The 70,873-nt window shown below is 38.6% G+C and overlaps 5 protein-coding genes and 2 pseudogenes across 8 annotated transcripts; 4 read left to right on the top strand and 3 right to left on the bottom strand.

Moving 5' to 3' along the window:
* Positions 1-797: 797 nt before the first annotated feature.
* On the top strand, positions 798-4,616 carry LOC116260645 (22.0 kDa class IV heat shock protein-like; annotated as a pseudogene).
* A 2,748-nt stretch (positions 4,617-7,364) lies between these two features.
* LOC116260644 (22.0 kDa class IV heat shock protein-like) lies at positions 7,365-14,111 on the top strand (annotated as a pseudogene).
* An 11,005-nt stretch (positions 14,112-25,116) lies between these two features.
* On the bottom strand, positions 25,117-26,291 carry LOC116261039 (22.0 kDa class IV heat shock protein-like). The gene is made up of 2 exons (XM_031639629.2): positions 25,764-26,291; positions 25,117-25,552 (listed from the first exon to the last, which is right to left on the bottom strand). Exons 1-2 carry the CDS (start codon positions 26,020-26,022, stop codon positions 25,233-25,235), a joined length of 579 nt encoding a protein of 192 aa, XP_031495489.1. The 5' UTR covers positions 26,023-26,291; the 3' UTR covers positions 25,117-25,232.
* Positions 26,292-35,970: 9,679 nt separating this feature from the next.
* On the bottom strand, positions 35,971-39,435 carry LOC116260138 (protein NUCLEAR FUSION DEFECTIVE 6, mitochondrial-like). The gene is made up of 3 exons (XM_031638240.2): positions 39,142-39,435; positions 38,739-38,857; positions 35,971-36,228 (listed from the first exon to the last, which is right to left on the bottom strand). The coding sequence occupies exons 1-3, from the start codon at positions 39,294-39,296 to the stop codon at positions 36,209-36,211; spliced, it is 294 nt and encodes a 97-aa protein (XP_031494100.1). The 5' UTR covers positions 39,297-39,435; the 3' UTR covers positions 35,971-36,208.
* A 3,743-nt stretch (positions 39,436-43,178) lies between these two features.
* On the top strand, positions 43,179-46,213 carry LOC116259887 (60S ribosomal protein L26-1-like). The gene is made up of 5 exons (XM_031637869.2): positions 43,179-43,320; positions 43,830-43,865; positions 43,964-44,076; positions 44,879-45,020; positions 45,822-46,213. The coding sequence occupies exons 2-5, from the start codon at positions 43,850-43,852 to the stop codon at positions 45,992-45,994; spliced, it is 444 nt and encodes a 147-aa protein (XP_031493729.1). The 5' UTR covers positions 43,179-43,320; positions 43,830-43,849; the 3' UTR covers positions 45,995-46,213.
* A 2,151-nt stretch (positions 46,214-48,364) lies between these two features.
* Positions 48,365-63,726, top strand: LOC116260167 (DDB1- and CUL4-associated factor homolog 1). The gene is made up of 14 exons (XM_031638292.2): positions 48,365-48,759; positions 51,239-51,320; positions 55,495-55,611; positions 56,133-56,311; positions 56,400-57,300; positions 57,380-57,477; positions 57,563-57,986; positions 58,100-58,690; positions 58,822-59,001; positions 59,102-59,656; positions 60,370-60,480; positions 60,906-61,024; positions 61,102-62,653; positions 62,748-63,726. Exons 1-14 carry the CDS (start codon positions 48,572-48,574, stop codon positions 63,441-63,443), a joined length of 5,793 nt encoding a protein of 1,930 aa, XP_031494152.1. The 5' UTR covers positions 48,365-48,571; the 3' UTR covers positions 63,444-63,726.
* Positions 63,727-65,397: 1,671 nt separating this feature from the next.
* LOC116260401 (protein KINESIN LIGHT CHAIN-RELATED 1) lies at positions 65,398-70,503 on the bottom strand. Of its 4 annotated transcripts, none has more exons than XM_031638721.2 (3): positions 70,128-70,503; positions 66,716-68,852; positions 65,398-65,869 (listed from the first exon to the last, which is right to left on the bottom strand). In XM_031638721.2, exons 1-3 carry the CDS (start codon positions 70,243-70,245, stop codon positions 65,638-65,640), a joined length of 2,487 nt encoding a protein of 828 aa, XP_031494581.1. In that variant the 5' UTR covers positions 70,246-70,503; the 3' UTR covers positions 65,398-65,637. The 4 variants fall into 4 exon arrangements, with proteins under 4 accessions (XP_031494581.1, XP_031494583.1, XP_031494584.1 ...); XM_031638723.2 differs by having other exon boundaries at positions 66,716-68,849; XM_031638724.2 differs by having other exon boundaries at positions 69,943-70,502.
* Between the last annotated feature and the right edge of the window lie 370 nt (positions 70,504-70,873).

Genomic DNA, 70,873 nt, shown 5'->3' with positions numbered 1-70,873 from the left:
CAAACATCACCTACGACTGCTCCTGGAATTGTAGAATTTCTGGTCAATAATAAAAGAAATTAAGTGGGTTTTTAAACTAGCAAAATGTTTGAATTTATTAGTGGCGATGAGACGAAACAAATATGCAAATCGCATATAAGTTAAAAAAGAGAGCAGTAAATCAATGCCATATGCTGGAGGCGATTGGGATCTTTAATTTAATTGTACAACTGATTGAAATTCTATAGTATAAAATTCCAGACATTCTAAACCGCCAAATTGTTTGATTTTATAAATCCTTTGAAGAACTTTTGCAAGTTTTGTTGACATACCAAAATAATACAATACGATTTGATGTTCATTTCTCGATAATTTTCTAAATTTTAGAAAATGTATGCGACTAAACGGCCATGACCTTGTCAACAATACCCAAAAAATTGATTTCCAGATTGCTCTGAATCAGATCTGGACTCTCTAGAGTGTGGCCGTTACTCAGAGCACGTAATGGGGATAGAGTCCTTTCCAGTACCGACACTGGAAATCTCTAGATCGATCTCCTTCCTTCCACATTCTTCCTGACTGGTTTCTGGTTTCTGTTGGTCGCCATTAGAGAGACCAACGGAATCAGGGATTCTCCTGGACTGGTCTAGACAGATGAACCCCCACCATTTCCATCTCCCCCAATAAATACCTCGACCGAGCTTCCGGGGAAGCATCAGTTTCGTGTTTCGGCGCGTATTGGACAAGTTAAACTATGAGGTCTCGTTTTTGCTATGTCTCTTAAGTGCTTCTGATTTCTAAGGTCTCGTTAAGGGCAGATGAAGAGGGCATCTTTCTTGGTGTTGTTAATCGCGTCATTGGTGGTGGGGGTGGCATTCCTGCCGCAGACGGCGAGCACCCTGCTTCCCTACAGTAGGCTGTGGGACATGATGATTCCTCAAGAAGCCGTGGATCCCTTCAAGATCCTCGAGCATTCCCCTATTGCAATTCCCAAGTCTCTGGATACGACCTTGACCCTTGCCAGCACCGATTGGAAGGAGACCTCTCATGCCCATCTCATCACCCTCGATGTCCTTGGTACATATCTTCTTCTTCTTCTTTTCACCATTTATTTTTTCGTTGGTCCTTGTTCTTTTGTTGTTTTGCAATTGGTGTCCCTCATTTGAACTCCAAAAAATGGAAGAGTAGGAGATTGGTGCTCTTGATAACTTTTGAGAAAATAGAAAGAAGACAATGAACATAGATTTACGTGGTTCAGATTTGTCAATCCTACATCCACGATATGAGCATCACGCAGCCTTGCTCTATTTTCTCATCATTTTTCTTTAGAGATTACATTGAGTATACATAGCGCTGGAGGAAGACTTTGGAGGAAGGCCAAGAAGGAAGGTGTTTCCGCCTCGATGGCTATACAAATGGCTATAAGAGAAAAATATAGCAACAAAAGCAAATACTAAAAAGATAAGAAATTATTGACAAATTTGTATGTGTGATGCTGAAACGTCGACTTCTCATCACCCCCTCAAGTGGGGCGTACAAGTCATGGCAGCCCCACTTGTTAATGGCTTCATTCAACTCTTTTCTTGATATTGCTTTGGTTAATCCATCTGCAAGTTGTTTTCAACTTGATGTGAAGGGAGTATTGATTTCGCCGTTCTGAACTTTTTCTTGTATGAAGTGACAGTCAATTTCTATATGTTTTGTCCTTTCATGGAACATGGCATTTGCTGCAATATGAATAGCAGCTAGATTGTCACAATGCATTGGTGTTGGAGAACTCAATTCTAAGCCCATTGAGTATGAATCCAAGTAATTTCACTAGTTGTGGTGGCAATCGCCCTGTATTCTGCTTCTGCACTGGACCTAGAAGTGGCTCATTGTTTCATACTTTGCCAAGATACTAGGTTATCGCCTACATAAATACAATAACCAGTAGTGGATTTTTGATCCATGCTTCCTCCCCAATCTGCATCAGAATATGCTCTAATGTTCACATGGCCATTTCGTTTATATAACAATCCTTGACCAGGAGACTATTTCAAATATTTGAGAATCCGTTCAACTTTACTCCTATAGAATCCATACTGTTCAAGAGCTATGCTCAGTTTAAAGTGTTGTGCTCGAGGAGATTGTTTAAGTCCATATATCGTTTTCGCAGCCTGCAGACTGATGTAGACTTTTCTTGAGTCCATCCAATATGTAGTTTCATATATACTTATTCTTGTAAGTCTCCCTGTAGAAAGACATTTTTTACATCTAATTGAAATAGTGACCAATCATAATTGCAAGCAATCGAGAGAAATATTCAAACTGTATTCATCTTGGCTACCGGGCCAAATGTTTCCTCATAATCCAATCTTTGTGTTTGAGTATACCCTTTTGCGACCAGCCTGGCCTTGTATCTTTTCACTGTTCTATCACTGTTGTATTTGATTTTAAAAACTCATCTGCAGAGAACTGCATGTTTTCCTTCAGGCAATTGAGTAATCTCCCATGTTTGATTTTTGTTTAAGGCATCAAGCTCTTCATGCATAGCTTTGATCCAAAGAGGATTATCTTTGGCCTCCTCATAAGATCTTTGTTCTAATTCTCTTTTTATGGTAGCCAAAAAGGCGTAGTGTTTTTCGGAAAAAAATTTAAACATCACATTGATTTTTCGATAGAATGCATAATTGTCTTATATGTCACATATCTTTCAAGTGCCTTGGAGGTTGAATGGTTCCTTGTGATCTTCTAGGCTCGGTGACTTCAGCAGTTGCCGTGTTGGTGTCTTTTTGGCCATTCAAATTTTTAATAATCTTTGCAATAGTAGAAAGAGTAACATCACCTTCGTCGGATTAAACCAATCGTTTGCCTCTATTTCTGAACGACGGCTGAACCTCCATTTTTTCTTCAGGTTTTTTGCTGACCGAGGCATTGAATGCAACTTTTTCAATGTTATCACTACTAGTTTTAGTATTAATAGTGTCACTAGTGTTCATAATCTTCCTTCTTTTTGCTTCTCGTAAGAGGGTGTTACACACCATATCCAAAGACAACAGATTATATGTCATTAATATTTGGCTTCTTGCTTGATCTTAATCTTCACCTAAACCAGCCAATAGTTTGAAGGTTCTTTCTTGACCTCACTGCCTCTTATTGCGAGCAAGGTCAGTTGAAAGCGGGCAATGAGTGTCCATCTCATTCCACTTCCCTTTAAACGTAGCAATATGGTCGCCCAAGGTCATATGACCTTTCTTCAACTCATAAATCTCATGGGAGAGTTGATACATGTGCGCCGTACTATATTTTTCACTATATAACTCTTTGGCAGCATTCCATATTGCTTCGGCAGTTTTGAAATAATAAAAACTCTCAGCAATTTTAGCATCCATAGAATTCAATAACCAAGACATGTCTATATGATTACCGAACTCCCACTCATCATAGTTCGGGTCGTCAATGGTAGGTTTAGATTTTGTTCCATTAACAAACCCAAGTTTACATTTCCCTCTTAAGAACAAAGTAGCAGCTTTGGACCATGACATATAATTTAAGCCATTCAATGAAATATTTGTAATTTTGAGAATGGTGGTACCTGTCTCCACGACAATATGTTGTTGTGTTGCAGATCCACTAGTAGAGTTCAGTCTTTGAGAATCACTTGTTCTTTCGTTGGCGTTCATTGAACTTCAGAAACTTGCGGCACTTCTAAATTTTGTATCTCTTCACAGGATTGTCCAAAAAATCTAAAAAACGCTTCCAGTAAAAAACGTGACCCAGAGAAAGTCACGCCTAGAATGCCTTGTCTAGCGATCCTTCCGCAGGTTTATCTTCTACGACAGCAACTGCGGTACTTGTAAAATGTCGGCTCCTCCCTCGGCACCTTATCACGCCGGGGTCTCCCGAGATCATTGCTATGATACCATGATAACTTTACAGAGATTAGAAAGAAGACAATGAACACATATTTACGTGGTTTAGATTTCTCAATCCTACATCAATGATAAGAGCATCACGCAACCTTGCTCTATTTTCTCATCATTTTTCTTTACAGATTACATTGAGTATATGTAGCGCTGGAGGAAGACCAAGAAGGAAGGTGTTTCCCCTCAACGGCTAGGAGACAAAAATATAGCAACAAAAGCAAATACTAACAAGGTAAGAAATTATTGACAAATTTGTTTCCGTGATGCTGAAACGTGGATTCGAGTTGTTGAAACGTGGACTTCTCATCAGCTCTATCTCTCTCGTTCTCTTGGTTTTTTGAATTGGCAAGAATGATTTCTCCAATAGTAGTGCTAAAGGAGAGATATGTTCGGGAATGGAATGGAAGGGGTGAAGAAGGAGGACATAAAGATCGAGGTAGAGGAGGGAAGGGTACTGAGGATCAGCGGGGAGAGGAAAGGGGAGGAGGAGAAGGAGGCAGAAGGCGACAAGTGGCACTGGGGGGAGAGGCCCATCTGCAAGTTCTGGCGGCAGTTCGGGCTGCCCTACAATAAGAACTTGGATGCCGTCAAGGTGCACCTGGATAATGGTGTTTGAAGGTAACCATCCCCAACCTGGCGGAAGGGAAGGGTAGACAGCCTAAGGTCATCGACATAGTGGAAAATCGGTCTGCCGGCGACATCAGCACCTCCAAGAACGAGCTGAAATGAAACCGTTAGCAGAAGTTGCTCTGCTGCGGCCTCCTAAGAGTCCCATCTACCGTTTTGTTCGTCCTTAGTTCGGTCGTAGTGTATATGATGCAGAATGTTTCGTGTAATGGAACTACTTTGGTGCATAAGAGTAAATAAAAAAGGTTCTTGCTTTTGCTGGATAACTATTCATCATGTATCTGATCTTCTTTTGGGAAACGTAAGACAGCCTAGAAACTTGTTTTCGTATATAAAATCAAATTTTATATGGTCTTAAAATTGATTGTCTAAAAAATGCTCAGCTAATAATGACAGCGTCATTTACTAATTTGCTCGAATCAATCTCTTATTTTGTTTGAATGGGAAATGGGAAAAAAAAAGAAACGAAATGTTGAATATAAAGGCAAACTAATAAAGTATAGGAACGAACTGCTGCCAGAAGGTATTTGCCGAGGTAGAGTCGGGCCTCAGTGCTTACACAGCATCAACACGCCCATAGAGCAATAATATAGATTTTGGAGAGAATGTATGGTATTGATTGCGGGGTTAGGATGGCAATGAATTGGATTCAGATTGGATATTCCTTTTTATCATATTGAATTCATGTAATTGGATATTCAAATATTTGGGTTCGAATCTAGATTCGAATGGCAGATAAAAAAAAGTTTGTCATATATATCTGAATCCAACTTTCAAATTCATAACTGAAATCTACATTCAACTTTTAAATTCACAACTGAATTTGAATGGTATAATAATATGTTATGAACAGACTTCAAAAATGCAAAGGTATCTGATATAAGAAAATTTAATTGGTTGACTTCATGTCTATTATTCGATCAGATATTTATTTATAATTATTGAATCTGAATCCAATCAAATGTCTTTTTTTAATAGATCCATTGGATATTAATATTTTTCCCACATCTCACTTTTTCGAAGCAGTTCAATCAAATGTCGGATTCAAATCCAGTCCATTCACATCCTTATTTGCAGGGTCCTATATTCACAAACCAATTTTGGACCTAGCTGGGCCTGCTCGAACTTAAGTCTGGAATGACTCACCCAGAGGCGAACTAATCTAAGTCAATCTAAGAGAGCTCAAGCTCATTTCAGCTAATTAGCTCGAGCTAAGAGCTAAACGCCTGGGTTTAGCCAAGCTTTGTAACTTTGTTTAAAAAAGGAAAAAAAGAACAGAAATGCTTAGAGCGCAAACCTCCTTTAAAGAAATAAAAGAGAAAGAACCGACCACACCAACAACAGTACCTTACTTGAACAACAATACTTACTGGGATTCATAGAGTGTAAGACCATTTATTCTTACTTCTTGGAACAGTTTTATCCACTCCAACCTCGGCTTGTTCCCGGTCGAGTTTAGACAAGTTGAGATTGAGTTAACTCGATCCATTTTGCCGCATCCTTATGTTTACCTCTTACAAGTGTTTACTCAAGCCCAACCTCAGCTCGTTCTTCCGTCGAGTTTAGACAAGTTGGGATCGAGTAGCTCGATCCATTTTGCATCTCAGTTTACCTCTTCGCTTTTACAGTGTTCATTTGAGCCCAAACTCCTTTCATTCTCAAGTCAAGTTTAGACAAAGTTGAGAACGAGTAGCTCGATCCATTTTGTTGCAACTTATGTTTTATCTCTTATAAGTGTTTCGAGTTTAGCCAAGTTGAGACTGTGCAGCTCGATCCATTTTGCTGCATTGTTTTGTTTACCTCTTAGAAGAGGTTACTCGAGCCCGTTCTTGGCTCATTCTCAGAATCAAGTTTAGACAAGCCGAGATCGAGTAGCTCGATCTATTTTGCTTATTCTTTATGTTTACTTCTTAGAAGAGTACTCTCAAGCCCAATCTCGTCTTGCCTCGAATCGAGTTTACACGAGTTGAGATCGAGTAACTCTACACATTGTGCATCCGGCCAGAGTACCATTTTCTCCATATATGGGTTCCTTCCGACTTACCATTTTATTTTTTTCAGTACTTCAACTTTAGTTAGCAATGTTGGCTTCATCAATCATTATATGTCCATTAGTTAGACAGACAAGAAAAAAGAGACAATGATAGGACAATCTTTTTTTCTCATGAGAAATTTAAACTATTCAACCTGTTTATTGTTTTAGGAGCAAAAACTTACTTTTACCGCTTAGTTTGTTACATAAAAGTTCCCCAAAGGGGTCCGGGGTCCCGGTCACCTGAACTTTTAAATTAAAAATAAGAAATTTAACTACGTTTTTGGTAATCTTTTTTTTTTATTGTGGCCAGGGCACAAAGTTGTAGATGCAATTTTAAAGACTTTCCTTTTACCCTTAAAACAGTTTTAACAAGTCTTTTCAACGTAAAAAAAAAAAGTTTTTCTATAACTATGGGATCTTGAAAGGGACCCAAAATTTGATATCCAGATCACTTTGTACGAGGTCCCGACTGTATAGAGTCTGGCTGTTGCTCCGAGAACAGAGTCGTGGGGAGAAATGTGCGGACTCTTGCCCATCGATCCGCTTGAAGCTCTAGATCGATCTCCTTCCTTCTACGTTCTTCTTTAAAAAGGTGTCTGGTTTTTGTGTTAGAGAGGCTAAGGAAACAGAGATCAACTGGACGAGTCTAGAGAGATAAAACCCCACCATCTCCATCTCCATCTCCATCGGCATCTCCCTCCCTGAATTGAGCTTTCGGAGAGGCATCAGTGTCGTGCTCTCTCTGTCTTAAGCGCTTCTCATTGCTTCCCAGCAGAAGGCAGAGGGTGGGTCGTGACGTGGAGGAAGGGAAGAAGATGAGGACATCTGTCTTGTTGGTAATGGCATCGTTGTTTGTGGGGTGGCATTCTTGCCGGAGTCGGTGAGGGGCATGCTGCCCTATAGTAGGCTATGGGACATGATGGGTCCTCCGGAAGCGGTGGATCCCTTCAGGATCCTGGAGCAATCCCCCTTTACGCTTCCCAAGTCTCTGGATACGCCCGTGACCCTTGCCCCCGTCGATTGGAAGGAAACCTCTCTTGCCCATTTCATCAGCCTAGACATCTCTGGTACGTAGCTTCTTCTTCTTCTTCTTCTTATAGCCTTTTAAACTTTCATCGGTCATAGTTCTTCAGTTGTTTAGCAATTGATGTCCTTTATTCGAACTCCAAAGAATGGAAGAACAGGAGAGTGGTACTTTTGTAAGATCATTTGGTGGGCCGGCATATGTCTATGAGGAATTTTAGACATTATGGTTGTCTTAACGTGAATATCCGCTTAAGTGATTGTATTTTGGGATATTACGTCATTTTAGATGATATGGGGTAATTTTAAAATGTATAGATACCGGTATAGAATTACGGACTCTTTGATGGGTGGAACTGTAATTGTCCTTTATTATAAAATGGTAGTGGTTCCTGGGGTCGTGCAATGGTTACCTGAAACATTGGTTTCTAGGGTTTTCCTCTTCCTCATCTGAGAGAGACCTCAAGCGCGCCGCACGTACTCTGGAAGACTCTGCTGCGATCTTCCCGTGCACCAGATCAGATGGATTCAGGTACGCTTCCGCTTAAGTTTAAGGTTTTGTTTAATTCATTGATTTAGCATGAGCATGATCCTGTTTAGGATATATACGTTTGGTTTTGTATATGCGTTATTGGGTGAAATCCCAACATTTGGTATCAGAGCCTATGCTCGTTGTTGAATCGTTGATCTTTTGGCGTTCTTTTCATTTTGATGTTCCTTTTCTTCGACTGCAATTTTTGGTTTTCAAAAAAAAAAAAAAAACTGGACAGGGGGCGACGGCCTCCATCGCGTAGGCGATGGAAGCCGTCGGCTTCCGTCGCAACCGAAGCAACGGACAAAGGGAGGGGAAACGGCCGGCGAGGTCGCTGTCGCCAGAAGGGGCGGTGTGACCCACCGGCTGTTGAACCTCGGTTGTGGGCGACAGAAGCCGTCGGGCTTCTGTCGCAGCCACGAAACAAGAAGAAGACACAAAAGGGGAGGCGACGGCAGAGAGGGGCAACGGCCGGGGCCAGCAGTTCTGGCGGCACGGCGCCCACCCGCCTCCGTCCCTTCCGATTTCCCTTTTCGATTTCTGAAAGAACTGCAACAGGGGCAGTAGAAAGGCTTTCGCCCACCTCCGGCCATGCCATCGAGCTCTCTTTCACCGGACGGCGTCGTGACACCCACCGGCGCCCACCCAAGGCCCCCGGTGGCCCGCCGGAGGCAATTTCGCCGTTTGCCGTCAATTCGGTGACTGATCAGAGGCGAGCAGCGGTTTCGGGTGAGCAGCGGCGTCGGTCGAGCGGGAGGCGGGTCGGACCCGGGTCGGGTCAGTCCTGACCCGACTCGGATCCATAAAGTTAAATAAATAAAAAATCATTTTGCCGCGCGCCCGCTCGCCCGCGCGCTGTGTTCAGTTTTTGGAGACAGAACCCGACCCGTATCCATGCGGTTTAACTTTTGAGAGACGGTTCATCCTTGTCAAACCGGTTCTGAAAAGAGTCAAACCGGTTTGTTTGGTTTCAGACCGATTCAGTTGTTTTTAGATCGGTTCGGACCCTTTTGGAACCGGTTCATACCTTTGGAGACCGATTCGGACATTTGGTGGACCGGTTCATTCAGTTTTAGAACCGGTTCAGACCTTTTAAACCCGATTTGGACTATTTTGGGACCGGTTCATTCAGTTTTTTAACTGATTCAGGGCTTGCAGACCGGTTCATTCAGTTTTTAAACCTGTTTTTGCCATTTTTTTAACCGGTTCAGTGGGTTTTAGAACCGATACGGTGTATTTTTTGGTCGGTACCTCCAATTTTTAGACTGGTTCAGTCCTATGTAGAGGCATGTGGGTGTTCTAATTGTGGTTTAAGAACGATACGGGCCATTTTAAGGCCGATTCAGTAGTTCTTGACCCTCTTAAGCACGATTATGGTACCGGTTTATAAATTTTGGACTCTTTTGGGTCCATTTCATTGAATCATTTTGGTTTTGAATTTAATGTAGGGCATACTTGTATGAGAATTTGGTTTATGCATTATGTTTTGCATGTTGTTAATTTGTGTGTGTACTTTAAATGAATGTTTGGAATGTGAATTTGATCTTTGGTCATGTCTGTTGTTTCAAATGAGTAAGTTTGTATTTTATATCGCCAAAGTGACCTCTGTTGTACGAATTTGTTTGTTTTAAACATTAGATGATAGTATACTTGATCCATGCGGACAATGATCAGCCCAAATGAGGATTGTTGTTTGGTCAGGTTTAAGTATACAGGGCAATGAATATGTGATAATTTTTCAGGTTTCCATGTTAATAGCGAGTCAATCCAAAGATAGGCTCGTTGTTTGACAGGGTTAATTATCTATATTCATTATTGACCAAGAATATCACTTGCAGTTAGTATTTCAATCCAAAGATAGGATATTAATGTTGCACCGGTACCTTGTGATGGGATTTAGGCCATTATATTTAAATTCATTTATATTTGTTATTGCATCTTTGTATATGTATTGATTGTGAGCATGTTTGATATTTTTTGTTGTTCTTTGTACAGTGAGTTCTGCTTCCATGATATCTGCAAATTTGAGTACTGTTCCTGAGTTAAATAGTTCAAATTTTAAGGACTTGAAAGAAACTGTCATGATTGTTCTGGGTTGTATGGATCTTGACCTTGCATTTAGGGAGTTGTGCCCACCTCATCCAACAGATCAAAGTTCCCATGAGGATAAGCGGTACTTTGAACGGTGGGAACGCTCAAACCGCATGTGTCTAATGATCATGAAGAGATCAATCCCAGAAAATTTTCGGGGCACTGTTACTGAAAAGGCTAGTGCCAAGGCGTTCCTTGAAGAGATTGAAAAACGTTTTGCTAAAAATGAAAAGGCTGAAACAAGCACTCTTTTGAGCAAACTTGTGACGCTGAAGTATAAAGGTAAGGGGAACATACGAGAGCATATTATGGAAATGTCTCATCTTGCTTCAAAATTACAGGCACTAGGTCTGAGGTTACCTGAAGACTTTATAGTGCATATGGTCTTTCTTTCTCTTCCACCACAGTTTGGACAGTTTAAAGTTAGTTATAACTGTCAGAAGGAGAAATGGACTCTTAATGAGATCATTTCGCATTGTGTAGAAGAAGATGAGAGATTGAAGCATGATATGATAGAAAGTGCTCACTTGGCTACTACGCTTAAAAGTAAGAAAAGAAATGCTATTAAGGAAGTTGCAGTTGATCACGCATCCATCAAGAAACAAAAGAAGCATAAGGAAGGCAAATCAAACTGCTTCTTTTGCAAGGATGAAGGTCATATGAAGAAGGATTGTACTAAGTATCACGCATTGCGTGAAAAGAAAGGTACGATTCTTACTTTGGGTTTGTTCTGAGGTTAATTTAATTTCAGTACCAAGGCACTTGTGGGTAGATTCAGTTGCTACTACTCACATAAGTGTTTCTGTGCAGGGCTACCTAAATTGTTAGACGCCAATTGATGCTGAAAGATTCATCTATGAGGGCGATGACATGAAGGTAAAGATTGAAGCCATAGCAGATTTTTTAGGTTATTGTTAAAGACTGGTTGTTTTTTGAATTTGACAGAAACTTATGTAGTACCGTCTTTTAGACGGAATTTGTTTTTTATTTCTTTACTGGACAAATTTGGTTATTATTGTTCATTTGGAGGAAATAAATTTAAGTTGGTTCTGCATTCAAATTTGATTATCACTGGTTCTTTGTCTGGTAGCAATAACCTCTATTTGCTTGATACGGTTGCTTCATATAATGAAACCGTGCATGTTACGTTTAGTGGTACTAAAAGAAAATTAGCCAAAGATAATTCTGCTATGTTATGGCATTGGCGCTTAGGACAAATCTCAAAAGAGAATAAAAGGCTTATGTCGAATAGAATTCTTGAGTCCCTTTGATTTTGTAGACTTTAATGTTTGCATTGTATGTATAAAGAGAGAATGAACAAACATTAAGAGGTTATAAATTTTATAATTCATTCAGTAAGTCTTTGTTTGAAAAGGGAAATGCCCATTTCTTTGAGGATATTGAGTTTGGGGGAGGTGATTAGGTTAAACACATTGCCTTTGAAGAGGGACCTGAGTCCACTCATACAGATGTTGTAAGCAATAGTCAAGTATTCATTCCTGACATTGTTCCATCAACATATTCATAAGAAGGCAATGATGTCGATCTCCATATTGAAGAACAAACTCAACAACCTCAAGAAAATTAAGTAGAGATGTCACTAAGAAAATCTATATATTGACTAAAGCAAGCTTTCCAGTCAATGGTATTACAAATTTCATTAAATTATAGTTTCATTTGGTTTCGAGGCTAATATGGTTGATGAATATGTATACCAAAAGTTCAGTGGGTAAATTTATCTTTTGGTTTTTATATGTCAATGTTATATTGCTGGCAAGTAATGATGTAGGCATATTGCATGAAACTAAAAATTTTTTGTCAACAAAGTTTGACATGAAGGATCTTGGTTGTGCATCTTTTGTTTTGGGGATCCAAATATTTCGAGATCGTTCTCGGGGTATTCTCGGATTATCACAAAAGGCCTACATTGATAAGGTACTTCAGCGATATGGCATAAAGGATTGTAAACCAGGAGATACTACAATTGCTAAAGGAGAGAAGTTTTATCTCAAACAGTGCCCTAAAAGTGAAATCGAATATAAGGAAATGGAAAGGATTCCATATTCGTTTGTTGTGGGAAGGCTTATGTATGCTCAGGTTTGTACTCATCCGGATTGCATTTATCATTGGAGTGTTAGGCAGATACTTAAGTGATCCTGGTATGGATCATTAGAAAGCAGCCAAAAGGGTAATGAAGTACTTACAAAGAACAAAAGGGTTTTATGTTCACATACAAAAAGTCAGACCAGTGGGAGATCATTGGGCATTCAGATTCTGACTTTGCTGGGTGCCAAGATAATGGCATCCAATCAGGTTTTGTGATTGCAAAATTTTGTCACGAGGCTGCGCATTATGTATGGTATAGAAAGACCACTAAGGTTGTTGTGTGACAATAATTCAGCAGTCATGTATTCTTACAACAGCCACAATTTGTCAAATTCGAAGCACATCGACATTAAGTTTTTTTGGGCTGTTAAAGAGGGGATACAGAATGGTCAGGTGTCCTTAGAGCATATTGGGACAAACTCTATGATTTGCGGATTCGCTTGCCAAGGGTTTAACACATAAGGTCTTTCACGAACATGTTGTTCCTATGGAGGTGTTATCCTTAGATGATGTGCTGGTTTATTGGGAGTTTTTATTTTGTTTGCTCTAATGTATGAACACATATTCAGTTTTCTGCAGAATAAAGTTTAAAGTTCTTTAGTTCCATTCTGTATTTTATGTGTTTGTGTTTTGATCTCCATAACATTTTAAAGTTGGACCAGTTGAGAATATACATGTTGTTGTAAAAAATCACATTACATGTAATTCCCATGCTATACATCCATATCAGATCTATGTCATTGATTATGTTAACATTTGTGATCATTGAAGGTTTAGCTAATTTTGATATAGCGAAAGCCGCTTTTGTTCTGTGTTGATATGATTATGTACGAGATTGGTGAAATGACGTTTAATAAGATATCAATTATGAGCTCCTAAGGTTTTGTGTAATGTCTGAATATATAAAGACATATTTGGCCCAAGTGGGAGATTGTAAGATCATTTGGTGGGCCGGCATATGTCTATGAGGAATTTCAGACATTATGGCTGTCTTAACGTGAATATCCGCTTAAGTGATTGCATTTTGGGATATTACCTCATTTTAGATGGTATGGGGTAATTTTAAAATGTATAGATACCGGTATAGATTTACGGACTCTTTGATGGGTGGAATCTGTAATTGTCCTTTATTATAAAATGGTAGTGGTTCCTGGGGTCGTGCAATAGTTGCCTGAAACATTGGTTTCTAGGGTTTTTCTCTTTCCCATCTGAGAGACCTCAAGCGTGCCGCACGTACTCTGGAAGACTCTGCTGCGATCTTCCCGTGTCCCAGATCAGATGGATTCAAGTACGCTTCCGATTAAATTTAAGGTTTTGTTTAATTCAATGATTTAGCATGAGCATAATCCTGTTTAGGATATATACATTTGGTTTTGTATATGCGTTATGGGGACAAATCCCAACAGCTCTCTCTCTCTCTCTCTCCCTATGTGTGTTTTTCTTCTTATTTTGGTCTTCTGAAATTGGGATGAATGATTTTTTCTCCAAGAAATGGAAGAATAGAAAAGTAGTGTTGAAGGAGAGATATGTTTGGGTATGGGAATTGCAGGGGTGAAGAAGGAGGACATAAAGATTGAGGTGGAGGAGGGAAGGGTACTGAGGATGAGCGGCAAGAGGAAAGGGGATGAGGAGAGGGAGGCAGAGGGGGGACAAGTGGCACCGGGCGGGGAGGCCCGACGGCAAGTTCTGGCGGCAGTTCCGGCTGCCCTTCGATCCGAACTTAGATGCTGTGAAGGCGCACCTGGAGAATGGTGTGCTGAAGGTAACCATTCCCAAGCTGGAGGAACTGAAGGCCGCTACCGGAGGATGATCTGCTCTGCTACGGCCTCCGAGAGTCCCATCTACTGCTCTGTCCATCCTTAGTGAAGCAGAATGTTTAATGGAACTACTTTTGTGCATAAGAATAAATAAAAAGGTTCTTGGTTTTGCTGTTTAACTATTCATCTCTGTCCGGCCTACTTTGTGTGTCTTCTGTTTCTGGTTTTTTGCTTCATTTGGGAGTGTTATTAGATGCTCGCTGTCAAGACCCTCCCTCCGCTTCCTTTATTACCTCAGAACATCCGATTGTAGTAATGTTTAGAAAAATGGCAGTGGGGATTAAACTACCAACCTGATTCTCACTGTTTCCTCAGTCACCAACTAACTACAAAGCAGTTCACAAGGGAACAACAAATTAATAAGAATTGACCAACAAATTAATAAAAGGTGAGTGCCAAATTTTAAGTTTTTATCTTTGATGTGAGGAGGTTTTGGGCATAGGCAAAAGAGGACGATTCTAGCAAATGAACAAAAGTCTTGTTGTTTTTACAGCTTCACAATACTAAATTCATGTAAGTAAATCTTCGTTTGGGAAAACCTAAGAGTTAAAAACTCCCATGGCATGGTAACCATTATTACTTAATATTGTATGCAACTACCGAAGTTAATGGCAATTTGACAAGTATATTTGTATTTTTTTCTTAAAGAAACCATAGAAATCGTATTTTACATCCCTTTCCTTTGAAGTATATGCTTGATTTTACAATAAAAACATCGCATGCTTGCCCACAGACAATTAGAATTAAGATAACCAAACGGACTAATAGGTGCTTATTCGCATAGTTGACAAACTTTGAAAGAATAAGAGCTCAAGGTTTTCCAGCTGACTCAGAATCACGATCTCAAAGGTGGACTTGACATTTGTCCAATCCAATGAATATGCCTCCACTCGCTGATTTAGCTTGGCTTTTTCCTTCTCCATTAGCTACAATTGGCCAAATCAAACTTTCTTTTCCACCAGCATCCTCATCACCGTCATTTTTGTTTGGTCTACTATTTTTGTGGAAACAATGTCCAATATCGGTTAATCAAAAGCAGTAATTTGACAATGTGAACTCAAGTAGTGCCAAATTCAAAAAGTGAGACGAGAAAAATTGCATCTTTCTTGAATATCAAAACATGAAATATGAAACTTCTACTAATAAATGATCAGGACATGACCAAGATATAACTAATGATTTAATGGGCCTCTTTTTTTTTCTTTAATCTCTGTGCTTGCACACATAAGCATAATTAAGTTCTCTCAAAACTTGGTGCATTTCCACTACCAATTGCACATTCACTTCATTGAGGTCAAATTTTAGTGCATATTCACTTTGAAGACACTGATGCCAAAGAGAGAATCTGCTCGGTTCCAGAATCTTTAACCTCTTAACCCAAACCTAGGGATGTCAACGGATCGGATTCGGATCGGATGTATCTTTTACCATATCCGATTTTTCGGATATTCATATATTCGGATTCGGATATGAATTCGGATTCGGATGAAAAAAATTTATATCATATCCGAATCCGATTTTAAAATCCGAATCCGATTTTTAAGTTATTTTGAATCCGATCCGAATCCGATTTTTAAGTTATTTTGAATCCGATCCGAATCCGAACTTCAAATTTATCCGAATTCGATCCGAATTTTAAATTTATCCGAATCCGATCCGAATTCAACTTTTTATATCTGAATCCGATCCGACTTTTATGTTATATCCGAATCCACCAGAAGATATCTGAATCCGACTTTTATGTTATATCCGAATCCGATCCGACTTATATGTTATATCCGAATCCACCAAAAGATATCCGAATCCGACTTTTATGTTATATCCGAATCCGACTTTTATGTTCTACCATCATTAGGAAAAGCTGCGCCGTGATCCTTGAGCGGCTTGTGGCAAACATTGAATTCAATTTTTTGTTGATGCATGCATGTGCAACACCTGCAACCTATAGTCACCAACTTGCTATGCTTTCTGCAAAATCCAATTTCAAACCATGTGATTAGGAAGCTAGCTTCAGGGGCATTAGTTGATATATGCAATCAACTACAATTTAAAAAGAAAAGCTCAACTACATAAAAACTAAAAGTCAAAATTCCTTTAGAAATAAGAACTCTTAACAATAAATACAAGTTACAATTGAATATGCAGTAAACAAAGATAAAATGGTTTGTCTCTGTCAACAGAATGGCTCCTTCCATTGTCAAGAGATCCTTCACCTACGAACTTCAAAAAACAATTGCAGAACAGGAAAAAATGGTTTCTAAGAAAAAGAGAAATTTGTAAGAGATGGCAGTGTATTCACTTTACTGAATCATGCAAAAACGTCCATCAAATGCTGATACGGTCCCTACCCTCATGATAAAGAGGTGAAATTCATGGAAATGGATATGCATTGGCAGAACTGAGTACACAACAACTAGCCATTATTCAAGCGTATTCAACTCAATAGTGCTGCATGAGTAAGCATCAAGTCAGAAAACTGGCTTTTAAAAACCAGAAATTCACAGCAGCTTCCCTGACAATTGCTACCAAAGGATTAAAAATACCATAAGCTATAGTAATAAACTAAAAAATTAACACCAGTGAATATTAAAATGGGCAAGATTGAGCAGTTAGAACAAATGAGATAAGCCCATGCATAGGAGAACACATGACATGCATCTACATAGAACGAGAGTAACAACTTGAATCACTTACGGTGGAACATGTTTCAGATTAGTAAAAAGACAGGATGCTCAATTCACGCATGAAAGACTTGACAACTCATTCAAAAGGGGAAAACAAGAAAAGCTAAGCTGAAAAAGAAATTCAGGACGACAGGCAGGCAGTCAACAAGGTGATCCGTGTGATTTCATTAAAATGTAAAAACCAGTTATAGATCAATTCCCGTTCTTCGAAGTCCCAACAAGGCCAACGCACAACATAAGAGGAAGACATGGCAAGTAAATGCCCGTAAACTAAGAAGAACACACTTAGAATGCATTTTATTGATAGGCTGGTCATCTATGACATAACATTTGGAAAGCACCACAGTAAGATGTTAACACGGTCAGTAAGATGTTAACACGGTCAGGAAACTAGAGCCGACACAGACAGAGACATAGAGACACACACACATTCGAAATTGACCTTCAAATGGGAGGACAAGTGGCAATGCTGATCCATTATTTCCGAGCTCATTCGTGGAACAGTAGGAAAGCGACAGCAATTTCTCAAGAGTTCCATATAAGAAGAATTAAGCCGTTCAATAGACCGTCCCTCGAATCGTAGATTTCAATTAATTAGTAGAAATGAAGCAGAACGCGGTACAACATTTCACTGGATCATTCTGTCGAATATTTGGTGCCCATTAGGCAATCAAGAGAAACTATTTCTCCCCATCAGAACAAAAAAAAAACGTAACAGGAACATATCAACTAGAACTCAACCATTGGGCCTGAAACGGATAAGAACTCACCAGAAGAAGCCCTAACCAGAAGACGCGAGAGAGAAACATAAGAAAGGACGCAAGAATGGCAACGAAGGATTTACCGCTTCCCGTGAGAAGAAAGAAATGTATTAGGACTAAGTGATCACACACAGGAATGTATTATACAACTCTCTGAAACTTCCGAAACTAACTCTCACACACAGGAGAAAAAAAAAAAACCCTACGTTACTTCACGAACTGCCCTAGCTCACTGGAACAGTACAAGCTTCGCTCAGTACAACACAATCAACGATAAACAAGAGTGCAGTCATCAAAAAGGCAGATTGCTTGAGCGGATTAAAAAAGACTCCATTCAAAAGGCCTACTTGGAGAGGGGAACAAGAGAGAGAATGAGAGAGAGAGAGAGACACTACCTTGCGAGAAAGAGAAGAACGGAAGGCTCGAGGCTGCATGGAACTATGATGCGGAGAAGGAGAGGAGAATGGGGACGCGCCTGTTCTGGAAAGAAGATAAAGAAGATGGAGCAGCTGCGGCACAGGAAGGAAGAGAAGAAGAGAAGGAAGACGTGAAGAGGCGCTCGCGTGCCCTGGACGTGGAAATTTCTTTTCGAAACTCCGGTCGAATTTTTATGCGTTTGGTGGAATGAAAAAATTTTAAATTTTTGAATTTTACAGGTTTTGAAACCGGTTGTTTTAATTAAAAAATGAGTATGTAAAAGTTGTTAACCATTTTACACCAAGTTTAGTGAACTCGAATTCAACTTAATTATTAAAATGAGTTTATCTCTATTTTTAAATTTTTTAAGATATGCTTGATTTCTTAATATTTTTTAACAAGTCGAGTTTTTAAAATGAGTTTGGTTAAAATGTTTTAACTGTTAGCTTATTAATTTTCTCAATAAGTTCTTTATGCTCATAACTTATCATATTTGACTTTTATGTCTTTAAGTTGTTTAAGGACGTTTTAAATTATTTTTACATATATTTTTGATAAATTCTTTTTTTTTTAAATACTTGCTGAAAATAAATAGTATATTGAACTTTGACTGGTCTAACAACTAGTATGTTTAACTTTCGCATTTTTTTCAAATTAAATATGCATATTGAACATTGATTGGTCTATTTTAAATAATAACATATTTTAATTAAGTAAATTATGATTTTGTGATGATTTCTTATTAAGAATTATTAAATTAGGTGATCCATATTATTTCTCATTTAAAAAAAGACATTTTTCTTTTCATTTGATTGAGTTAATTGAAATAGTTTGTGTTACATCTGTAAAATGAATGTTCATTGATATAACAAATAATTTATTATTCCTCTTACCTCCATCAAATAGTTGTTTTTTATACATAAAACTGTATAATCACTCCAACGATATATAATATAAGATAGTTTATTAAATCATATAATTTGTTTAGTTTATTAAATCATACAATTTGTTGTTTTCCTACTTAGTTAGAGGCTTTTGTTTTCAAGTTTGTGAATTATGTGTTACTTATCGAATACTTAAGCCTTTTGAATGAATTGTATAATTATACAAAGTAATTTACTTGATTGATTAAATAAGTAAATTGCTAATTTGATAAATAAAACTTTTTTGTAAGTTTAGCAGTTTTTCATAGTGAGATTATGCACAATGAAACTTAAAATGAATATCATAATGCGTTTAAGATTTCTATTTATTAATAAAACATATTTTTTTTTTAAGTTTTGCTTTTTTAAAAATTATATTTTTTGCTATCAACTTTTTTTTTCATAGGTGAAATACATGTCAATATTTTTTTTAAAACTTGTTATTTTTTTAATATATAATATAGCTATTCTTGTAACCAATTTGACATTACGGTCCATTAAAAGAATTGTAGCTTTAAAAGTATCTTTTTCATATTTTTTAAAATTCCCATTTTATTGAATTTCTTTATTGAAGTTTTATTTATTATTTCAATTAAGTAAATATATTATTTATGATATCATGCTTAATTGATGTCTTAACTAGAATAGTTTACTTAATTAAAAAAGAAATTAATTAAACATAGTATTATTTAGTTAATTAATTATATATATTTTAAAATATTTTAAGTTAAATGGTGTATATAATTTCTATAAAAATATTGTTACATGCAACTCCATGAAAAAATCAGCTCTTAATGAGATTATACCATATATAATATTTATGTTCTAATTCATTCATGGTGTTAAGTTAGTGGGTTTGGCTATGTTTACATTTCAAAACCTGGAGGCTACACCACAACTCAACATTCACCGCTCGCGTGGTTCGGATTCGGATATCGGGCTCACGTGGTTCGGATTCGGATATTTGGATATCAGGTTACATTCGATCGGATATTTACTTAAAACTGAATCCGGATTCGGATATCGGGCTCACGTGGTTCGGATTCGGTTATCATGTTGAAGTTCGAATTCGGATATTCTGATATCAGGTTAGTATCACTAAATCCGACTTTGTAAGAGCATTTCGGATCGGATATCCGATTCGAATCCGATCCGTTGACATCCCTACCCAAACCTAATGCAGTCGGCACCACTACGGACTTAAATTATGAGCTACCTTTTGATTGGACAAAAAATCCCGGATCTTGTAGGTCCATCTTATTGCTGTAGTGTAAAATTTGGTTGTCACTTTCCCCGAATCATAATTGTAAGAAAAAATTGCATATTGTAGCTTGCATTCCAAAACTTGAGTATCTTTCTAGATAAAACAGGGAATTTGGGGCCTTTTTTAAGTTTATGTAAAAAAAAAAAAAAAACTCAATCATAATAAGAATGTAAAAGAAATATTTGGAAAGTTATCTCAATGAAACAAGGCAAAACCGTCATCTCCACCCAAACAAAATGTAAAGACTAAAATCCAGATGGTAAAAAGAAGATACACTAAACATGAACTCAATGTTGAGGAGAACCTAAAATTTCCAAACGAAAAGAAAATCTAGGAAAGGTACCATCGCTAGCACTTAGAGTGGAAAAAGCATTCAAAAGGTTTCCTTCTTAGCAGTATGTTCACCAAACAACTAGGAAAAAATAACAAAATAAAAAAAGAATGGGACTGCTCCCTCTCAGCCACTGCACATAAAAAATATCATTAGACAACGGCCGGAAGAGAGAGAGAGACTCATATATGGCCACCGACGTCTAGTGAGCGTCCCTACTGGGATTTCGATGTTGTCTCAGGAAATTTATCTAGGATAAAAATTGATTTCTTAAAAAAAAAATATGCACAAAAATCAGAAGCTATTTCACAACATAAAAATTAGGAAAAAATAGGAAAAAATTTAAATATGTAAGAAACTAATAATCCAAACATCAAAAAACTAAATGAATAAGCAGCAAATAAAAAAAATTGAGAACAAGCAATTTGTCATTAAAGTAGATGAAAAACCACTTAATACACATCTTTTTTATTTTGGTTTTTTTCCAAAAATGGTGGGTCTTTAAAGTTTAAAATCACTGACTTATTTTTTGTGTTTTATGCATATTTAAAAATAACACACACACACACACACAAATTTTATGACTATGACTTAAACCACATCTATATTTGTTATTTTCATATAAATCTAACGTGCAAATTGTCAAGTTAATAATAAAAACGTCGAAGGCATCTCCACTTATTAATTTAGTCATAATGGCTTAAGACTATAAATATCGGGCCTAAGGAGACCAATGTCCTCCTCCCAATAAAAGAGGAAAAAAAGAAACCTTAGACTTCTTCTACCAACCATTTCTTTCTTCTAAAGAGAGATGGAGATTGACATCAAAGTGAGGGGTTCCATTGAAAAAATAAAACCCCCTTAAGCTATTCCTTCACAGAGAGCGGGTTCCTAGTAAATATAGGGTTCTTCCTAAAAGATACCTTGAACATCATCGGGGAAGATGGCGATGTGACAAAGAGCCAACGCTGCTATGAGCAGAAGATCATCACCACATAGTCTATGCAAATTTGTTATGTTAGTTATGCAGAGCATCTGGCCTACAATACCTTGCACATTGACATGTATATGGATCCCGAGGCTGCCGAGAAGGCAGAAGCTGAGGTTGTAAGAACCATTATGAACAAGATGAAAGTGGTCAGGAACAACAACCCATCTCTTTGGACTGTCTTTACCGATCAACAACAACAACAACCCCGTGTAGAATGCACATAGAGATAAGTGACGAAGAGGCTGGTAAACCTAGTTGTGATCGGCTCCTAGAGCGCGTTGGCGATGATGACTGTGTCATATGCTGTGAAGAGTTCGGCCTGACCGATCACATCGTTGTCACCACATGCCACCATACTTACCATGGTTTATGTCTCTTCAAGTGATTGCTCTGTGGAACTTACTCCTGCCCAACCTGCCGATCCGACTCGCTGACTGCTGAATTAAATTTTGACATGTGGCTTGTTATGATTGAGGTTTTTTTTTCTACAGAAACTTTAAAAGGCCCCAAATTAGTTAGAAAATTACCTGTTTTATCTAAAAAGATACTCAAGTTGATGGTGGGGTTATATCTCTCAGACTGGTCGAGTTTATCTCAGATTCCCTTGCCTCTCTAACACAAAAACCAGACACCTTTTAGGCCAAGTTTGATGGCTTGGATTTTTTTGAAGGGAAATTTTTTTTTTCTTGTTTCAAGCCATGTTTGATGGCTTGGAATTTTTTTGAAGGGTAAAAAATGCATAGTTTATAGTTTGACATAAAATTTTCAAACCCAATCATCCTGCTTATTGATTCATCTTCTGATATAAATAAGTTCAGGTAGAGCAATAGGGAAGAGTTTGTAGTCGGAAATTGCACGACACTAGGATGAGTCCCCGATTCATCCTAGTTTAAAACCCATGGACTGACCAAATCAGAATGCCATTCATAAGCATCAATGACAATGGAGACCTGCATGGAGAAAGAAAACATTGCGATGTTGCATACGGAAGCTGATGCACCAACCTAAACAGAAAAATTTAATGCCTCCAAAAGAGGAATGAGCTACAAGAAAGAAATCACGCTCCCTCGACGCTGATGTCAAATTTACTGGTCACCAAGATACGTCAAATATGAACCATGTAGATAGGAAAGATTGTTCTCCTGAGAATGGCCTACGAGAGGTGACATCCAGCAGGGAGGCAACCGTGAAGACTGAGGAGCGTCCGGCAAAGGGGGAGTCAAGGGAGGTCGTTCGGCAGGATGCTCGGCGTCTGGCAAGGAGGGAGCAGTGAAGGGCGACGGTGATGGCCACAACGCCAGCGAGTGGCGATGGCAGCAGCAGCGGCAAGCAGTTAAGGAACCATTGAATCATTGGAGGAAAATTTCAGGGGAGGGCAGCGGCAGCATGGACGAGTGGCGACGACAATGATGGGTCGGCAGGCAAGAGGCGAGAGAGTCGGCAGCAGCGAAGGGCGACATTTGTCTGTGTGGAAGCTGCGGCGAGGGAGAGAAGCGCGATGGATGAAGCCTTAACGGCAAAAAAATTATCGCCGAAAAAAAGTCGAACCCTCACGGGTCTGACCTTTATCCAGGGTAAATTTAACCTGGAAACTAGTTTTGAGCGGGAGAGTTTTTGCTAAGTTTGATGGCGCCCATTGAAACTGGTTGAAAGCGTATAAAAAAGGGAAAAAAAACCCTTCATAAACAGTATTTTTCCTGGCCAAGGAAGGAGAACGATCTGTGCGGGTCGATGGGCAAGAGACCGCATCTTTCGCACATTTCATCCCACGACTTTGTTCTCTGAGCAACAGTCAGACTCTATACAGTCTTCACGGTGATTGGAAATCAAATTTTGGTTCCCCTTTCAAGATCCCATATTAAAGAAGTTAAACATTTTTTTTTACGTTGAGAAGACTTGCTAAAACTCTTTTAGGCCACGTTTCATGGCTTGGATTTGTTTGAGGAGGAAATTTTTCAAAATCTCCACGGTAGGGTAAAATTTTCTTTTTCTTGTTTCAGGCCAAATTTTCTTTTTCTTGTTTCAGGCCATGTTTGATGGCCCCAAATTTTTTTGAGGGGAAAAAATTCTCATCTTCGTGCATAGGCTTCATCTTTCACTTGTATAGCCATTTTGCTGGCATCAACAGCAGATTTGAAACTCTCCACCTCAAGCTTGAATGCTTTTGCAATTGCCTTTTCCCTTCCTATTGCTTCACGCTTAACTTTATCCAGCACTGCCTTCATTTCCTCCTTCCGTTGTAAAAAGAAAAACTTTAAATTGCATTTACAAGCGACAATACAAAAATAAGTTTACTAAAAACGTACTCAAGTTTCTTATTTTTAATTTAAAAGTTGAGGTGACCCCTTTGGTAAACTTTTCTATTACAAACTGAGCGGTAAAAGTAAGTTTTTGCTCCTAAAACTATTGACAGGTTGAATAGTTTAAATTTCTCATGAGAAAAAAAGATTGTCCTATCATTGTCTCTTTTTCTTTTTCTTCGTTGGTTTTATTACGATTGATGAAGCCAACATTGCTAACTGAAGTTGAACTAGTGAAAAAAATAAAATGGTAAGTCGGAAGGAACCCACTCTGGCCCGAGTTGGGATGCACAATGGGTAGAGTTACTCAATCTCAACTCATGTAAACTCGACTGGAGACAAGCCAAGGTTGGGCTCCAGAGTACTCTTCTAAGAAGTAAACATAAAGAATCAGCAAAATAGATCGAGCTACTCGATCTCGGCTTGTCTAAACTTGATTATGAGAATGAGCCAAGAATGAGCTCGAGTAAACTTTTCTAAGAGGTAAACATAAAGATGCAGCAAAATGGATCAAGCTGCACAGTATCAACTTGGCTAAACTAGAAACACTTATAAGAGATAAAGCATAAGTTGCAGCAAAATGGATCGAGCTACTCGTTCTCAACTTTCTCTAAACTTGACTTGAGAATGAAAGGAGGTTGGGCTCGAATAAACACTTCTAAGAGCCAAGAGGTGAACTGAGATGCAAAATGACTCGAGCTACTCGTTCTCAACTTTGTCTAAACTTGACTTGAGAATGAAAGGAGGTTGGGCTCAAATAAACACAGAGGTAAACTGAGATGCAAAATGGATCGAACTACTCGTTCTCAACTTTGTCTCAACTTGACTTGAGAATGAAATGAGGTTGGGCTGGAATAAACACTTCTAAGAGCCAAGAGGTAAACTGAGATGCAAAATGGATGGAGCTAAACTCGACTCAAGAACGAGCTGAGGTTGGGCTTGAGTAAACACTTTAAGAGGTAAACATAAAGATGCAGCAAAATAGATCCAGTTACTCAATCTCAACTTGTCTAAACTCGACCGAGAACAAGCCGAGGTTGGAGTGGAGAAAACTGTTCTAAGAAGTAAGCATAAATGGTCTTCCACTCTATGATCCAGTAAGTGTTCAAGTAAGGTCCTGTTGTTGGTGTGGTCGGTTCTTTCTCTTTTAACTTTAAAGGAGGTTGCACTCTAAGCATTTCTGTTCTTTTTTTCTTTTTTCAAACAAAGTTACAAAGCTTGGCTAAATTCAGGCTTGAGCGCTGATATGAGCTCAAGCTTGTTTAGATTGACTTAGATTAACCAGCAAAACCAAGTACCTTTTTGTTTATTCTTATGCACCAAAGTAGTTCCATTACACAAAATATTCTGCTTCACATACACTACAACCGAACTAACTAAGGACGAACAGAACGGTAGATGAGACTCTAGGAGGCCGCAGCAGAGCAACTTCTGCTAGCGGTTTCATTTCAGCTCGGCCTTGGAGGCGCTGATGTCGCCGGCAGACGGATTTTCCACGATGTCGATGACCTTAGGCTGTCTACCCTTCCCTTCCGTCAGCTTGGGGATGGTTACCTTCAAAACACCATTCTCCAGGTGTGCCTTGACGGCATCCAAGTTCGCATTGAAGGGCAGCCGGAACTGCCGCCAGAACTTGCCGACGGGCCTCTCCCCCCGGTGCCACTTGTCGCCTTCCGCCTCCTTCTCCTCCTCTTTCCTCTCGCCGCTGATCCTCAGTACCCTTCCCTCCTCTACCTCAATCTGTATGTCCTCCTTCTTCACTCCTGCAATTCCATTCCCGAACATATCTCTCCTTCAGCAATACTATTGGAGAAATCATTCATGCCAATTCAAAAGCCAAGAGATCGAGAGAGATAGAGCACCAATCTCCTCTTCTTCCATTTTTTGGAGTTCGAAAGAGGGACACCAACTGCAAAGCAACAAAAGAACACGGACCAACGAAAGATTAAAGGGTAAGAAGAAGATGATACGTACCAGGGACGTCGAGGGTGATGAGATGAGCATGAGACGTCTCCATCCAATCGGCGCGAGCAAGGGTCAAGGTCATATCCAGAGACTTGGAAATTGTAATAGGGGAATGTTCGAGGATCTTGAAGGGATCCACGGCTTCCTGAGGAATCATCATGTCCCACAGCCTACTGTAGGGCAGCAGGGCGCTCGCCGTCAGCGGCAGGAACGTCACCCCCACCAGCAACGACGCGATTAACAACACCAAGAAAGATGCCCTCTTCATCTTCCCGTCACCACCCACCTTCTGCCTTCTGCTGGCAAGACTTTAAAGACACAGCAGAAACGAGACCTGATAGTTTAACTTGTCCAATAAGCGCAGAAACACGAAACTGTTGCCTCCCCAAAAGCTCAGTCGAGGTATTTATAGAGTGAGATGGAGATGGTGGGGGTTCATCTCTCTCGACTCGTCCAGGGGACTCCTTGATTCCTTTGGTCTGTCTAATGGCGACCAACGGAAACCAGAAACCAGTGAAGAAGAATGTGGAAGCAAGGGGATCGATCTAGTGTCGTCACTGGAAAAGACTCTCTCCCCACTACGTGTTCTCTGAGTTACCGCCACGCTCTGGAGAGTCCGGATCATTCTGGAAATCAAATTTTTGGGTCCTTACATTCTCTACAATTTAGAAAGCAATCGGGAAATGAACGTCAAATATTATTTTGGTGTGTCGACAAAACCTGCAAAAATTCTCCAAAGGATTTATAAAAACAAACAATCTGGCGGTTTAGAATGTTTTGATTTTATATTAGTTGTACAACCAATTTTATATTATTTCGTCTCATAGCCACAAATAAATTCATGCACTTCGCTTGGTTAAAAAGCCACTTAATGTTTTTTTATTATTGATCAGAAATTCAAAAATTTCAGGAACAGTCTTCGGTGATGTTTGGGGTTACCGAGTGGTTAAAGATTTTTTTTTTTTAGACATTAGACATGAAACTATATGACATGATATGACATGTAAAGATTGTCCTGTCTCCCTTTCTATTATACTATGAATAATCGATAAACGTCTCGTGAAGCCCAAAATTTCTAAAATATAGCAGAACTCGATGTCACAAAGAAAATATGTCACAAAGAAAATAAAACAAAATATATGAAATCCACTTATTATAATCAACATAAAGGGGGGAAATATATTCGGAAAAGATTTTTAATATTTTTGGCTCATTAGTTTACCTTGTTTTAAAAGAAAAGCCAAAATTAACCGATGAAAAAAGTGTTAGACATATTTAAAGAAGTGCCAGGTCAGGTTGAACACTACATAAATTATAAATGTTAGGTATGTTTCCCGTTACCACCAAAATTTCATGTGTACATTTGAGTTACATTCAGGGAAAAGGAAAAACGGTTAGGAATTAGTATGAGAGTACGTTCAAATTAATTGTAACATAAACTGATCATTTTACTTTAACATTTACAGAATTTCATCTTTGTCGATCCTAATTTAGACTTGTTGTGGTTGGTAATTAAATCTCACGCAAAGTTCCGGCACTCAAATTTCAGTAATCAGGCTTTTTGTTGTGTATATAACACCAGAAAATTGCACTCGATCGGGCCGAGTCGGGTACGACTATTTACTTATAAACCTGAAGGGGTAATGCAGATCAGGTAGATCAGAGCAGTGAGATCCTATATATATATATATATATATATATTCAGACCACTTTGGTAGGGGATAAAAACCAGACCCCTTAAATTCTTGTTAAAAGTGTTTTAAGCAAAATATGAACAGTCTAATATGTTTATAGACACTGATTTGATATCAATCATGTTTTAATTTAAGTTATGAAACAATTGATCTTTCTACTATCAAAATTTTGATGTTATAAGAGATGTTCATTTTTTGTTATTAAAAAACAATTATTTAACTAAAAAAACAACTAAGTTAATATATGTTTCTGGTCAAATTACTCTTAAGATCATATCTATAAGGTTAAATTATAAAAATTTATTTTAATAAGTAATTTTATGGCTCTTGTTTTTGTCTCTTACCCAAGTGGTCTGGTTTTCAGATCATAAAATCTAATTTTCACGAGAATAAAATCTTGACAGATGTTACATCTATCCTTATATTTTCATATATTTTGCATTCATTTGTATGATCAAGTTTACAAGAAAAACATCTTAAAAGATTTTTGGCATCCATAGAAGGCATATTAAATATCCTAAAGAGCAGTGCTGTGATGCACTTTTACCTCCCAAACAAAAAACAAATTGCTTTTAACGTGATAATTTGTGAGTCGTACGTGATAAAAGATCCACTTCCTCATAATTTTCATATTTAATTAGCTGGTCCTTATATAACTGGAACCCTATATATTGGTATGTATTTTTTAGAAAAATTGCATATCTGTCTTTTTATTTCTGCGTTTTAATTTTTTTGTTATTTTACTCTTATTTTTAAATATGTGTAATTGTTATGTGTACATGGGCCAAAAACCTTTACAGATATCGTTGTCGGAAAAATTTCAGCGAGGGTTTTCTCGGGTCTTTTCTAGCAAGTCTCGGCAATTTTAAAAAAAAAAATAAACATTAAGAAAAATAAAAAATATTTAAAATCTCAGGGGAAAATCGCAATAAAATATCTCATGAGGTTTTTGAAACTCTCGCGATTTCTGTGATACTAGTGCTGTAAAAAACTTATGGCTCCTGATTAAACGTAGAAGCACAAGCTGGACCTTCTTCTGAGACTTACAGGCTCCGCCAGTAATACTAGTAGTAGATAAGAATGTCAATGGATCGGATTCGGATCGGATACATCTTCAATCATATCCGTTTTTTCTGATATTCATATATTCGGATTCGGATTTGGATTCAAATTCGGATAAAGCAAAGTCATATCCGAATCCGAATCCGAAATCCGATTTTACAATCCGAATCTGAATTTTGAACCGAATTTTGTCATTTTTCAAGTATTAGATAGAGGATATTTGTCTAAAACTGAATCCGATCCGATATTCATGTATATCCGAATCCGAATCCGAATCCGATAGGATGTCATTTATTAAATCCGAATCCGATCCGATTTCTTAATCGGATATTAAATTTTTATCCATATCCGTTTTTTCGGATCGGATCGGTCAGATATCCGATTCAAATCGGATATATTGACATCCCTAGTAGTAGACAAGGGAGACAGCCAAATTCGCCGGTAAATGGCGTTGTCTTGATCGGCTTGTGACGGGCACAAGCCAAGTTCAGACTACTCAAAGAAAAGTCGATGAACTGGATGGCTCATTTCCCAGGCTTAATTGCTGCGTCTGGGCTCATAATTAGTGGTGTGAACTTTAGGCCTTTGTCCATATATATCATTAATTTCTTATCACTTTGTCTGTTCCTCATGGCTGGCTCTGACTGAATACTTGTTCAGTACTATGAACAGACAACAAGTGGACATTGATATCTAGATGTAGATTGATAGATACAGCAGAAAAGGTAATTTAGAAAAGTTTTGAGGACTATCGGCTGCACCAGAGGAAATCCCAATGTTCAAGGGAATGCCGAAGCTCCGGTATGTGTTACTTTACATATCGGTTTTGCAGTAGAGAAAGATGACACCAGGGAAGTTTGAAGCATAAGTTAGAAGCAGGAACTGGCTGCCTATAGTCTCCAATCCAACCGTTGTGCCATCCCCTATGAGATAAGCTTTTAAGGGCCATCATTTAAGTGATTCAGTTTGCATGAGTTCTGGAACTCAAACCCAAAAAACTAATGAAAAATGATGGTAAGATAGTCTTGATTTACCACTAAGTTGGTGATTCTTTCAAAATCGGACTCTTCGGCTACTAAAACACAGAAAATTTTTTGGGAAGGATCCCCTTTATCTTTAAGTTCGTAGCAATCCTATATCGCATAATAATGTTGTGTTGTTTCAATCAAATCGAATCATACATCCTTGGATATATTCACGTTCATAGCCCCTTTAGATAAGACTGCCATTCACATTATTAAGATCTAACCAATAACCATGAGTCCTTATTCATGTAAACATAAATGACAATAAACTCTCTCAAGACATGCAAGAACTTTTGTTTTAAAAATTATATATATATATATATATATATATATATATATATATATGAAAATGAAATATTTGAACATGTTTTAATTTAGAACATATGATTATTATTTAGAGTTTGAGTTGTGTGGTCGGTGCACGCAACATACATACACCAAAAGGAAAAAAGAGATATTTCTGAAATTCTAGGAAAATAAATGTTCTCTTGAGTCTTTTCACTTTTTCCGATTTCTTTTCTTGCCTGTACAAAAGAATTTTTTTTTCTATTCAAACAAAAGCATTTTTGTCATTAATCGTACTTGCGCATGAAATTTTCATGCGCCAGTACAGCATATATGACCATTTTTGCATTATTTAGAAGGCTGCTGAACTAAGAATGGCTGAGCGTCCAAAGTAAAAGCAGTAATGTTATGGAGAACTTGTATGGACCCCAAATCCCACTTCCTATAAGGTTCATTATCAATAGGTCTCCTTCTATTATTGTTTGTCAAAACTGGCGGCAGAAACCCAAAAATTTTTGGTTGAGGGACACTAATTCAAGAAACACTTAACCTGCCAAGAACAAGCACATGTTTGCAAACAACCAATTTATGCAAATAAATAGTTTTCGTGAAAATGTGTGGGCAACTGCACCCACAAGTCCACATGTGCTTCTGCCACTAGTCAAATTGAGTACCAAAACTGGTCTATTCCAATTCAGAATTAAAAAATAATATTTTATTTAGAAAAATAGGTAGCAACAAAAGAAAAAAGTTGGAAAAAAAAAGCATGGAAAGTTGCGACGTTAAGTCAATTGAATCAGACCTTGCATCAATTCTAGGAGAGTCTCTTCTGATTTTAGTTTCTCACTAAGCGTTGATTGTCGGCAGAGTTCGGTAACTCATGATATTAGCAACATAGCTTGGAACTGGGTCCCCAACTTAATTCCTGACTGTAAATGAATTGTGATCTTAAACCAAAGATAAGTCATAAAACTTCTTTTTCTGTAAATTTTGGCACTCAGTTTCTTTTAATTCAATCGGTCCTTATCCTGGGGGACGAATTTGTGCTGGTCAACCGAACTATTGGTTCGATATAAGATTCAAAAAATTTGACAAGGATAGACGAAAATTAAACGTCCACAATGGAAACCATGACAAAGTGTCGATTGAATAGGCAGCGGCATGATTCAAATTTTATAGCATTACAATTTTAATTTTACTGAAACCAAAAGTAAAATTGATGTGCTAACACAATTTTCAGTGGTTGTATTTTGTAGAAGATCTGTTGATGGCAAGGAAAACTCCTCAAATCAGAGAATCAAGAACACGAAACCGCACAAAATGCATAACAGTACAATGGTGCAATTGAAACACCATGTCAAGCTCCACCAAGAGATAGAACGAAGAAAATGGCAGCACAAAGCACAACTTCAGCCTGCCGGAGAATTCTTTTCCAGGAACATAACTTAACTGCTATGGGTAGGGTGACTAAAGAGTTCCATACATCCCATTATGTTGGTTTTAGTTGACTCTCCTGCAATTGAGCCTCACTTCACCTTGGGTTCCGGTGAGCGGGTTGAGATTTCCCATCTTGATCATGGCGTTGGCGAGGTCATTGCTGAAGGTGTTGGCATCGTTGCTGTAGGTGGTGACGATGGAGTCTGTGGCGCCGCCGTTGAAGAGGACCTGGTCGGAGTGGAGGAGCCCCCTTCTGTTGATGAGCCCCTAGAAGTAGTTATTGTCGAAGGTGTTGGGGTGCTTGTGTTGTGTTCTTTTGTTGTGTCATTCACAGGAGCACAAGAAGAAGTTATGCAGGCAGGTCATTCCTTTTGCTAACAGTGGTATCAAAGCCAGGTCGATTGTGTTGTCGTGATTGCTGGTAAAAGTGCAAAAGAGAATCCTGCAAGGTAAAGTCTGCACATAACTTGTTCGACAAAATTTCTGTGGGAAATTTTTGTTCATTATGGCTAATGGCGTGTCCACTTCGAATATTTTTTAATCGTTCATACCTGTATTTAGTGGTGATAATTATGGTTTTTGGAGCATAAAAATGAAGACTTTCTTTTTGTCACAAGATCTTTGTGATTTAGTTGAGAATGGCTATATAGAAAGTGCAAAAAACTCAAAACAATGAGAAAAGACAGTTGAATCAAGAAAGCAACGGAAGAATGATTCAAAAGTCTTGCTTGTTCTTCAACAAGCTGTAAGTGAGACTATCTTTCCTCGAATTGCTGGTGCGTTTAAATGAAGCTTAGACTATTCTCAAGCAAGAATATCATGGTGATAAGAAGGTAATGAAAGTGAAACTCCAATTCCTCCGTAAATTTGAGTTTGCACAAATTCTAAAACTCAAGCTCAAGAAACAAATTAGAAGATGGTAGGAAACTTGAACGGAGATGGTCTTGATTTTTCCCGGATCTCCTAAGTCATGTACCATTAGGCATTAAGTTGGTGAGTGGTGATTGTTTCAAAATCAGACTCATTGGCCAATAGAATTGTAGAATTGAAGACCTTTGGAAGAATCCTCACTAAAAAATTAAAAAAAAAAACAGGTTTTTATTGACTTAAACATAACGCGAGTTGTAAACCCCAATAATCAAAGGTAAAAGTTTTGCTGACGAAATGCCTGACTCGAAGGCAGGCGTTAGTGACAAGTCCTTGATGAAACATTTACTGACGTTCTGCAGCACATCAGTAACTTAATTTTTGTTTGATTTTCTCAGTTTTGCAATCCCAGAACACATCATGTTGTGACGCGCGTTTCAATCAAATGAGCCCATATATAGGTACTGGATTCATGATCATAACGTCCCATTTAGATAAGACTACCAGTCACATTATTAAAATTCAATCTATAAGCACGACTCCTTATAAATGCAGACATAAATGACATCTACTCTTTAAGACAGAGATTTTCTATTGAAAAAAATATGAAAGTGCATGATTTGATTTAGACCCCTATCCTCTCTATTTGCCTTTGTCTAAATCAAACCATTTATATTGATATTAGAGTTAGAACAAGGGAAAAATTGCTGAATCCAGTTCAAACCTTCTTTTATGTACAAATTAGACATCAATAAAAGGAAAAAGTTGAAAAAAAAAATAATCATAGAAGCATGCCTGCATCAGTTTGAGAAGTCTTTATTTGATTTTAGTTTTCTTACTAAGCAACTTAGCTTGGAAACGGGCACCAACTAACTAATTGGTAGCTCTATTTTGCTATCGACATTCATTGGGTCGTCGCTCTGCTCGCAATTTCCACCGGTTTCAGGTCTCAACCTCAATCGAAGTGTTCAATCTTGGGTGCTGCACGGGACAAAATATAAGGAGCTGAATGGGAGCAAGAAACTGGAGGCAACGTTTGTTTGCAGGAACACTGAATTCTTGGAACATAATGTTCTCTTTCTGTCAGAAAGAGCCGAATTTCTTACAGTGTGTACTTTGGAGGGCATTTACAACAGTAACAGTATGTTAGTGCTTAATAATTAGAACAGATTTGTAGAACATCTTTTATTCGCCTTGAATTAGAACATATACATTCTCCGAGGCTTCAATGGTCCAAACAACAGACGGGCAAGCCTCGAACATGGCAGAAAATTCAAAGCTAAGGCCCACCTGCCTTTAAAGGATGCATGGCAAGCGATAACTATCGTCCATCTGGACCCAATAATTATCCATTTTTAACATTATGTTCATGCATCCCTGGAATGGTCAAAGGCACAAAAGCCACACGAACTGCTTCGACTAATTAAGACTTCGAAGTTCCTATATTTTAAATCTTTGCCCGTAGTTTTCAGCCCATTAATATAATGTGTGTGCCTGTGCGTGTATATATATATATATATATATAGACAAAAGTTTCCATATTCTATATCTTTGTTAGTAGTTTGCCGCCTATATATATATATATATATATATATATATATATATATATATATATATATATATATATATATATATATATATAGCAAAGCTTTAATGCTATAAGATCCATTAGTTTTTTAATAAATAAAGTACATTTAAATATTATAAAAATGGTCATTGATCACTTAATATATGTTTGATATAAATTATTCAAAAATTTTATTCTTTAAAGTTTGATTCCAGCAAAGATGCTTTCATTTTATGTTTCAAACAGTCTAGTTTTCGATATATATATATATATATATATATATATATTCCCATCATTTTGACGAGCTCTAGTCTATACATAGTAGCCTACACAGACCCACAAAATTTTGTTTATTCCTACATTAATTCTTCAGCTAAAAATTTATGGCTCTGCCAGTGAAGTTGCCCTTACAGAATTTCATTTGGCGCTATCCTACCAATGAATACACTAGCCCGTATAGGGCCTCTAATTCACAACAAGACCTCACAACTTCGTCCGGAAATAAACTGAAATCAGTATGTCATCCGGCAACTGACCGGATCACACACGGCACTCGTTTGAACAGACAACATAATTGGGCAACACAACAAGCTGAAGCAGGGGGGCAACCATGAAATCGTAATTCCAATGGAAACTTTTTATTCAATCGTAAATGTTTAATTAATAATTGAACTAATTAACAAGTTACTATGAGAAATGGCCGCCAAATATGATACGGGTAAAACATTTAAACAAATAAAAATGGGCGTGTGCTGCGCCGCCATCTTCACTCGGAGACATGTTTTTGAAGTCTTTTCCAAGTCAATCTTGTTCGGATGCTTACTTTCGACTAAGCTCTGTCGACGGAGAAAATGGCGTCCACCGGACTTTTGGCAATATTCTGTATCGAAACATACACTTTCACACTACCTTGTTGCAGATTTCCGTTTGTTTTTTTGCCTTTTCGTTACTACGATAAGAAGAATAGTTGGCAGTCGTTGGGAATCAAAAATTATGGTGATGGGTTATAAATATGTAAGTTCATAGTTAAAAGATAGCACTAATACGAAAATATGTAAACTTGTGGTTGAACTATTTGCGAAACCAATACGAAATGGGTTCATTCGGCAAACATTATTTTGCCTTTGTGGAATGAATTTTTATAAGCCAACCGCGAGGTATCCGGTGCGCAGGAGGAAATTTCATTGCCCGAGTGAAGACCAATGCTCCTTCTCTAATGAATTGTTTAGTAATATGGAGGTCAAATATCCAAGCTGATCAGCACTGGGATACGGGGAGTTTTCTTACTATATGTATCGTTTGCTGTCATTTCTGCTAAGAGTTTCGCCTCTGGGGAACGTAGATTTGTCATAATGTCATTGGTGACACTTTCTCATGAATGGGATGATCCATTCATACAACATATCAGATTAGTGCCTCGTCTGTGGGTGGTGATAGATCGGCTATTGCATTCTGCTGCTATTCTTCACACACCTCATGAGTCATGACAATTTCATCTCATCTCAAGTCGCAACATCTCAGAGCATGGGGAGATCAGTCGCAACATCTTTAATCACTATATAAGAATATTGCTTTTTGAAGACGGCCAGGGCCGTCGGAAAAGAACCCGGAAAGCCATCGAGAATTGAATTACCGACGGCTTTAAAGTTCCCATCGGCAAATTTCTGTTCTTGGAAAGGTGCATTTGATCTTGCGTGTTAGACCAAAGTGATCAAATATACCCATGTGACTTAGGTGGAAGGCTGTCAACTGCAACAAACTTAATATAAACTATCATTTGGGCATTCACCTTCTTATCCAATTCCAAGTTGTACAATGCTGGCCCAGCATTTGCTTAGAGCGGCTCACTGGAGGCCTGCTACCTCTATCATTGTCTCCTAATACCACTTCAACTAAATCAGGCTGTGAAAGTTACATTAATCTTCTAAATCTTTTAACAAGAATAACGAACGCTTTTAAACTTAAAAGGATGATATAGGTAATGATAAAAAGCTTGATGGGAGGACGGTATTCAATTTAAAGTTCGTGTCTGATAGTTTTACCTAAAATTGTTTGAATCAGGAAAGACCAATTCCAACCACAATAGCCACACCCGTTGAGCTTTCTGCCAAAGAAAATGTTAACGGCAGAGGTTCAAAGAATTGCATCTGACATTATGTTCTGAAATTTGCACCTCTTTCATACTAAAATAGGTAGTAGAAAGTTTGCAGATCAAATTCCATTCCTCAGTAAATTTAACCGTTGTCCTTTCTCCATGTGCATCCAAAAAAAAAACAAACAAAGAAACAAAGTGGACATGAATTTTATTCTTGGATGAGTATAGCAGCTGACAATTTTGGCTAGAAAAGCTAGCAACCATCAGCATCCTCCAAACGTTTTTTCTGGATTTAAGTACTCAGACAAGCAACATTGCTTCTGAAGCTAGAAACATATTCTTCAATGGGCAAATACCACTGATTACAAAACTGAGTTCACTAATCCCACAGATCCCATCACAGTATCACTAGTCCGGCCATGTTACAGTGGTGTAGCAAAACCTGTAATGAAATAAAAGAGGTGATTCATCCAGCTGAGATTAAAGTAAAGGCCAATCAAATTATAATGCATGGAAAATCATCCAATTGTAGACCATCTTCTGGAATCATATGAACTGTCAAAACCGGACAGGTAAGAATCCAAGAATGCAATATAGCATATAACATTTTTAATACGTAACAAAGACTGTTCTCTGAAAATCTACTATTGATTATCTAGCACATATGACAAACTAAAGTTGCTGTGCAGAGAGTAGATTACAGTGTGGTCAAAAGTGTCGTCAGGCGCCCACCTAGGTGCTGGGCGATAGCTTGCCTAGGCCAAGGTACCTAGGTGCCTCAAGATCTTTTAAAAAATTTTAACGCTACAAATTTTTTTTATTCTGCTAGTTCAATCTTCTAGTATATTGTTTGAGGTAGAGGAACTTCAAAAACCCCACCATTTACTTTCTTCCCTCTTCTTTTCTCTTCCTCATATAATCTGCCAATTAGAACCCACTAGGCCCTGAGTAGAGCTTTTTCTGGGCTAGAGCTTTTTCTGGAATCTGTCGCCTAGTACGGCCTAACATATTTATCCAAAAAGACAGATTCCGAAAAAAAGGTCAAAAAAAAAAGGACAAAGAACATTAACTGACAATGAATAGGCATGCACACATTAGTTATCTAGTAACTAAAGATTCTGAGTCAATGTTGTAAAACCTTCTTTTCATTGCATCAAATTGGTTTACAAAAGGATTTGGAAATGAGCTTGAATCATATTATAAGAAAAAAGAACCATACTGTTTATTCATGGCACATTGGTACTCTTTTTACTCAGGAGAAGGGGGAGCACAAAAAGATACAGGGAAGAAGAATAATTAAAAGGAGGCAGTAGACACAACAGTCAACAGGAAAATCTCTGGCAAACTATAGTTTTGGCAAATAAATCCAGCAAGGCAGCGATAGAAGGGTGGACTCTTTCACCCTTACGGTTTGGCATGTGTGTTAGAGCAGGTTAATAGGAAGTGCCCAATGCCTCTCCCCTCTTATGGAATGGATCAAGGTCTCGGTCAAAGTGTAAGAACTCAACGGGACCTCAAATACATATAAGGAAAGGTCAGGTCCTGCTGAGTTTTTACTCTTTCATGTCTACAGTATGATTCATCTGATTACTACAGGGCAGATCTCAATTCGAACTATGCGCCCTCGAAGAAAACACCAATTAAACCAATCACAAGAATACCAGTTAGAGTGCCTATCAGTATCAGCCAAAGAGGAATCCTTCCAGTAGAATCAGCCATTTGTTCATCAAGTGGTCATCCTATAGACATAAATAGTCATGGATAGCTATGGTATGATATCCTTCCAAATAAGAAAAGAGAATTTCCTTTCTTTCTCTCATTGTAGAAATAATTGGAACATAAACAGTGAGTACAAAAATGAGTAATAACCCCAGTAGGGACTGGTAAGACTCAATTCAACATTTTGTTAGTTTGGATTTGGTTGTGGAAGAAGCAGTTTAAGAAAACATAGACCTGGGGAGGATTGTCCAATTTGGATTGAATATGCCAATCCAACCCAAGCTTTACCAATTCAGATGAAAATCTGTTGATTCAGTATCACCCCCCATGCCCACCCTCCACACTCACTACAGATTCTTTACTGAACTGGGGTGCACACATACACACACACACAGGAACACATTGACATATAGACACAGCTGCTAATTGGAATAAATTTGTAATAGTCCAACCTGTCAGCATAACACCAAGCCTTGCTCATATTCGAAGATATATCTTTTACATGAAAAGCCTTTGTGTACAGAACCATTGTTCAACACAGAGCTTGAGAATACATCAAAATATGTATGTATATTATATATATATCTATATATATATGTGTGTGTGTGTGTGTGTGTGTGTGTGTGTTATCAGGCAAAGCAAAAGTAACACCAACCAGAAGCTGTCAAAAGTTTGCAACCAAAACATATCAAATTTAGCAACCACATGTCACACAATGCTTTCAACAAGTATCATTCGGATAAGGTAGTATGCTTAAACTACAATTCTTGCTCCTGGACAGAATATCTACATATATCATTGATAAGCAAAATTGAGACTCCAAACTTTTTTACCAGCAGCTAAGGGTCTCTATGATGAACATACCTTAAAATGCTGGGAATCAGCTTGGTTTGTTTAGTGCACCTACCAAAACCAGCCCATATTAAAGCATGATGAGCTAAAAGAAAGAAAAAGTTTAACTTCGAAGGTAACAGGCATATGTAACACAATTCAAATAGTTATAAATTAGCACCATTATCCATGAAATCCATAAAGAAAACAAATTATTAGAACATAAAAATAAATTCAAGTAACTGGTGATCATAAGAAAAATATACACATAACAGAATGGCGAAAGCGAAGGAAACAACCAGGATTTAAGTCATTTCATCAATCAGGAATAAATCCAAAAACAAAATCATGAAAGGCAGCAAAGGGAGACCCAAGGGAAGAAGAAGAAAGCAAGGATGGTACCTTCTGACAGCCACCCCCAGTTCCTAGACTTCACAGAAAGCATGGAAGTCATCAAAGCCGTTGCAGTTGCGGTGTGCAGAGGCATCAAAGAAGAAACAGGACCCAAAACTCTAGGAAGGCTACAGCAAAGAAAGGAATAGGGGAATTTCAATAAAATCAACTCAAAGTCAAGCTCTAACAGGAAAAACTGGAGAGGCATATACCAACGAAAGCAGAAGCGACTATTCTTCCAACCCAAACAGGGAAGCAGTTAAGAATTAAACAGCACATTTTCTAATAATGGCTTTTCGTGGAGCGCTAAAGAGAATCTGGTGGTACGGGAAAGAACAGAGAAACAAGAGTGGTGAAAGGATCCTAACATGTTATAAGGAAAAAAAGAGAAAAAGGAAGATCGATGGCTGACCATGAGACATTGGACTGCCGCCGCAGGAGAGGGAAGCGAGCGACTGATGGGGAGGAGGCAGTCACACCGGTGCTTCTCGCTCCGATGAATGCCCTGCAGCTGCTGCTTCCTAACGAGGAACGAACCACTCTCCTGGCACAGGCAGCGGATGCCATTTCGCTCGCCTTTCTCCAGTTCGCGATTCCTTTTCTTCTTAGGAAGGAGACTTAGGAAGGAGACAGAACAGAAGGCAGAGACCTTGCGTGCTAAAACCCTCTCAGCTGAGTCAGCTCAGACTCGCGTGGGGTTCATTGGATCTGAACTCTGTCTGTAGGAATACAATTCTTCTATGAACTTTTTGTTTTGCACTAAGATTTTTTGCACATTTCTCGGAATTTTGTGTGTAGAAAGGAATGCAATTTTTTTGGTTGATTATCTCATTTTCTTTTTGAGCAGCTAATGTAGGAATGCCTACAACGGTGGTTTGATTCTTGTAATTCTTATTATCTTTGCATAATAATTACTATCTTTTCTTAGTTTTATGAGATTGAGCGCTAATACCAAGTTGAGGGATTCCACTTAAAGCAAGGTCCATGTTTGGACCATAGAATTAAGGGGAAAGAGTTAAGGGTGGTCATTGGGCCGGGCCACCGTAAGGGCTGATCTTGCCCGTCCCAGCCCCGTCGGAAAGCATGGGTCTCGGCTTAGGGGCACGGCCTATTTAAAATTAAAAAATATTTTTTTAATTATAAAATAATTTTTTAAAATAAAAAAATATTTATTAATAATAAATATATATTATTAAAGAAAAAAATAAAAAATAATTTTTTAATCTAAGTAAGCTGAACCCGACCGCCGCCGGGCCGGCCTATCGGGCCCAAGCCCGATCTGGCCGGCCTATTGGGCCCAGGCTCGAGTCGGATCTGGCCGGCCTGACGCGGGCTTGGGCCCGGCTCGGCCCATTAAAAAATAAAAAATAATTTTTTAATTATAAAATAATGTTTTTAAATATAAAATATATTTAATAATAATAAATATATATTTTAAAACAAAAAATAAAAAAAATACTTTTTAAATATAAACGGGCTGACCCGAACCGACCTACCGGGCCAGATTTTTCTCGGCCCAGGCCCGAGCCCAATCGGGCCGGTTCGACACCCACCCTTAGGAAAGAGGGGCCTTTGGCTCTCACTCTCATGCTTGAATTTAGAAAATTAAGAAAAAAAATTGTAAATGATGATAGTATGCACCAAAATCCTTTTTTATTTTTTGTTACGGAAATGTTATGCAATAAAAAATTAAGTTATTTCTCAATTTCTTCTTTATAGGAAAATAGTTGGTCATCATTACTAACAAACAGCCAACTTAGCAGTCAATTATTTTAAAAACCCTGGTTGTGTTTCTATCAATATTTGGAAGCATTTTTTATTATTACCAAATTGTTAATTGTTTTGGTGTATGCACACAATGGTGTGGTATCCAAAATAGGGAAGTACTTACCTGGAATTAGAGATGTATAGTGAGCCGAGCCAACTCAACTTGACTAGAATTCAACTATGTAAGCTTGACTTGAGCCTTGCTCCTTTAATAAAGGAGATGAACTTGAGTTTGAGTTGAAATTCGAGTTATAAACAGGGGCGGAGCCAGGATTTTCTTCAAGAGCAGGCCAATAGTCCAACCACTGGATCTAGGTAGGGCCAAATTAAATTCAAATCCAAAAAATACATTGTATAATTAAAAAATTATATTTTTTCAATGTAAATTTTTTTTTTCATTGGTCAGGGTGGAGCCATGGCCTAGGCATCCCCCGGTTATAAACAAGTCGAATTCGAGTTAGACGAGTTCAACTTTGTTTGCCATCTTCAAGGGCATATCAGTAATTTGTAATAATTTTTATCACACGTTTTTTGGCGGATTTCGGCTTCATTTGAAAAAAGAAAAAAGGAATCATGTAATACCATCTTACGAGTTGAGCTCAAGCTTGGACTCGATTTACTAAGTCGAGCTCAAGCTTGGACTCAAGTTGAGCGCGGAGTCCACTTGAGTTTGAAAAGAGCAATATATGAATCAAGCTGAGCTCTCTCATTGTACATTCCTGCTTGGAACTCGAAGTTCTAATCCTCAAAAGGTTAGATTAGTTTAAAGTAAGAGACTTTGGCTGTTGTGCTTAGCCTCCAAATTTTCTGTTAAGACAGTTTAGTATGTAAAGTTTAATTTCTTAAAACGCTTGCTGTTGAAAACTTATCATGGTTATCTTATTTACTGTTGGATAGTAACATGTGCTCATATATTCACATGCTTAGAGTTTTCAAAATTAAGATTGATATAAATATAAATTGCAATTTGCATTCCCTTATTTTCATTGACATAAAACACTTGAAGAAAGCATATTTTGAGAAAGCTTTTATGCAGGGACTCGTTCGTAGTTCTTTGTCTATGATGACGCGCTGTTAAATGCAACATTGTTTCCATTTACATTGAACCTGAATTGATGCTCTACATATGGTTGTTCATATACTGATACAAAAAATGTATGAATTTTCAAGAAGAGAGAAATCTTGGCCACACTCAGATGCCAGATCGAAAGATTAAATCTGCAGGTATTAAATCCTTCTATTATTTTTGGATGAGATGGACGACAATTTCACTAGAAATATAATGAGAAACACACAAATAGGCTTTATACATATATATTATTGAATAAATAATATTTAGAAGTTGTAGCAAACAAACATGGGGCGGAGATAGGTGAGAGCTCCGTGGGGCATATGCTCGAAGCTCATTCTATGAAAGCTTAATTTAATGGTTGAATTTAAGTGGATCTATATCTAATTATATAAGACAGTTCCACAAGACCCGGGGCTGGCTGACCAATTGAAACTTTATTAACTATATGTCTGGCTTCGCCCCTGCAAACAAAACGATCTTCTATAAAAAATAAATATAGGAAAAACCAAGTATGGTTCATGTACTACATTATACTCACATTCCACATTGACCTTTCCTTATTTTCACTTGCTTAGTGTAACTTAAAATTTTAATTATTTAATACAATATAAGATGCCTCAAGAGACGAAAAATGAAAGAAAAAACAAAGTATCTCCCAGGTTTTCAAAGAAATTTCAAATATTACATTTTTGTTATGGCTTTTGACATTTCTTTTGTCAGTGGTCCAATGTGTGTTTTTTATAGGTTGCACACCTTGAAGCGGACCTAATGAAATAATCAAATGAAAAACCATACGAAATAATACATATCAAAACTTAAGACAAACTGAACTGCTAAAACTGAAGACAACAAAACGCTTAGCATCCAAATCAAATATTCTATAATAAGTCATCCATGGATGAATAAGATTAACACGTAACTTTTGATCATGGAAACTATAAAATATATTTTGATATTAGTATTTTTTTTTTTTTTGAAAAGGGTAGGTCGTCTTTTGATCTAGATTGGATCCATGATGATACCCATCGAAACTGGACTGCATACTTGGATTAGGATCTAGTGCAAAGCTTAACAAGGATCCAAATCAGATCCAGCTGATAAACTCATGAACCCTTGGCTTTAGGGCTGTACATAAATGGAGCGGAGCTCGAGCTGGACACTCGACTTGACTCATATATTGCTCGGCTTGAGCTCGACTCAACAAACAAGGTCTGGATTCAAATTTGACTTGTTTTACCAATGTTTTAGTTGACTTATCTCTTTCTTAGGTTTTACTTCTAAAAAAAAAAGAGAATAACTTAAATTAAATAAGCTTAATTTAATTTAATTTAATTTAATTTAATTTAATCAAGTTCACATAATTCTAACTCGACTTATTTATAAACTTGAGTTTTCAGTTGAAGTTCCAATTGGTCGAGCTCGAGCTTGAGTGAAGCGAGTTCGAATCGAGCTCGACCAAGCCCAAGTGCGTTAACGCTGCTTACCGCCTTACCTGCTCCTACGCATCGCACGATTTCGATCGAGACGGGTCAGAGCCGACACGGCCCATAAGGTTGTACACTACCGTAATATCTCTTAAGAACGAGGCGAATTTCTCGCTTGTCTTTTTTTAGCCCATTAGGGCTCTCTTTTTTCTCTTCGCTTTCTCTCCGCGGCAGTGTTCAATCCAGCAGCAGCCGACGCAGCAGGAGGGGAAGCTGCTAGAAGAAGCTTGCTGAAGAGGAAGAGGACGGCACCTTCGCATTTCTACCGGTACCAATCTCTCTCTCTCTTTCGTCCCGCCATTTCTCGGAGTCTTTCCGGGCGATCATCAGTATTGCCTGTTTTTTTCAGAAGGGGGTAATTTCTTTCTGTCAGCAGATAGATAAACAAAGAAAAACATTTATATTAACGCATTTACGATTTCTGTAAATTCTTTTTTCGATCGTTTTATATGGTTATAGTTTTCATTTCGGTGGATTTTATTGTAAACCCTACGGCGGATAATAAATCCTAGGACGTGCGAACGAATCCTAGCGTGTGAAGTATGTAATGATGCTTAGATATCTCTGCCTTTGGTTTTTCTGTCTGTGTGTCTTTTTCCCTGGACGTTCTCAATATGCAGTTCCTTTTCTTCCTGTTCATGAAACGTCAGGATTTTTCTTCTCTGTTTTTCATATGTTTTATCTTTCATGAACCAGGATTTTGAGGTTCTTCAAGTTTTTTTTTTTTACCAATTTATATACTATTTGTCAATGGGCTGAGCCTCTTCTTTTTTATAGGGACTCAGATCGGAGCCAAGATGAAATATAATCCAAGTAAGAATGTCGCTATTCTTTTTGGTACTTCATGGATTACTTTGTTCCCAACTGTAAGAGAATGCCAACATGGTTTTGTACGTTTGTTCGGTGGTCAGGAGTCACAAGCTCGAGGAGGAAGTGCCGGAAGGCACACTTCACCGCACCTTCAAGTGTCAGGCGTATTCTCATGAGTGCTCCTTTGTCACCGGAACTTCGTAACAAATATAATGTAAAACTTCTCTCTCTGTCTCTCTCCCTTTTTCATGTGTGGATGCACATGCTTGAATATTTTGTCTTCGTTATCGAAGAATGAAGTCATTTGTTCTATTAAAAGATTTAAAGACAACATCATTCGCAGATGCGAATACTAATTTCTGAGTTTGTTCTTCATAAACACTTTTAAAAAAATGCTTCAGGGAAAAGAAAACATGTAGGCGCGTTGGTTGGTTTGTGTTACAAATATCATCAGTGTCACAGATATTGCAATTTTTTCAAATATATTCTTGTAATATTGGCAAAACAGACAACGAATTTTTTTTTTCCATATTTAACCATGTTTTTGTTGGAAGTTAACAGAAAACTCATTGTGTATATATATATATATATATATATATATATATATATATATATGTGCACCAGAATCTTCTTTGGAAACCTTGATTACGATATTTATCAGAATGATCATGCTTTCTTTTTTCTTGATCACAAAAAACTACCAATTGTTATTGGCCTATGTCTGAATGTACAATACGCTAACGATAATGCATTTATTAGTGATACTAGTGCAAGAAGTCGTGAAGTTTCTCTGTCTTTAAAGGGCTTATAAAAGGGAATATTCTTCATGGATGCAACATGGGGTGATTTCTGGGTTCCGTCATAATTTATAAGCAATACAAAAGAATTTGGTGGGAAAAGAATGCGTGGGTGCGTCTGGATGTTTGTATTGTTTGTATGTTTTCATTTCTATGATCACAAAAATGCTTTAATATATTGAAGGATCCTATAGGAAATGCTTTTTCACTATCCTCCAGGTTCGATCGGTTCCAGTTCGCAAAGATGACGAGGTGCAGGTTGCTAGAGGAACATTCAAGGGAAGAGAAGGGAAGATTGTTCAAGTTTATAGAAGGAAGTGGGTTATTCACATTGAGCGTATCACGAGGGAAAAAGTTAATGGTATGCCTGTTTTTACTTTTTAGTTTACGTTGCAGTCTTCCAGAAGGGCAATGCTCTGTTCAAGTGTTAGTCAATGCTTATCAATTAGATACTGCAGTACATGTCTTTTTTGCTTTGTTGTTCTTTTGTGTCTAGAATGATATGAAACTGAGAAGGTTCAAGAATCTCAAAGTCAATTCGTATTTGCTCTAATCCTCTACCATCTTAATTATGTGGTCAATCTTTAAGTTGGGTGACAAATAATAGGACCATGTTTTCTAGAACATGAATAAGAGGAACTTTCATTGCTCGCACAAGTTTGGTTTCGTTTAATTTTTTTTTTATAATTAGATCACCAACCTGTAAGAATACTTTATCCAATGCAATCTCATTCGACCTTTTTAACAAAATTGCCTGACCTGAATTTTAGTCCATGTCAATATTGATTTTGTTGTATCCAGTATCCATTCTGTATGTGATGCCCTTTTTTAGTTTGAGAAAATGGTGTCTTTAGGTATACTGAAGTCTGCTAATTCTGGTGAATGTGCCACCTCTCTTGGTAGTCTAGTAGTTAATAATTTTTCCCAGCCACAAAAGCCTTATAAGGAATACACGTGTGTGTGTATTATATATCACTCTTAGTTTTTGACTGCTATAAATGTAATATGCTTAACGTTCTGCATTAATCATTAAGCATGATCCGCTGTAAGTTTGATGTGATCTGCTAGTAAAAGAAATGGTATTGTAGGCTGTGTCCCTCTACCTCTTTTTGATAAATATTTGTCATTTCAAAGTTACAGCTTTGTTGTGAAAAATATATAGGTACGACTGTGAACGTTGGCATAGATCCTTCAAAGGTCATGATCACCAAGCTGAAGTTGGACAAGGACCGGAAGGCCTTGTTAGAGAGGAAGGGGAAGGGCAGAGCCGCAGAGAAGGGAAAAGGCAAGTTCACTGCAGAAGACGTTGCTGCGTCTCTTCAAGGCGTCGACTAATCGTAGGGCAAAGCCTCTTTCACCGTTCGTGAATTTTCCTGTAGCTTGATTGCAGCAAGAGATAAACGATAGAGCGCGTAGGCAGCTAAATGTTGAGAGTCGAGACCCTATTTGTTGCTTCTTCTGCTTCGTATGCATCAGGTTGTTTTGGTATTCATTTGCATTTTTGAACCTCTTGTGTTTGGACGATTGATTACGTGACGGCTTTACGTTTTTTAATATCTTTTTTTCTCTCCCGGATGCCATTAATTGATGTTATTTCCACCGGAAGGAAGCCATGGGGAGCCAAAGAGGCTTTTGGTCTAGATATGTCGAACCGAGTCAGAACTTTCCTCTTTGCTACGGATTTTGCTTGGGTAAATTCTACATGGCATGAAATGCCATATATTTAATATCAGGTTTTCATGGGGTGGAATAAAAGTTCTATATCCAATATGTTCATTATTTCATCAAATTAAAGTATGTTTCAATGTATAATAATTAAGCTTGCAGTTGAGGGAATACAGGTGTTTCGTGAAGGTCAGGGTATTTGGATTGTGATTTTGACATGAGGCATGAATTTGAGTGTTCATTAATTCTGCTGCAGCATCTTCAAAGTGCTGAATTTTATTGCGTTAATCTTCAAACTGCATTAATATTTTCCAATTTTATATACAATTGATATGTAGCGATGAACGTACATCGCATAAATTATATTTATTATTACTAAGTGCTTCAATATTTTTGTCTGTACTTTTTTTTTTATCTATTACGGTTGGAAGCCTAAAGATTTGTTGATTTAATTCGGTTACTGAAGCCCGAGTGGTTTCGGATTAGTGAAATGAGAATTCCAGTCCCAGTGGGAATTCGACTGCTCGAGTGAGAGCTAAAGCTTCCCATACTTTCACCGCAGATCAGTAGTACATTACCGTGTGCCCATTCATACTAGACTTTGCACTAAAATTTATTCATACTGACTTCCATGTTATTGTTGGAAACTCATTATTTGTTTGTTTGCCACACACTAGTTTTATGATTGATTGCTCAATGAACAACTGGCCATTGTTGATCGATGTTTGTCAAACCCCTCCCTTTGGTTCGTGGTTAGAATTAGGCTGCTACATATTTCATATAAGCGTCCGTAAGTCGTATTAGAAAACCAAATATCTGACACTTTTACATCGTATCCAATATAAATACATATTACACTTAATACAACCACTAAAATTGAAGTCCACTCAGCATCAAGATCAAATATTCAATGGTAAGTTGTCATAAGATTGATATGCATAAGGTTTTGATTGTACAAAGCATAAAATGTGTTTCATATTAGTTCAAACAGAAAACATCAATGACAGTTCTCTTGTTTCACAGCATTTCTCTCTTTGTTTTCATAATCTGATGGGTATATCATAGTTGATCATGCTGATGAGTCGGTGAAGGTGAAAATGCGGTCATGAGATTGATTCTTGTATGTGTTATTTTGAATAGACAACATTCTGGTTAATGGGTGTATATGACAAGCATCTGTACCTCCTCCCTGGGAAAAACAAAGAAAACTATGAAAAAAACAACCTCAAGTTTGTATGCCAAAATAAATGTAATGAACTTTATATATAATATTTCTCAACACAGGCTACTCATGTCCATATAATGGTTTCATTGGTTTCTGCAAACCTTGAGAACGTCTTCGAAGGATGGTCCCGAGACGCCGGTATTGAGACGAGACGTCCCACTCGTTGATTCAAACATAAGATAGGCAATGAATTTGACAACAGCAATCACTCGTTGCTCGCATTAGATGCTCGTGCTCACCCGGTCGACTCGAATACGGGTGTAGATTCTCTAGAACGTAGCGTTCAAGACATGCTTCGTCTGAAGCCCATTGTCTGGAGTACGCAATCCCGAGATGTCCCGTCCCTTTGTTGAAACGTGCCCAGAACCTGAAAGTCGTCCTCATCACTCCACTTAACATATTTCAATTGGCCATCTAAACTCTTTACTTTCCACCCAAAAAGAATACAAGACAACACAATCAATCATTTAACTAACCTCTTTTATAATTCCTTTAATATTTTCCACAATGATCAATACAAGACAAAACGTTATCCTAACAAGACATTTACATGTAAGGGTTAAGATTATATTTGAATTCGAAAACAAAAGTAAGGTTCAAATTTGGACAAGCACCCGATCCGGACCCGGTTCCGGACCGCCTCGTGCCGCATCGGCCAATCATCACAAGCCAAGCGAAAATAAAATTCCAAATGCGTACGGGGCATGATTGCCATAATGAAAATACTTTGATGGCATTTTAGACAAGTTTCGCACGGAACTCCCGCTCGGAGCCGTATATAAAGGCCCTCACCGCGGGGGAAGAGAAATGGGCGAGGGAGAGAGAAAGTGACTATGTACTCGTCAGAACCCTCGTGAGGAACAGAGAAGGACGAAGAAGCAAGCAAAGCAAAGCGCAGAGACGAAGAACATTTTCAGAGAGAGAAAGTTTAATTCCTTTCTGAAGCCCCCACATCTCTCTCGCTTTATCTCTTTCATTCTCTCTCGTCTACGTAGATATATCTGTCTAACTAGAGGAGTGCAATGGAGCCGGTGGTGGATCAGGCGGCGGCAGTTGCTCCTCCTCCGCTGGAGGTCGAAGGGTCCGCGGAGATGGACGCGTTGATGGAGCGGGCGCAGAGCCTGATGGCGAGAATCACTTCGTCGCAGCACAACCCCAACCCTAGAGTCCTCCACGCCCTTGCCTCCCTGCTGGAGACCGAAGAATCGAGGTTCGTCCTCCTCTCCTTCCTCTCGCCTTCTCTTGAATGTTCTGCTCGGCTTTTTTCTGTTAGGGTTTTGAATCCCGGATTGCTTGTTCGCTGTTTTTTTTGTTCACGATCACGTCTGGGTTGATGGAGGCTGGTTTCTCTAGGGAGAGCGTGAGCATTCTCTTCGAGATTGTTTTTATAATAGACGAACGCGTCTTCTCTTCTCTTGTGTTGACCTTAGTTTCATCCGTTTGTAAAAGAGTTGATGGGGAAGTTTTTGTACTAAGTGTTGCGATGAGTGTGTGTTGTGAGGGTTTCTCAGGGGGTTACTGAGCTAGTATGGGCGTAGGCATTTGAACGTGTTATTGCTGCCTAATCTGTTCTTTGTGGAAATCGTGGTGGTTTTGATTTCTGTTTTCCACTGACATTTTTTACGAAGATGTCCTCTAAATGGTGAAAGGGAAGTTTTATGCATTGTCAGCCTCAACCTCCTCTTTTATATGAGAATATTAGGTTGACATAAATGGAAAGAGATTGGCTCACAAATAGTAATTATGGCTGTCATGATTGTTGTTCCTTTATTCCACTTCTTTAGGAATTTTGCTCCTCGTCTGTTGTCTGGCTTTTCAGTCAGTCAGTATAGTTCAGGAGTTGATTTTGTGCGACTTTCTCCTTTGAGTTTTCTTCATTTAACTGTGTTATATGAGACCCACATACTTCTTAGGCTTCTGCTTGTGTATGTCGCTTATGGTCACTTCTTGACTTAATTATGGTCGTGTTACATTGTATAATGGTAATCTCTTTATCCTGTCAAATAGCAATGCTAGGCGATAATTGCTCTTGGTTTCATGACGGTGCTTCATGCATTGACTGAGAACTGCTTCATGAACAAAATTTGTGCGTAGAGGTTGTTTAGTTGAGTGAAACACCACGTCCTTGGAATGCTGTTCTGCCAAATGGTGGGGCCCACTTCCTGACACAAACACTCAACGTGGGACGTGCAAAGTGCAAGCACACCTAGAACGGACTTTGCATTCCAACTGCTGTGGATACCAACTGGTTTTTTGTTGTCAGCTCCATTCCTGGTGTTTTCTTGGCGTTCCGGTAATGCCAAGCAAACATCCTCTTAAAGTATTTCTAGATTGTTGGGTGCACATTTGAAATTGAATCCTTTAGTGTTCATCCTTTGGATGTCATATTCAGGTTTTCTACTTTTCTTCAGCATTTCTGTGACTAGTAAAAAAGCAAAGACTTTGAAAGTGTTCTTATAATCTCATATGAGTCATATCTCCACCAAATTTATTGTTTTCATTCTGTTGTTTGTGATATGTATAGTGTTCTCATTGTCCTTGCTTTGTGTTAGAAGGTAGATAATATTCTCGGCGTTGGTGTTTTATAGGCATATAGTTTTCTGTCTGGACATTTTGAAGATTGGGTCTATCCTTGAACTTGCCTTAGACAAAGTCATCGAATCAACACATTTTTCCAAATAAGTTTTTGCCAAGGAGCTTTTATCACAAAAACATGTTGTTCTTTTGCCTGGTCAAATTGACACATTTGAAGTAGGGTTTGAATAAGGTGACTAAATTTTTCTACGAGGGCTATAACTATTAATCACTTATGCACATTTTGATTTTTGCTTATTGTGTACGTGCATTACTTGTTATCTACTGAACCAACCATGATGAAAAATTATGAAATCTTGAAATTTAGCCACTTAAGCTATTGCTAATACTAAATCAAATACAATGTAAAATTGGATTTTAGTTTGTGTTTTACTTCTTGAGCAACTAAATAATCACTGTGTTTTATTGCTTCTCAGACAACTTAACTTAGTAGTTGTAAAAAAACTTCAAACTGTTTATCTTGGAGGGTGGAAACTGGAATAACCTTTCATGCAAAAAGTGGAATACACAAAACCTTCTCTTGTGCACATGATATCAATAAAAATAATTTATTTTCTTCTTCTAGTATGTAACAAATATATACCTTTCATTGTACCTGTATTACAATTGTAACTCCTCTCTTCCAAAAGGAAGAGAAAAGCCAAGAAGAAACGTAGTTTGATAATTTTAAATTTTTTCCTTGAATGTATTGCCTATGCTATAAACCAAAATGTACTATAAGCAAAATGTATGTGTATATCCTAAGTTACACAGAAGGTAAGATAATGTACCACTAGTTTTAGGGATGTGTGGTTTTGGGTTTCACTTATGGGATGATGAGTTTCCTAGTACTTTCCTTATAGTAGAATTAGTCTGAGATTTGCAAAGAACGTTCATATAAAAGCACATCCTAATTCCCCACAAGGATGGAAAAAATGCATTGCTCAAAACAGCTAAATGATTTTGACTGTCAATATATAGCACATACAAATCATGTTTTCGTGTGGCTGCATAATGGAGTCCTCTTGTTTACATCCTTCAGAAAGTTGTCTTTGACTTATTGTTGGTATTTCATAAGGTGCTTGTCTTTATGCATGTTCTTCTCTTCGCTGCAGATATGTACAAGAGTTTGGTCATTCTTCTTTCAATAACACTCGCGCTTCGCACAACATTGGCCGCCTGGGCAGCTTGATTCGGGTAAATGGATTTTAAGAAACTCTCTGCAATGTGTTCGATGTGACTAATCTTTCTGAACCCTTTCTTATATTGAGAAAGAAATTGAAGCATGTTATTACATGTTCTGTGCTGATGTTGTAAACTCCATAATATATCACATATCAGCGGGACCAATAGTCAGATAGACATCACAATGCAGAGTTAAAAAAACATTAGCTTGCCTTTTATTTTATAAAATATAAAAGATCAACAAAACATGAAAAAGAGAAAATTCAGGACAAATAAAGAAAATATCATTTCTATGAAGATTAAGAAAAAAATGTCATTCATAAACATAACAAAGTAACAAAGTGAGAATCATCAGTTCTGCATCTCTGATCTATACGTTTAACTTATAGTACTAAACTACAATAAATAAACTTTTTCAGTACAGAAGATGCATGCAAATTATCTCATCATCAAAATTTTCTTCTCAGTTAATCAATTCTTGGTATTCCTTAAAAAAAAAAAACATTAGGTTCTTTTTCAATCATGTGCAATATATTGAACTGCTCCATCAACAGATTTAAACTGAAATAAGACAGTATTAGAAAACTAGAAATAAAAAAAATACATTAGATGAATGATAAACAATAAATTTAATTGTAAAATACTTGGACACATTGTTCTTTTGTTCCAATGGCTGCATTTCTTCCCACATCACCTTATATTTCCGTTTTACAATGAGTGACATTATGCATGTCAAGGTCAGGAACTAATATCTCAATGCAGTCCAATCCTTCTCTATCCTTTTGATTGTTAATGAATATTTCATTGCAGGGTTTAGATGATAGGTTGCTGCATGAAGAACATGATGGAGTTGTGTAGTCAACTTTCATCTATAATATGCTATAATGCTAGCAGCTAGATATACATACATAATCCCTTCTTTCCATTGGGATGAATTGCTTGCCTCTTTTGGTTTATCCATGGCCTAGAGGTACTACATAGCAGACTTTATTCTCACTATCAACCAATTTAGGCTCTGACCAAGGGTGTACTGATGTTCAATAATGTATCACATGATTATCAAGTTTTACTGTTGATTGCAGTATCCACAAGTTCTCTCTCTTATATGCATGGAGATATACAACCTGTTTATTAGTTATCAGTTATCACTTATCACCTGAGGACATTTGCCTCAAAGCATTTTTTTTGCTTCACTATGCTCTATACAATCAAAACATTTAAAGGAAATCGAGTTTGTGCATACGTAATCAGCTAGCTTTTGAGTATATGTTTTCTCAACAAACTCTTAACGGATAAACACGAATATACATGTGCTTCATGATCCCTTGGCATTGTTCAACAATTGATCTTATTTCATCTGTCTCACCAAAACTTTAGACTGATACAATGAGTAGCACATGAAGTTCAGAAGAATGACCCATACTTTCAAGCTAACATTCCTCTTGCAACTTAATATTTTGCTACATTTTTTGTGATGAACAACACACCATTTTCATGGTTTGTTTCTTTCACAATGTCATAAAAACACAACATAGAACATTAAGTAGTTTTAGAATATTTGGTACAACATTAGATTTTAAAAACATAAATTTCTTTCGAATGGTATATAAGAAAACTTGTCAGTGTGCTTGTCTTGTATATGTCCATCCATACATCATGACATTACACACTGCTCCTTCCTTTCTCAATTCATCATACTGTGTGTTTGCTTCTTTACACTCTGATCAAGAACTTTGCCCCTTAATGATAAGGGGGCCTTTTATACCTGGGCTGGGGCTTATAAAAATAATTGCTTCTTCCATAACTTAAAAATTAAATGAATTTGTTGCCAAAAAAAAAAGAACACAAACATTATAAACCATCTTCTAGTTATGTTATTTGCTTTTTCTATCAAGTGCTTGGGAGTCATAAACTATGTGCTTGAGAGCTAGAAGCTAGGTCACACAGGTGCAGGGTGGGGGTTCGGCAATGCTATATATATATATATATAGTTTAATCAGTTTATTTGTACACATTTATAAATAACCTTTTTTGTATTAAGGTTGCTTCAGTTTCAAATTTTTATTACATAAAATAAGTTTCTTAAATGATATATATTTTTTAAAAGAGGACCACTTGGTCGTCCTTTTGAAAGGATGAAAGGAGGTGTAGTCTTTAAAAGGATGACATCCTCGTCATCCTCTAACAAGGACAACAGGGGAACACCCCTAAAGAGAGATAGAGAGAGGGGTTAGCTGTGACTGAAAAGAGGAAGGGTTTTTTTGGGTTGGGGAGGGGGGGGGGGGTGGGCGAGGGAGTGAATGGGAGGAGGGAAAAGATGGGAGCGTGAAAAGGAAAAGGGACAAGAGAGAGAGGGAAAAAAAGAGAGAGGAAAGAAAACGAGAGAGAAAGAGTATGCTATTGCCAATTTTTAGTCGCCAGTCACTAGAAACAGAGATGAGAAGGGCCAAAGTACTTTTGTAGGCAACGTGAGTTTTTGTTTTCAGTCAACAGCACCTGACTTGTGTTGTCCAAGTTGAGTGTTGTATCATAGGCGAATCTGCACCCGCGTCTCGTTAATTGGCCTGCAGTGCCTATTGTGGCGCATCTGTGTGACCTAGACTAGATGCAATTTGAGGTGGGAATAGACTTGTAATACATGCAAAAACATCAGGGCTCCCATTAGATACTTTTCTAGAAGATTTGCCTCGTGCTGGTCTTGTTCCATCTCTTCTTTCTACTATAGTTGCATCTAGCCTCTTATTCTCTTGGTCTAAAACTTATCTAAGCCTACACTAGGATCTGAAGTGACAAGTTGATAATCCTTATTATTATCTTCAATATTTCGAAGCTCATGTTGATATTGGTCCATTTCTTCATCTTCCATCTTTTTTCAATTTTTTCCCTATCAAACTATCAACCATTTTTCGGTATTTCCATCTTATAGCTTTTGGCTTATGTCAAGATACATGCTTGGGATGGTGCAACAGCCGTGTCAACATGGCTTGGCATGTTTTGGATACAGCAAAATGATGTTGTGTATTATTTGGGTTTTTCTTTAAATAATTATATTTTATTGATATAAATAGTGAATATTTGTGTTTGTTTACTTAAAATCTTATTGTTATATACACAAACACACACACATGGTTGCCTTCGCGCACCCAAGTTTTTGATAATGCTTTGTAGTGTTTGTACTGTTCTTTGCAGCAGCGCCAATTTTCGTATGAGCACTTGCACCCACATCCATGTGGTGTAGGTTTTGACAGATTTGTAGAGGTGTATGAGGCAACATTGTCATGCATCCCATCTGGATAATACTTCAATTGAGAGATCCCTTGGGCAAACCTTTTCTTAAAAATTGCAAAAATTGCAATTCTTTCTCAACCAATTATCAACTTCCATTGGGTACATTATCTTTGCATGAGGTTGGTTGAAGTCGTATCTCTTGAAGACAATCCAAATCTGTGGTAAAAATGAAGGATTTTATACTTTTCACAATCACCAACTTCCTGTGCACCCTCATTCTCCGATCTGAGATCGATTTACCACATGTAAGTCTGTAATTCAGTCATTGTTTTTCTCCTCCTGGTATAATTTGCCCCTCAAAACCTCTTAAGAGTGTCAGCGTCTAAGGCTTGTTGATAGGGGGACTTTTAAACAAAAACTTAGAAGAAAGGGTATCCTACTCCTTTCTATTTGCAAGGGCTGTATGATGACCATAGAACAATGCCACATGATTCAGTCCTGTATGGTGTTAACTGTTATACAGGCTTCTATTTGTTTGATACAGCTATTATAAGTGTGTTACATCCATGAAAATGGTTTCAGGAGTGTATCATATTGCTTTCACTAAAAGTTGCATTACATTTCAAATTGTGTTGTATGATGCACACCAACAATGCTCTGCTTGATGTTAAGGACTTGGTTCTCTGTCTTTTCATCATTCTTGAAATTGCTTGTTTTTGCTGCTTATAGATGATGGATATTATGTTTCCTCTTGTTCTTCCGCAAGTTGAATTGATGTAGATATAAGCTCACAGAATTTGCATGTATTTACATACACCTTTCAAATATTGTTTCCCGATATCTAATTTATGCTTTTAGTCTTGTTTATATGCTGTTGGGAATTCTAGCCTTTTCTCTTTGTCCTTGATCTTCCCTTTTTTCGGTCTGTTAAGCTGTTGAACTATCCTTTTATTGTCAGGAAAATGAGGAGTTCCTTGATCTGGTATCGTCAAAGTTTCTCTCAGATAGTAGATTTAATACAAGCATCCGTGCAGCTGCTTCCAGGCTTCTCCTGGCATGTTCTGCAGCTTGGATGGTAACTCTCTCCCCCTTTTATTTTAGGAATTTGAGGGAAAAAAAGAAGTTTGCTAATGCACCAATCCTGTTTGTCATCCCCATGGGCATGGTAAAGGGAGTGACTGTGACCTATATTATACAGAATCTGTACTACATGTGTCTTACCATTGTCATATTTTCTTGTAATGGAGGATAGCACATGAATGATGTATTGTATGTCCTTGTAGGACTTTGGGTGAAATTGGTTTAACAACTTGATCCGAAGTGTGCTGCTTAATATTACTGCTTGCATCTATGGCATTTTGCTTGATAGGAGAATCATCAATTAGAAAATTTATGTCATATCCCTATATGAATTTTTGTGTCGCTTTATTTGTGTGCTTCTGTTTATGTGGGAAATGATTGATCCTAGTTGGAAACATAGAGCCATGATGTTTCCTTCATTTTGTGTGGAACTATATTGTTCATTAGGCATATAGATATGGCACCGCACCATGTTGTTCTCTTTCTATATCATAGCATGTTACTTTTTTTTTTCAGTATCCACATGTTCTTGAAGATGATGTTTTGGAGAATATCAAACATTGGGTGATGGATGACACAATACCAACTACTTCTGGGGAATATAATTCAAAGGCTGAGACAGACACAAGCAAACCCTCTGACATAGAAATGTTGAGGACTTATGCTACTGGGCTTCTCACAGTGTCTTTATCTGGGTAAATGCCATTCCTGGTCATATGCCTTATATGTTTGATCGTCTTGCTGAGCTATATGTGTGATATATATATCTTTTGATAATTCCAGAGGAGGTCAGCTGGTGGAGGATGTCTTAATGTCTGGTTTGTCCTCAAAGCTCATGCGTTTTCTGCGTATACGAGTTCTTGGAGAGACAAGTACGAGTCAGAAGGAGGCTGGTTTTCCAACTGAGGGCAAACATGCATCAGGAGGTGCTAGAGGGAGAGAAGAGGGCAGGTCTAGATTTCGGCAGGTAACTGATGCCACACGTTTGGATGCTGCAAAGGCCAGTGATGAAGGATTACTTGATGATCAAATAATTGAGAAGGATCATGATAGGGCAGGTATGCCAAAGCAGATGCATGGCAAGGAATGCCGAGAAGATGGGTTAACAATAAGTGCAAGAGACATGCCAATAGATGGTATGAGCGATGATGATGAACAAGTTGGTGCATGCACGAAGGATTTCTATGAAGAGAAAACAAAATTAAGTGAGAGAATTAGTCTTGGTAGATCCATGAGAGATGAAGATATGGATGAGAATATCAGGGACGAGTCTTCAAGATACAAGGCAGGTCGTGCTGGCACTCATAATAGAGGAAAAGAGAGAGCTAGTGAAATTATTTTAGAAACTGAAAGGAGCTTGACTTCTCCAGGGGCTGGAATGCGAATAGGTTCTCAAGCACGGAGTGCAAGAGACCGTAATCAGACAAAAACCATTGATCCTAAAAGAGCAGTTGATACAAAGAAAGATCCCAGCAAGGCCAGTGCGGATGTCTTAGCCCCTGAGAAAGAAGATAATGATGACAGTAGTTTTGAAGTCAAGGTTGGGACTGTAGATGTATCTGAACTGGTGAAGAAAGCAAAAAGGGCTGCTGAAGCTGAAGCTCGAGCTGCCAATGCACCTCCTGATGCAGTTAAAGCTGCTGGTGATGCTGCAATGGAGCTTGTCAAAACTGCTGCTTTAGAGGTTTGCTTTTAACTCTTGTATTTGTGTTAATTATGTCATCTTCTGAAATCTGGCTGACTTGTGCTCTCTTTCTTGTAAGGCTTTTAATAGCACTAACAATGAAGAAGCTGTTGTTGAGGCTGCAGCTAAAGCTGCATCAACCGTAGTTGAGGCAGCAATAGCAACAGAAGTTTCAAGGTCAGTGTACCATGTGCTTATATCTATATGCTTCAAATCTTCTGAATTCTTATATCTGTCTTCTGATTGTGTAAGATGATGGCAGGAGCCAGATGAATTTTGATCAAGAAGCTCCACAATCAAGTAGTTTGGAACCTGAAAAAGAAGAAGAACTAGAAGGTTTTTTCATCCCAGATAGGGAATTGCTAGCTCAGTTGAGGGAAAGATATTGCATTCAGTGTCTCCAGTTACTTGGAGAATATGTTGAAGTTTTAGGCCCTGTTTTACATGAAAAAGGGGTAGATGTGTGTCTCACATTGCTACAGCGTAATAACAATGCAACTGAACCTTCAAAAAACTTAATGGTTCTATCAGATGTGTTGAAACTAGTTTGTGCTTTAGCTGCTCACCGCAAATTTGCAGCATTGTTTGTCGATCGAGGTGGTATGCAAAGGATTCTAGCTGTTAGAAGGGTCTCACAGACTTTTGTTGGTCTTTCATCATGTTTATTTGCCATCGGCTCTCTCCAGGTACCTACTTTAACTATTTAATTTATTTTTCATTTAAGATTTGAAGTGTTTTTTCTTTTTTCCATTTATGCTAAATCTTATGCTAGAAGCTGAACAAACTTGTCTATTTGCAGGGAATTATGGAGAGATTCTGTGCTCTTCCTTCAGATGTTGTTCATCAAGTTGTGGAGCTCGCCCTTCAGCTTCTTGAATGTTCCCAAGATCAAGCTAGAAAAAATGCTGCCTTATTTTTTGGTGCTGCTTTTGTCTTTCGAGCTGTTTTAGACTCTTTTGATACACAAGATGGTTTAGCGAAACTGTTGAATCTGTTGAGAGGCGCTGCTTCAGTCAGATCAGGGGTTAATTCAGGGTCATTGGGCTTGTCAAATCTGCGCAATGATAGAGCACCTACAGAAGTTTTGTCTGCATCAGAAAAGCAGATAGCCTATCATACATGTGTTGCATTGCGCCAGTATTTCAGATCTCACCTTTTGCTTGTTGATTCTCTTCGTCCAAATAAAAATCACCGGAGTGGAGCACGGAATATTTCGAGTGCAAGGGCAGCCTATAAGCCTCTTGATATTAGCAATGAGGCTATGGATGCCATATTTCTTCTCCTACAGCGAGATAGGAAGATTGGCCCAGCATTCGTGCGAGTTCGTTGGCCACCAGTGGATAAGTTTCTTAGTTTGAATGGGCATACTACGTTGCTGGAGTTATGTCAGGTATAGGTGTCATTGCCTGATTTGCACCTCCTTTTTCCTTTAACTAGTGCACAATAAATATTTGTAAATAGCACACTGCTTATATTCCTTCTTATATCTCCATGTTCCAATCTGTTGTTCTGTCCTCTTAGGCCCCTCCAGTTGATCGATATCTTCATGACCTGGCCCAGTATGCTTTGGGCGTATTGCATATTGTGACTTTAGTTCCATACAGCCGTCGAGCCATTATCTCCTCTACATTGAGTAATGAGCGTGTAGGTATGGCTGTGATTCTAGACGCAGCTAATGGTGCTGGTTACGGGGATCCAGAGGTAACTTGCCGGAGAGAAGCAAGCTATTGGTTACCATGTTCAAGATGGTCCCTTTGTTTATATTCCCCCAAGAAACTTAATGTGATATGTCTTGTTGCAGGTGATTCAACCAGCACTTAATTTGTTGGTTAATCTTTGCTGCCCTCCTCCTTCTCTTTGCAATAAACTTTCACTTCCTCAGGGTCAGCATGCATCAGTCCAGAACCCAAGTGGTCTATCTGGGACTGATCATAAAGAAAGGCATACTGAAAGAAGCCTTTCAGACCGTGCCATTTCATTTGCCCATACTGAGGCTAGGGAGCGAGCTGGTGAACTAGGTAACAATGAGCGAGGGGGTCCACTTCACAGTACAACACCGGCTGCAAGTGGCTCGCAACCCTCTGCTCCTCTTGCATCTGGAGTTGTTGGTGACCGCAGAATCTCTCTAGGTTCAGGAACTGGTTCTGCTGGACTTGCTGCATTTATGGAACAAGGTTATCGTCAAGCATGGGAGGCTGTTCGAGCAAATAATGGTATTAAGGTTCTTTTGCACCTGCTGCATCCACGGATACTCATCCCTCCTGCTTCTCTGGATTGTATTCGTGCTTTGGCTTGTCGAGTTTTGCTTGGTCTAGCTAGGGACGATTCCATTGCACATATACTGACAAAACTCCAGGTTAGTTGTCTTCCTTATCACTGGTTTACTTTGCATTTATAAGCTTCACAATGGACTAGTTATAATTTCTGTATTGCTGTGGTCCCTAAAGTTGAGAAATACATGCTGAGGAATCACAAGTTTGATTTGTACGCGGCTGATTATTGGTCACAGGATCATTCTTGTCATTAACAATCACCCACTTAAGGTAAACCATGAGAAGAAAAAAGGGGTTCTGTTGAATTCCAAGTACCTAATGTTACCAATCAGAAGTTCAAGCTTTATTTACCTTCACAAGGCATATTGGTGAAATCCCAGGCTGGACGTTTTATGTTTGGGTATGATGTGATTTTATGTGCTTGTAATAAGGACTCATATGGACTTGGGAAGTTTGGGACTCCCAGGCAAAGCAAATGCGACCTTAAGAAACATGGGATGAAATCACAAGGGAAATCAATGGTGGAAGTCTCCATAACATGTTTGGATTACGATTGACAATTGATCTTCTTTATCTTGTGACAGTTATGGCACATACACACTCCAGGACATCATTCATGTCTTGTTTCTTTTGCAACTAACACATGATGAAGGATTGTCCTCATCTCTTTCATATTAGGATTGATGGCAAACTGAGTTTAGGTCTTCTATAATAATTTCCGTTTTCCATATCCTTTCTGGGAAACTTGTTATGTTTAGTATTGATCATGAATTATTTTCTTGAAAAAAATGCAAAGGTTGGGAAGTTGCTGTCTGAACTTATTCGAGATTCAGGAAGCCAGTCTTCTGGTACAGAGCAAGGAAGATGGCAAGCGGAACTGGGTCAAGTTGCAATGGAGCTTATTGCAGTAAGTGTTGGCACTTTTCTTATCTCCCACTGTTGTCTCGCCTCCTCTGCCTCCAGGCTCTGATGCACTCTCAGTCTGTTTTCCACAAACCCAACGGGATGCTAAATGTTAAAATTCATAGGATTCAGGAAAAAAAACCAAAAAACAGATGTATAAAAAAAATTAAACTTTTTATGGTTTCAGTCTTGGATTTTTTTACTTAACATTTAATCTAAACATCAGATTTTATGATATCTTCATTGATATACTTTTCATATATTTTACATCCATCTACATGGTTAAATTTATGAAAAACAACTTTAAGAACGCTGCAAGGCATATTTCGGGAGGCACAACCTGAGGATCCTATATATATATATATATATATATATATGTATATATATATGCAGTTTTTTAGGTGCATCTCTTAAGTGTTTCTATTGCAGATTGTAACAAATTCAGGACGTGCAAGTACTCTGGCAGCCACTGATGCAGCTGCACCTACTCTTAGGCGGATTGAAAGAGCAGCAATTGCAGCAGCAACTCCTATTACTTATCATGCCAGGTAGTTTATCTCCCCCTGCTTTGCAACTAGGATCATTTACCTTCTCCGACATTGATGTGACTGAACCTGCTTTTCAGGGAGCTGTTGCTTCTGATACATGAGCATCTCGTGGCATCAGGCATGAACACAACTGCTGATTCATTGTTGAAGGAGGCACAGTTGGCACCATTACCATCCTTGTCATCATCATTTCCTCTGCTACATCAAACATCTATCCAGGACAACCCAAAAGTGGAGCTCCAATGGCCATCACGTGTTTCTGGGAGATTCCTTTCTGATACTTTGAAAGTGCCTTCTCGGATTGAGGATCCAGGTCACAAGCGGGATTCTTCTGCAACGGCTTCAAGGAGAAAACCTGTTTTTTCATCAAACCTAACATGTCCGATCAAAGGCCAGCTACTATCTCAGCCTTTGGGTAATAAGGTATCTAGTGCGTCAAAGAATCCATGCATATCCACGAGGGTTGCTGAAGTTATCCCCACATCCTCTCCCAGACCAGCTTCAGATATGGAAACACCATCGAGGACTCCTCTAGGTCTCCCAATGAAGAGAAAGTTGATGGACAGGGATCTGGGTTTGGCACCATTGACTAAGCGTCTGGCTACAAATGATCTTGTATTTCTCTCACCAACTGCTTGTAAGACTCCTATTTCTGCAGCTGATAATTTGGATGATATTCAGGGCCAAGCGACTCCAACATTATTACCATTGACCTCCAATGGACAGCAGTCACAGCATGGATTTATACCTGATACACCTTCTCACCCCGAGAGAGTAACACTGGACTCGTTGGTGGTACAGTATCTTAAGCATCAACATCGACAATGCCCAGCTCCAATAACCACTCTCCCGCCACTGTCCCTTTTACATCCCCATGTATGCCCAGAACCAAGTAGAAGGTTGGACATGCCTGTGAACCTAGTGGCGAGATTGAGCACCCGTGAAAGCAGGACAAGATATGGTGGTATTCATGGCCATCGCCGTGATCGGCAATTTGTTTTCAGCCGCTTTAGGCCTTGGAGGACATGCAGAGATGAGGCAGCTCTCCTCACTTGCATTTCATTCTTAGGAGACGCATCTCGAATTGTGACTGGCAGTCATGCTGGGGAACTCAAGATCTTTGATGTAAATAGTAGCAATGTGCTTGAGAGCCACCTGTGCCACCAAACGCCGGTGATGCTGGTTCAGTCATCCTCTCCTATTTGCAGGACATGGTCAGACAGCTCTGCTAGTGCTCGCGAGCTTTTACTCTCGTCTAGTGCCTTTGATGTGAGACTCTGGGATTCGTCATCCTTATCTGCAGGTCCACTTCATATCTTTGATGGACGCAAGGCAGCACGCTTCAACCATGCAGGCAACGTATTTGCGACAGTGGCATCAGAGTTATCTCGTCGGGAAGTTTTGTTGTATGATGTGGAGACTTGCCATTTGGATCAGAAATTATCTGATACCCCTGCTTCTGCAGGACCCATTCGCAGTCATGTACAGTCAATAATTCACTTTAGTCCATCAGATGAGATGGTTCTCTGGAATGGTATCTTGTGGGACCGGAGGGTGTCTCGGCCTATCCACCGCTTTGATCAATTTACAGACTATGGAGGAGGTGGATTTCATCCTGCAGGAAACGAGGTAACCCTTGTTCTCATGTCTCTGGACTTCTTTAAATTCTTTTTTTTTTCCACAGTGAATCTGACATCTATGCTATTTCATGCGTAATGCCCAGGTGATAATAAACTCAGAAGTGTGGGATCTGAAGAAGTTCAAACTCCTTCGGAGTGTACCCTCATTGGACCAGACAATTATAAATTTCAATGCGGGCGGTGATATAATCTATGCTATGTTGAGAAGAAACTTGGAAGACATAACATCAGCTGTCCACACTCGGAGAGTCAGGCATCCACTATTTGCAGCATTTCGTACAGTGGATGCTGTGAATTATTCGGACATTGCAACCATTCCAGTGGATCGCTGTGTTTTGGATTTTGCTACCGAACCAACAGACTCGTTTGTTGGTGTAGTTGCGATGGATGATCACGAAGAAATGTTCTCATCGGCAAGGTTATATGAAATAGGGAGGAGGCGGTCAACCGATGATGACTCAGATCCGGATGATGGAGTTGAGACAGATGAGGAGGATGATGATGAGGATGATTCTGAGGCAGATGAAGATCCGTTGGTTGCAGCAGGCCTCGATGCAGATGTTGACAGTGATGGTATTGACCTAAGCAATGATGATGATGATGACACCGGGGATGAGCTTGATGATGCAGATTTCAACAGTGACGATGAAGGGGATTTTGACAATGGAGCTGCCATTTTGGAGCTTGTATCAGAAGATGATGAGGGTGACGATAATCAGGTGGTTGAATCCTTAAGCAGCGAGGATGAAGGATGGGTCGATTTCACTTCCTTCATCTAGGTTTCTAGTGGCACAGTTAATAAGATTCATCGGTTCATTCTATATTTATTCTGTTCTTCCCCCTCCTTTTCTTATCCCTTCTCAGCTTCCTCTAACGTTTTCCCCCTGTTCGTGTCTCTTCTTTTCTATTTTCCTGGAAAAGGCGGAATGCTGTAAATAAAGAGGAAGTAAAATTGTAGATGAGAAATGTGAGAAAAGAACGTTCTTATGATGATACGAGTGGGCGTTACACAATGTGAATTTTGCCCATTTGTTCATCTTTCAATAGGCAGTTTTGTTGGTATGTGCAATTTGCTTTTACATTTTCCGAAGAATTTTTGCGAACTCTGTAAGCGACCCTGGGGTTGGTTTCGTAGAAGGATTGACCCGTTCCCATGCCTCTTTGCGTAGAGGGGCGATAGGATGCGTTGGCCAACGCTGCATGTTTATGACGGAGCTTCTCTGTCTATTTTTTCCTTGTTCTGAGGATCTTTCAGCACATTTAAAAAAATTTAAAGCATTAATGCTGTGTCTTTCCAGCAAGGCCCAATTTGCTTTTTTGAATTGGTTGGATGAGGCTAGTTGATAATCAATTGGTTGAACGAGACTGGCCTGTTAAGAGGATTTCATATCCATTTTAAGGTGCGATCAGTGAGATTAATAAAGCTTTTAGTTAGTGAAAAAACCCTTCAATGACAAAGCGTCTTACTGGATTTGTCGTTTAGGTGGCATGCCTCAGGTTAGCCTTCATCCTTTTTCTCCGATAGCAATACTCTGCAGGAGCTAAAAGCTACAGCATTCAAACTTGATTCAGGTTCTTTATTTCTAAGGCCTTGCCCGTGAAACTTCAGGAAAGCTGAAAAGTGTTGAAAGGCACGCTGCAAAATGGAAGAAAAAGAGAAAAGAGAAAGAAGGATAAAGAAGAAAGGTGACAAAATGTGATTGGCAACATTCTGGAAAGTGTATTGGTGAAGAAACATGAAAAGGATTGCGCTTGCAATTCAGGGCTGGCAATAAAAAAGTAACAATAGGAAAAAAATGTGGCTGGTGGGCAAGGTTGATGTCGTCGGCTTTGCTCACCGTTACAGTGTACCGTCTTATTCTCAATTTTATGAATTTACAAAAATAAAAAATATTGTATCGGTCAATATGCTCCTATACGGAACGACATTGCTAACCTTGGACAAGGGTTTCGTTTTCCCGACTCCCGAGTGCCACGAGAATCAACTGGAAAAAAAAAAAATGCTGACAGTTTCAACCATGCGGACGTAGGTAAGTTGCATGAGTTTACCATCCTCTGGGAAAGAAGGCAGACGGAGTTCTAGCACTGCTGATTCGCTAAAGCAACTGTACTTTCTACCACCAGCCAATAGAAAAAGGTTATTTTCTTCTTTGATTGCTTTGCGAAAGAGCCTTTTCATCATAGTTAGGTTATCTATAATCGTCTTAAATTTTCATGTGCTTCTTTGGGACGTTGGTACCTGCCCAGCACTTCCCCGCCCTCTGGCCGTCCAAATGATGAAAAGTATCAATGGTAGTAGACCTAAGAGTTTTTTTGGCAGGAAACAAGCTTTTCACCCTCGATCACATAATTGGCCGCACGTGAATTTGCCATAGGAAAGCTTCCATCTTGTTTCCCTCTTCTTTCACAGCGAACACTGAGAGGAAGAGGTCCATCCGCATGTGAAAAACGTACAGCCATTGCAGCAACTGCCACCAAAGGGAGCAAGCTGTGACTGTCTGACAGAGAGCCAACTTTTAACTCAGTAAGCGTCATTCCTTTGTGCTGTGAGAGTGTCATGCCTCTCTCTCTCTCTCTCTCTCTCTCTCTCTCTCTCTCTCTCTCTCTCACACACACACACACACACACACACACACACACAAAACATGGCTGCAGACATAGCCATTAGATGTTGCCAAAAGATAGGCCACTCTAGAAGCATAGAAGTTGAGCTAAAGAAATCCAGAGGACAGATTCAAGAAACTGCAGAAGATTTCAAGCTATAAACAGAGCAAATACAGGGAGTCACAATCATTAGGCCAACAGATTGAACAACATCAATAAATAAATGCAGACAGTAAGAAATACAAAACTCCCTTGATTTCTCTTTGTCCTTGCCAGGAAGGAAAGTAGGTCCACCGCCCAAAGTCATTAACCATGTACACTTATTATCAGCATCCTCCACCATCAAGAATTTGGTCATCATCACCACCCTCATGAACTGATTACAGCTGAATCTGAAATGTGATTAAGAGTCTCTCTCCTTGTAATCTTCGACTCTAGTAGGGTTTCCAGTGATTTTGCTTTCCTGTTCCGCGTTCTACCAGCTTCCTTTAATAGCTCAGCGAGCCTTCGCTTCTCATCATCTACATCTGGGTTTGCTGTTCCCAGCTTCTCTTCCCTAATTCCTAGAACAAATTCCAATATCTCAATGGCATCTTCCAATCTGTCAAGGTAAGGAAGAAACTCAATAGAGTTAGATTATTGGTTTGAAGCATGATAAGGACCATTTTGGTACAAAGGCGCACAAAAAGGAAAACGAACCATTCCCAGCACTGTAAAAAATGTACATGGGACTATGATGCAATCATGCAGGTAACTAAACACACGAACATCTAAATATCAAATTTGAGAAGCCCAAAGTAGACACTATCGGAAAATGAAACTAAACAAACTAGACAAACATTCATCAAATAAGTAGCCTGTATTAAAAGAAGCTGCTCATTTCAGGCCCCAGCAGAACTGAGAGCACCTGGCACAAGGACGAGGGGTCTATCACAGTTTAGCATCAATATATTTTATAGTCTGAAGTTTAAAATTCCCTTAACAATTAATGTTCCAAAAATATGAAGATCAAGCAAATAACTTGACACTTCAAGTTCCAATCAGTAGCTAATGCACAACATTATTAAGATCATGAATTTACTATGAGCTATATGTGAAATATCCTTGTTAGTGAACTCAAATCAAAGACCATTTAAAACACAATATAGAAACATGCTAGCTTACAACTTTACTCAAGCAACTTAAACATAAGTTACATAACCTATGTCGAGACTTTTTTTTTTTATCAATCAATTTGACCTTTGGTTAAAATTAATGAAAAGGCACAACACTCTTGGTACAGCAATAACACAACAAGACACATCAAGCTACCCACAAGAAAGATACACGATAATCAATTAATGGATCTAATGATAACCACCGAGTGAAGAATAAGGAAAGCACGATAATCAATGAATGGATTCAATAATGGCAACAGAATGAAGAGTAGCAAAGTAAAACGCTGTACCTGCCCATAGCATCATAGGTTCCGGCAAGATTGCTATACACTCCAAGTGTCTCAGGGTGATATGGTCCATATTCTGTTTCTAGAATACCCCTAGCTTCTTCAAACAAATCTGCAGCTTCATTTATTGCATAACGCTGTACACATGCCAGGCCCATTTGGTTAAGTACAATCCCAAAGAACGCAGATCTTTTTTCCCCACTCGCCCTAAGCTTAGCAACAGCATTTTTGAACGATGCATAGGATTCACCATAATTTCCAATCATATAGTACATAACCCCCATCTGTGCCTCAATTCCAGCCACAGTGGCCTGCTGTCCAGGGATATCGTTCAATGTTTTCAAAGCTTTCTGCAGAAGCTTAAGGGCCTGTTCGTGCTCATTCATGGCTTCATAGATAGCAGAAACCTCGGTGAACCCACTAGCAATTTCTTCCATTTGGCTCCCGGGAGTAGGTTTGCTATAGATACGAAGAGCATTCTCGCAGTAGGATTTTGATTCTCTAAGTCTGCCTGTCCTGTTATACAAGTTAGCAAGACGGACAAACACTGAAGCAACTGATGGGTGATTCTCGCCTTTTGAAGATTTGAAGACAGTAAGGGCTTTTTGATATGCAAAAACTGCTTCATCATAACGAGACAAAGATAGATAGATGTCCCCAATGCTGCAATCAACAGAAGCTACCTCATTTTCCTGGCCATTAGACACCATAGCCATACTAGCCAAGACCAGATGCTCAAGGGCTGCTTCATAATCACCCTTAGCATCACAAATAAGACCCATGAGCCTTCTGTCAGCAGCTTCTTCAAGAGAAGCAGAAACTCCACGTTCTTTATGGATGTCAAGAGATTGCTGACAAACTTTTTGGGCTTCATCAAATTGCAGAGCCTGCATATGGGCTTCTGCCAAGTACCTGCAAGTTTCTGCAACTCTTGGATCAGTTTCTCCCAGAAAATGCTTCTGAACCTCCAAGCCCATTGTATAGCATTCAATTGACTGTTCAAGTTGACCAAGCATAGCAAAAGTGTCACCCAGTTGCATATATCCAGAAAAAACAGCAAGCGCATGATCTTCACCTTCTTCTAGTACCGGGATCTCAATTGAATGCTCAAGAATAGGGATGGCCTTACCGTATTGTCCCAAATTGCAATGTACAGCAGCTAGTACGTGCAAGCTCATAACTAGATCTAAACTCGGCTTTCCATTTGCACATTTCTCAAATGATTTTGCTGCTCTCGTAGCAAGTTCCAAGGCCTTTTGAGGGTTGTCACCAGATGAAATCAAATCCCTAGACATCTTAAGCAGGAAAGGTCCTAAGTCAGGGTTATCTAGACCCGCTTCTGAAGGATCTTCACTTGCACCTTGGGACTTGCCTGATGTTACTGATGAAGGCTTCCTTTTCTTTGCAGAGTTAACAGCATCAGAAGTTGGCTTAGATGTATTACTATCTGGACTAGCGAGTGGCTTCTTCTGAACCCTGGCAGGGCTGCTTTCTTCTGGAGATATGTCCGGATTCTCAGTAGCAGAATCATTTTCTTTATTTATAGGTGGTTTTCTATGTGGCAGCCGGTTCTTGGAAGTAACGGGCTTTGGTGAATCTTCTGCATTTGTCTGCATATATGAAAACCCCTTTGCTTCTATCTTCGTAGAACTAGACCACGAAGGTTTAGGCTTTGGCTTTTTCCCTGATTTCTTAGTAGAACCGTTTTCTTCCTTAACGGTCGATTCTTTCTCTCCATCTTTTGCAGTACTTTCTTTCTCCACGATCTCTTCATCCATCTTCATTTCAGCTTGATCATTATTGGCTTGAGATACATGGTTAACATCATCAAGCACCCTCGTTTCTTCACCACCCACAAGATGCTGCAGCTCTGAGTCAATCCTTGATTCTTCACCATCTGATCCAAAGCTTTGCCTTGACGGGCTTTGTTCCCCAGAACTCTGCATCTGGCAGACATTATCGTACAGTCTTTCTATCGATGTGTCAACACAACTTTCAGTGGGTGCACCATCTGCTGGTAACTCCATATGTTCGCGTGGCGGCCTTTGGGGACTGAGAGGACTCCTGGGTGATGAGTTCTCGAGTAAATCATCAACCTTGTGGCCCACCTTCACTTTTCTCCGGACTCCGTCTGCATCTACTTCATCATCCATAATAATTCAGGAACACAGTAAGTAAGATCGAATGAAGAACAGGAAACGAGGAACACCAAATCAACATATTTCAACATGTGAAACACTGACACAGCCACGGTTCTGCTCTCCAAAGACATAGATTTGATTGATGAATCAAGAAAGTATACAGAAAATGACACACAGTTCAAACAAAAATCAAAATCTTATAACAGAAGCAGATGTTGAGACTAGACAATTCCATTCTTCTTTCAGAAAATACGTTTCTGAGGAAATTCCATAAAGCACATCTGACTGTCTCACGGCACTGCAACTAATGGAAGTTCTAATAACCAAGAAATCTGGAACTAAGGAAAGGTGGCAGCCATGAAGAGCTTCAAAGATAGCACTCCTAGAAAAATAAGCACCCAAATTAATTGACAAAATAAAAAACCATGGATCTCAAATCCGGTTTAGTTAGCAACACACATTTGAACAGTTGGCCATTTATTTAAGGAACCGAGAACAGGTCTAATTTCACAACTAATATTGATAATCATACTTAATAAATCAGATTACATTATAACTAGTAGAAGGTTTTCGAAGATCAAGGGGGGGGGGGGTGTGGAATAGACAAATTCAAAGGACTAAACATCCGCTTGGCGAATCAGAGGAACGTTAGAGAATAAAAAAACCAAAATGGCGCAAAGACCAAAAACCAAATGAAAAGCAGAAGGTGAAAAAGGCAAAGCAGAAGCCAAAAACCGGGAAATGGTAATAGAAGACAAGCCCGGATTACATGACCGACAAGATCGAAAATCTCAACAAAAGTTAAACCAGTGAGAAGATCTTTGATTTTGGCAATTTCTTGCAACAGAGACATCAATTGAACCAAGAAAAAAGAAAAAAAGAAGAATAAGAAAAAGGAAGAGCCCAACCCTTTCAATATCTCAAACCCTTCACAGTTCCCCACAAATCAAGATTCGCGACTAAATTTCTCCAGCAAAAGAGACCTCATAAAGAAAAAAAAATAGAAAAGAAATCCTGCCCACCGAGGAAAAAAGATCAGAAATACAAAAAAAGAGAAAACATAAATAGAGTAAGGCAAAAAGGGCCTACCTGGCGAATCCCCCATCAAAATTCTTCAAGCAAAGAAGCTAAACTCTACAGATGAACACACATTGTTCCGCTCTTTTTTTCTTTCCTTTCTAAATTGTGATGGGTCGAAGACACAAGAGCAACTATCTAGGAAAGAGCAAAAAGAAGAAATGAAGAGGAAGGGCAACGGGCTGCGGTTAATTTACTCGCGAGAGAAGCCAGGAAGGGAAGGTCTGCATAAGAGATGATTCCAGAGGGGAAGAAGACGGCATCTCCGCGTAGAGGTGGCGGTGGGTGGCGACCCACTACTTCCTGCTTTATCATCACCACCACCCTTCTATCCTTCCCTCTTCTTCACCAATACATTTATCTATTCTTTTACGGGCCCCTATTGATTGTTACAGTGGCCAATTAATTGGCCTCCACCAATTAATTGGCCTCTACCCATTAGAAAAACTGCAAATGGGTCGATAAAATAACAGAGGGAGAGAGAGATGGGATGTCAAAAATGAAGGAAGGCGACGTTTCCACCCTCCCACCCCCCTCCCCTCTGCAACCGCCCTGTTGCCTCTCTGTCTCTCTTTCTCTCTGGGACTCCTTTTACTTTCTCTCTCTAATAATAATTTTGTACTCTTTTTTCGGTTCATTTCATCCTTTCTGGAATTACGCTTGTGTATTTGGTGCTTGTTTTTATGAGCTGGAAATGTTAGAGAGAGAATGAGAGAGAGAGATGAATTGCAAGATCAGGAAAAAACAAGAACTTCCTTTTCGCTAGGACAGTATATTTTACTATAATATCATAAAGTTTTTAACGGACTGACAAGAAATCGTCACCCTTTTGCACAATTTCTCGTGCCCTGTGCTCTTTGAGGATAAAAATAAATGAGAGAAAAGGAAAAAGAAAAAAGTTGGATATTCTGATATCTCGATATTGTACATTTTGGTCACATTC

The sequence above is a fragment of the Nymphaea colorata genome, chromosome 9 (genome assembly GCF_008831285.2).
Source record: "Nymphaea colorata isolate Beijing-Zhang1983 chromosome 9, ASM883128v2, whole genome shotgun sequence".
In the NCBI taxonomy this organism is placed as follows: Eukaryota; Viridiplantae; Streptophyta; class Magnoliopsida; order Nymphaeales; family Nymphaeaceae; genus Nymphaea; species Nymphaea colorata.
Note: the sequence above shows the minus strand (reverse complement) of the source record. Positions and strands in the feature narration are given on the sequence as shown.

Bases quoted from the DNA above. Each gene is read 5' to 3' on its own strand.
- LOC116261039 (XM_031639629.2), bottom strand. From the start codon at position 26,022: ATGAAGAGGGCATCTTTCTTGGTGTTGTTAATCGCGTCGTTGCTGGTG. The intron at 25,553-25,763 runs GTACGTATCATC...ATGGAATTGCAG, and splicing joins CATCACCCTCGACGTCCCTG to GAGTGAAGAAGGAGGACATA.
- LOC116260138 (XM_031638240.2), bottom strand. From the start codon at position 39,296: ATGGCATCCGCTGCCTGTGCCAGGAGAGTGGTTCGTTCCTCGTTAGGA. The intron at 38,858-39,141 runs GTCAGCCATCGA...TCTTTGCTGTAG, and splicing joins CGGCAGTCCAATGTCTCATG to CCTTCCTAGAGTTTTGGGTC. The intron at 36,229-38,738 runs GTACCATCCTTG...ATTTCATTACAG, and splicing joins CTGGGGGTGGCTGTCAGAAG to GTTTTGCTACACCACTGTAA.
- LOC116259887 (XM_031637869.2), top strand. The intron at 44,077-44,878 runs GTAAAACTTCTC...ACTATCCTCCAG, and splicing joins AACTTCGTAACAAATATAAT to GTTCGATCGGTTCCAGTTCG. The intron at 45,021-45,821 runs GTATGCCTGTTT...AAAAATATATAG, and splicing joins CACGAGGGAAAAAGTTAATG to GTACGACTGTGAACGTTGGC.
- LOC116260167 (XM_031638292.2), top strand. From the start codon at position 48,572: ATGGAGCCGGTGGTGGATCAGGCGGCGGCAGTTGCTCCTCCTCCGCTG. The intron at 57,987-58,099 runs GTACCTACTTTA...GTCTATTTGCAG, and splicing joins TTGCCATCGGCTCTCTCCAG to GGAATTATGGAGAGATTCTG. The intron at 62,654-62,747 runs GTAACCCTTGTT...CGTAATGCCCAG, and splicing joins TTCATCCTGCAGGAAACGAG to GTGATAATAAACTCAGAAGT.
- LOC116260401 (XM_031638721.2), bottom strand. From the start codon at position 70,245: ATGATAAAGCAGGAAGTAGTGGGTCGCCACCCACCGCCACCTCTACGC. The intron at 68,853-70,127 runs GTAAATTAACCG...TGGATGATGAAG, and splicing joins CTTCCTGGCTTCTCTCGCGA to TAGATGCAGACGGAGTCCGG. The intron at 65,870-66,715 runs GTACAGCGTTTT...TTACCTTGACAG, and splicing joins ACCTATGATGCTATGGGCAG to ATTGGAAGATGCCATTGAGA.